The 72089-nt window shown below is 41.9% G+C and overlaps 2 protein-coding genes across 4 annotated transcripts; both read left to right on the top strand.

Moving 5' to 3' along the window:
* Positions 1-11270: 11270 nt before the first annotated feature.
* On the top strand, positions 11271-18823 carry arf3a (ADP-ribosylation factor 3a). Of its 2 annotated transcripts, XM_060936991.1 has the most exons (4): positions 11271-11433; positions 11558-11668; positions 13070-13194; positions 18662-18823. In XM_060936991.1, exons 1-4 carry the CDS (start codon positions 11286-11288, stop codon positions 18821-18823), a joined length of 546 nt encoding a protein of 181 aa, XP_060792974.1. In that variant the 5' UTR covers positions 11271-11285. The 2 variants fall into 2 exon arrangements, with proteins under 2 accessions (XP_060792974.1, XP_060792975.1); XM_060936992.1 differs by lacking the exon at positions 11558-11668.
* Positions 18824-33227: 14404 nt separating this feature from the next.
* On the top strand, positions 33228-66972 carry phf8 (PHD finger protein 8). 2 transcript variants are annotated; one of them, XM_060938452.1, is made up of 22 exons: positions 33228-33514; positions 34509-34833; positions 35222-35307; positions 35455-35578; positions 52982-53142; positions 53240-53381; positions 54921-55107; positions 55234-55396; positions 55636-55723; positions 55844-55950; positions 56173-56264; positions 59066-59155; positions 59271-59579; positions 59698-59789; positions 59890-60065; positions 60202-60287; positions 60387-60505; positions 61208-61542; positions 62347-62442; positions 62562-62671; positions 62755-63130; positions 63956-66972. In XM_060938452.1, the coding sequence occupies exons 2-22, from the start codon at positions 34736-34738 to the stop codon at positions 64042-64044; spliced, it is 3126 nt and encodes a 1041-aa protein (XP_060794435.1). In that variant the 5' UTR covers positions 33228-33514; positions 34509-34735; the 3' UTR covers positions 64045-66972. The 2 variants fall into 2 exon arrangements, with proteins under 2 accessions (XP_060794435.1, XP_060794436.1); XM_060938453.1 differs by having other exon boundaries at positions 33231-33295.
* Positions 66973-72089: the final 5117 nt, after the last annotated feature.

Below are 72089 nucleotides of genomic sequence, written 5' to 3'. Positions count from 1 at the left end.
AGGTTTAAAAAAAAAATTACCCCTTTTTCTGAGGCTATAATGCAGAGGTCAGATTCTGCTCTTATTTTCTTTTTATCCACATGCATTATAATTTAAAGATCCCCCCCCCCCCCCCGTTCATGTAAACATCCAACATATTTTCCATTCTAGCTAGCCTATCTAGTTACTGACTATCCTGTTAGACGAAAATTTAAAGTAAAACCACAGCAATTCTGTTTTGTCAGCGTATAATTCAATGCAAGCGAATGGACTTTAGTTTAAAGAAATAGCCTCAGAGCTCAGGCTCATCATGGTGACACTCTTATGAGTCATATGAGGCTCACATTTTGGGTCATTTCTTACTGTAAAGATTAAGACAGCGAGTAATAATGTTACACTAAATCATTCCAGATGAGCTCTCTGCTCTTTTCTTGCTCTTCTGTTGCTATGGTAATCAGTAATGCTGCCCAAAAGGACTGAGACTTGCTTTGATTTGTGGCCTTACTTTATTGTTTTAGCATATTTACCCAGCCATATACTATCATTAGATATATGTGCAATCCTTTTGTCTCGTCATGTTGTACTTGCGACGCTTTTGTCGAAACGTTATCATGAAGGGTTGCTTTTTTTTTTAAAGAAAAAGTACGGAAGCATATTTCCAATTCCAGTCTTTATACACATAAACATCCTTTACACCAGGTTTCTGGTTTCCACAGTACTTTTGGTTGCATTAGATCAGTTGTACATGGTAAAATAAAGTGTGCCATCCTAGGTTTTTTTCTCCTGTAGCAGGTTGTTAATGGCAGCAAGTGGGGTCATCTCTGTCCTGCTTGCATTCATGGCGAACTTTGCCATTCAAGTTCTCTAACTACAAACCAGGCTGTAGAGCCGGCATCAGGAAAATTGATGCCCAGTGCACCATGTTATAAAATGTGGTCATCCCAGTTCAAGAAATAATAGGTCCAACAAATAGAACTTTCTCTACGTTCTTTATTCTGTCTTGTCGTTTTTGTGTGAAGTGTCGTTAAATGATTTAACAAACAATTTCTTTTGGTTTTGAGTTTGGAATTCCTGCATAATGAGAAACAACCGTCAGTTCAAAATATCAGGCCTGTTGAGCAGTTTGCATAGTTTCATGGTTTGCTCATTTTCAATATCCATGTGGGGGAAAATATTTTGCCTGGAGCTTCATGGTGTGAAGATCCACAGCAGTGCAAGATAATGGGCAGTTAAAGTAATGAGCTAGTTCACGGACATTTTGTGAGTTCCAATCCTGGGACTGACATATTGTCAGCAAAAATGTCCTCTGTCTCACACATGGAAGAAATTGCACAGCAGCGTTTTTAAAATATATATTTTAGCCCTCCAAGGTGCAGTCTTGTAATTGTACAATTAAGACAAAAATTCAGCTTGTCATGTTGCTGAGCAACCACAAAACAAGAAGTCGTCTGTCCCAGGGCTCAAAATTAACTTTTTTTCTTTGTGTCCCCCAGTGGTCCCGAATTCTGTGTTGTATTGTCCCGAATGGAAGCAATAGTGTCCCCATTTTTTTCCTCTCTGAAATAACCAGTGGTTAATATTATCATATGAAGTTACTATTATATTTGTAACTATGCGATTTTGAACCCTTTATATCATTTTTACAATAAGTCACAAAACACAAGTGACACATGACCAATACATCATCTACTTCAAAATTACAGTTATTGCATTTTCAGTTTATTAAACTTTGGCGATCTCACTGTATGAATAGATACCCGTTTATTTAAAAGGGGCCAACTAGCTCATTCAGAAAATGTTTCAACTCACTACATCTGCAGTACACTTTAGCTGAAAATAAGACCCCTTTTATGTTCATTTCATCTACTTATACCTTGAATATCTGTTGGCATATATAAGGCCAACTTAGCATTTTCACCATTACCGTTATCCATTTTTATGTAATATATCTGTTGCCCCATTCAGAGATGTTTTGAAAGCCATCAGCCATACCGTCAATGGATGAAATGCACACCCATGTTGCAAGCAGTACAATAGAAGGTTTGACCCAAAAAACGAAATATTTTAATCCAGTCTACAGTGTAAAATAAAGGAAAAACGCCATCCAATCATATCGAGGTACCACCTCAAAATGATTGGATACTGACACGTCAATCAGACTGAAGCCCGCGACTAGCCCGGCCCTTCTGTGTGTGGGTGTGTGAGAGAGCGAGCAGAGTGTCACACAGAGCGCAGGATTCTCTCAGTGCGCTCCCTCCAAACAACGGGGATTTACACGAAAACGGTGTTAGGACTAGGACTGTTTTGGCCTCTAGAGGCCGCTGTTATTTCCTTTTCATGTCGTGTTTATTTTGGCCTCTAGAGGCCGCCACTGTTCCTGTGTTTTGTGTTTGTGTTAATTGCCTAATTATCTTCACCTGTGTCCTTAATTAGTTTGTCTATTTATACCCCTGAGTTCAGTCCTCTTGTCACGGAGTCTTTGTGCTGTTATGTTTATCTCCAGTTTCCTTTGTACTGTGTTTTTTGATCTTCTTAGCTTTTGAATTTTTGCACTTTGCTTTTCTTTTGGATTATACTCTTTGTTTTTTTTTTGTCTTTTGTTTTGCCCTGTATATAGTGTATATAGTTTAAATAAACCTTTTGATTCTTTTTCTACTTCCGCCTCACGCCTCTGCATTTGAGTCATCCCCCTGGTGGCCTAGTGGGGGTTTGCTGGATTATCACACCAACGAACCAGGTTCGAATCCCAGCAAAACCCTAACAGAAAGACTCCGTCATGACCGACTCAGCAGAGGCTGCTTCAACTGTCTACCCGGCCAACCTTCAGGGAATTATGGCAGCTTTGACACGCTTCGGAGCGACCATGGACGCTCATGGACGTACGCTCACCAGCCAACGTGAGGCCCTCGCTCGCCACGAGGAACTGCTTCAGCAAATTGGGAAAACCCTGGCACAGCTGACATCTCTGCCTGCATCTCCTGCTCCTGATCCTGCTCCTGATCCAGCTCCCACTCCTGCTCCAGTGCCTCCTGCAATGCTGCCTTCTTCACCTCGCGAACCCAGCCTTCCTGCACCACAGAGGTATGACGGCAAGCACAGTGAGTGCCGAGAGTTCCTTACCCAGTGTCAACTCACCTTTGAGCTTCAGCCTACCACCTACACTACGGATCGCCGCAAGATTGCCTTTGTGATCACCTTATTAGCTGGTAAGGCGCGAGCCTGGGCTACTGCTATCTGGCAAAGACAGGGACCTGAGTGCTTTGATTTCCAGCTGTTTTCTGAAGAGATGCTTCGGGTCTTCGATCAGGCAGACATCAGTACCGACGCAGCCCGAAAGCTCGTGTCCATCTGGCAAGGAGGAAGCGTCGCAGATTACGCCATCTCGTTCCGAACACTCGCAGCAGTAAGTGGATGGAACGAGACTGCCCTGGTGTCAGCCTTCCACCATGGTCTGTCTGACCCCATCAAGGACGGTCTGGCCTCTATTGGATGCCCAAGTGACCTCGAAACCCTCATCTCACATGCTATTCGTCTGGACAACAGGATGAGAGAACGCCACCAAGCCTTGAGCCCCCCCAGCCTCCCTACCTCTACCTGGAGACCGTCTACCTCCTTCAGTGACTGTCCAGAACCCATGCAAGTGGGTCGTACTCGCCTCTCCGCATCTGAGAGGGAGCGCAGAAGGAGGGACAAGTGCTGCATCTACTGTGGCAAGCCTGGTCACTTCCGAGCATCATGTCCTGAACTCTTGGGAAAAGGACCGCCCCGTCCAGCCGAGGGAGGGTTGTGACGGGGCCTACCCTCTCTCCCGGACTCCCTGGCCAAGGAATCTACATCCCGGTCTCCATCTCCTGGGGTGAGTCTGTCCACTCTTGTCAAGCTTTGATAGACTCAGGGGCGGCTGGGAACTTTATGGATATTCACTTCGCCCAAAGCATCAATATACCTACTGCACCTCTTGAAGTCCCTCTGTCTGTGTCTGCCCTCGATGGCCAAGCGTTAGGTGATGGAAGAGTCACTCAAGTTACTTCTCCAGTCTTCCTCCAGTCTCAAGGTCACAAGGAAGAAATATCCCTGCACCTGATTCCTTCACCTGAGTTCCCAGTTATTCTAGGCCTTCCTTGGCTTACTCGCCACAACCCTCGCATAGACTGGGTAACAAGCCAGGTTATGGAATGGGGCCCTGCATGCCATGCCTCTTGTCTGCTCTCTAGCTCTCCTGTGTCTCCTGCCGAGCCCCCTGATCTCACCGAGTTATCTCAAGTTCCCACAGAGTACTGGGATCTCAAGGAGGTATTCAGCAAGAGCAGGGCCGCCGTTCTTCCTCCGCACCGGGCCTACGACTGTGCCATCGACTTGCTCCCTGGGACTACCCCTCCTCGTGGCAGACTGTTTTCACTCTCTCAGCCAGAACGCAAGGCCATGGAGGAATACCTCAAAGATGCCCTGGTCTCTGGGTTCATTCGACCCTCCACCTCACCTGCTGGTGCCGGCTTCTTCTTTGTCGGCAAGAAGGATGGGGGGCTCCGACCATGTATTGATTACAGGGGCCTGAATAAGATCACTGTGCGCAACCGATATCCCCTTCCGCTGATGTCCACAGCTTTCGACGTGCTCCAAGGCGCCACCGTCTTCACCAAGTTGGACCTACGGAACGCATACCACCTCATCCGTATCCGACAGGGAGACGAGTGGAAGACTGCCTTTAACACCCCGTCTGGGCACTACGAATACCAGGTGATGCCCTTCGGACTCACCAACGCACCAGCTGTTTTTCAGGCCCTAATCAACGACGTCTTAAGGGACATGATTAACCTATACGTTTTTGTCTACCTCGACGACATCCTTATCTTTTCCAAGACCGTGCAGGAGCACCGCCACCATGTCCGCCAGGTTCTCCAGAGGCTGCTACAGAACAATCTGTTCGCCAAGGCCCAGAAATGCGAATTTCATGTTCCCGAGGTCTCCTTTCTGGGATTTATTGTACGGACAGGCCAACTCCAAATGGACCCTGCCAAGACCCTGGCCGTCCGGGACTGGCCTACTCCCAAGTCCGTTAAGGAGGTTCAGCGGTTCTTAGGATTCGCTAACTTCTACCGCAAGTTCATCAGGAACTTCAGTTCTGTGGCAGCACCCATGTCAGACCTCACCAAAGGGACAGGTGGATCTTATGGCTGGTCTCCTCAGGCAGAAAAGGCGTTCAAAGACCTCAAGGACCGCTTCTGCACGGCACCCATTCTGGTTCTCCCGGACACCTCCCAACCATTCATCGTGGAGGTGGACGCCTCGGACAGTGGTGTCGGCGCGGTGCTCTCTCAACGTTCGGAAGGAAAGCTGCACCCCTGCGCTTACTTCTCCCACCGCCTGAGTCCTGCTGAGTCCCGGTACGATGTGGGGGATCGAGAACTGCTAGCGGTCAAACTGGCCCTTGAGGAGTGGAGGCACTGGCTGGAGGGAGCACAACATCCATTCCTGGTTTGGACTGACCACAAGAACCTGGAGTACCTCCAGCAAGCCAAGAGACTGAACCCTCGACAGGCTAGGTGGGCCCTGTTTTTCAGTCGGTTTGACTTCACCCTCTCATACCGCCCCGGCTCCAAGAACACCAAACCTGACGCACTGTCCAGACTGTTCTCTGCCACTAACAGGGAGAATGAAGTCGGGCCTATTATCCCTGTGTCCCGGATTGTGGCCCCTGTCCGCTGGGGTATTGAGGAGGCTGTCCGACGAGCCCAACGCCAGGACCCCGGTCCTGGGACGGGGCCACCAGGCCTCTTGTACGTCCCACATCAAGCCCGGGCCAAGGTTCTCCAGTGGGGTCACTCTTCCCCTCTCACCGCCCACCCGGGAGCTCGGAGGACCCTGGACTTCCTGAAAAGACGCTTCTGGTGGCCTAACATGGAGAAGGAAGTAAGGTCATTTGTCCTGTCCTGTGAGGTTTGCACCAGAACCAAGAACCCACGACAGCGTCCCCAGGGTCTCCTGCATCCTCTGACCATTCCCCGGCGTCCCTGGTCCCACGTGGCAGTCGACTTTATCACGGGTCTCCCTGAGTCACAAGGTAACACGGTCATTTTGGTCTTAGTTGACAGATTCTCCAAGGCCTGCCGCTTCATACCACTGTGCAAACTCCCCTCTGCTCTTGAAACTGCTAAACTTTTGTTTAATCATGTCTTCCGAGTCTTTGGTCTTCCACAGGACATCGTCTCAGACCGAGGGCCCCAGTTCTCCTCCCGAGTGTGGCACGGGTTCTGCAAGGTCATCGGAGCCACTGCCAGCCTCTCCTCTGGGTTTCACCCACAGTCCAATGGTCAGACGGAGAGGCTCAACCAGGACCTGGAAACCACCCTGCGAGGCCTGGCTATGGATAACCCGACATCGTGGAGCACCTGGCTGCCATGGGCGGAGTACGCCCACAACACCCTGCAGTCATCGGCCACCAAGCTGTCGCCATTCCAGTGCCAATTCGGGTTCCAGCCACCTCTGTTCCCGGACCAGGAGGAGGACGCGGGGGTGCCCTCGGTCAACCAATATGTGAGACGGTGTCGCAAGACCTGGAGCAAGGTCAGGAAGACCCTCATACAGACCTCCAGAACCAACCAGACTCAGGCCAACCGCCATAGAAGACCTGCACACGCTTTCCGCCCTGGGCAGCGTGTTTGGCTGTCCACTAAGGACCTTCCACTGCGGGTGGAGAACCGCAAGCTTGCTCCTCGCTACATTGGCCCCTTCAAGGTGGTGCGCAGGGTGAACCCTGTCTCCTACCGGCTCCAGTTGCCCCGGACTCTGAGGATCAACCCCACTTTCCATGTTTCCCTGTTACGGCCCGTACTGACATCTACGTATGCCCCTGCCCCTAGGAACCCCCCACCCCCTCGCATCTTCCAGGGGCAGACTGTGTTCACTGTGAATCGCCTGCTTGACTCCCGCCGGGTCCGCGGCGGGTTGCAATATCTGGTGGACTGGGAGGGCTATGGTCCTGAGGAGCGCTGCTGGGTTCCTGCTCGGGATGTCCTTGATAAAGAACTATGTCGGGACTTCCATTCGGCCCATCCGGATCGCCCTGGGAACGTCAGGAGACGCTCCTAGAGGAGGGGGTCCTGTTAGGACTAGGACTGTTTTGGCCTCTAGAGGCCGCTGTTATTTCCTTTTCATGTCGTGTTTATTTTGGCCTCTAGAGGCCGCCACTGTTCCTGTGTTTTGTGTTTGTGTTAATTGCCTAATTATCTTCACCTGTGTCCTTAATTAGTTTGTCTATTTATACCCCTGAGTTCAGTCCTCTTGTCACGGAGTCTTTGTGCTGTTATGTTTATCTCCAGTTTCCTTTGTACTGTGTTTTTTGATCTTCTTAGCTTTTGAATTTTTGCACTTTGCTTTTCTTTTGGATTATACTCTTTGTTTTTTTTTTGTCTTTTGTTTTGCCCTGTATATAGTGTATATAGTTTAAATAAACCTTTTGATTCTTTTTCTACTTCCGCCTCACGCCTCTGCATTTGAGTCATCCCCCTGGTGGCCTAGTGGGGGTTTGCTGGATTATCACACCAACGAACCAGGTTCGAATCCCAGCAAAACCCTAACAAACGGAAGGAGATATTCACAAAATTCTTTCACAGTGAGCGCCACAAGGCTCTCCTGAACACACGGATGTAATTTTTTTTTTGTCTGTAGTGTAAAAAATGAGGTCACTAGAGCGAGTTAAAAACGAGTGACTTTTCTGCCACGTTTATAATGGGAGTCTATGGGGCTGCGCGGCTGTGCTCTCGTTACTTTCAGGCTTCTCATTCAAAAACAGTAAATCCTATCGCTCAGGTAGACACATTGTGTGAATCAGGACAAGTGTGGCTACTACTTTTGAGAAAATTATGTGTGTGGAGTGAAAATTGGGGCTGAAAACACAGTTTAAATGAGAAAGTTTGAGCTATTTTTCCAAGCTCTCTACACTCTAACTTAACGAGCTCCACTGGTGTGTAACGCAATAGACACCCATTATAAAGCCGGAATTTCTCAGGCTTTATAAGGGGGAGGAGGGGTGGAGACGCGGGGGTGGGAGTGTTTCTTTTCAAAATATGGCTTGCGGGAACCGTTATTCCAAAATCTTGTACTGCACCTTTAATGTAGAACTTTTTTTCTAGATCTGTTTTTTTCCATTGTCCCAGGATTGTCCCAGATATGATAATTTTGTGTCCCGATGACATTTTTTATGGTCCCCGGGACATCGGGACACCGTTAGTTTCGAGCGCTGGTCTGTCCTGAAGATCTCCTTGTGTCTGAAAATTTTAAGTTACAGCTTCGCTTGACTGTTACAAAGTGCGGACACTGGAGAGCCCTTCCACAAATCCCAAACAAACATCTCCTCACAGAAAACTTCACATATCAACAATTACACATGCTGTTTAAATCAGTTCTTGTGGAGCATCTGGCATAAGGTTCCTGCACTCTCAGAAAATAAAGTACCTTCAGGGGGACAATGGCTTGTCATGGGGGCAGTTCCCTCTAAGGTACATATTTGTACCCTTTAGATACTGCTTGGAGGGGCGGCATGGTGGTGTAGTGGTTAGCACTGTCACCTCACAGTGAGAAGGTCCTGGGTTCGAGCCCTTTCTGCGTGGAGTTTGCATGTTCTCCCGTGTCTGTGTGGGTTTCCTCCGGGTGCTCTGGTTTCCTCCACAGTCCAAAGACATGCAGGTTAGGCTAATTGGTGGCTCTAAATTGACCATAGGTGTGAATGGTTGTTTGTCTCTGTATTTTAGCCCTGCAATGACTTGGCGATTTGTCCAGGGTGTACCCTGCCTCTTGCCCATAGTCAGCTGGGATAGGCTCCAGCTTGCCTGCGACCCTGCACAGGATAAGCGGCTAATGGATGGATGGATGGATATACTGCTTGGGAACATACAGTGGGGCAAAAAAGTATTTAGTCAGTCACCAATTGTGCAAGTTCTCCCACTTAAAAAGATGAGAGAGGCCTGTAATTTTCATCATAGGTATACCTCAACTATGAGAGACAAAATGAAGAAAAAAAAATCCAGAAAATCACATTGTCTGATTTTTAAAGAATTTATTTGCAAATTATGGTGGAAAATAAGTATTTGGTCAATAACAAAAGTTCATCTCAGTACTTTGTTATATACCCTTTGTTGGCAATGACAGAGGTCAAACGTTTTCTGTAAGTCTTCACAAGGTTTTCACACACTGTTGCTGGTATTTTGGCCCATTCCTCCATGCAGATCTCCTCTAGAGCAGTGATGTTTTGGGGCTGTCGCTGGGCAACACGGACTTTCAACTCCCTCCAAAGATTTTCTATGGGGTTGAGATCTGGAGACTGGCTAGGCCACTCCAGGACCTTGAAATGCTTCTTACGAAGCCACTCCTTCGTTGCCCGGGCGGTGTGTTTGGGATCATTGTCAAGCTGAAAGACCCAGCCACGTTTCATCTTCAATGCCCTTGCTGATGGAAGGAGGTTTTCACTCAAAATCTCACGATACATGGCCCCATTCATTCTTTCCTTTACACGGATCAGTCGTCCTGGTCCCTTTGCAGAAAAACAGCCCCAAAGCATGATGTTTCCACCCCCATGCTTCACAGTAGGTATGGTGTTCTTTGGATGCAGCTCAGCATTCTTTCTCCTCCAAACACGACAAGTTGAGTTTTTACCAAAAAGTTCTATTTTGGTTTCATCTGACCGTATGACATTCTCCTAATCCTCTTCTGGATCATCCAAATGCTCTCTAGCAAACTTCAGACGGGCCTGGACATGTACTGGCTTAAGCAGGGGGACACGTCTGGCACTGCAGGATTTGAGTCCCCGGCGGCATAGTGTGTTACTGATGGTAGCCTTTGTTAATTTGGTCCCAGCTCTCTGCAGGTCATTCACTAGGTCCCCCCGTGTGGTTCTGGGATTTTTGCTCACCATTCTTGTGATCATTTTGACCTCACGGGGTGAGATCTTGCGTGGAGCCCCAGATCGAGGGAGATTATCAGTGGTCTTGTATGTCTTCCATTTTCTAATAATTGCTCTCACAGTTGATTTCTTCACACCAAGCTACTTACCTATTGCAGATTCAGTCTTCCCAGCCTGGTGCAGGTCTACAATTTTGTTTCTGGTGTCCTTTGACAGCTCTTTGGTCTTGGCCATAGTGGAGTTTGGAGTGTGACTGTTTGAGGTTGTGGACAGGTGTCTTTTATACTGATAACGAGTTCAAACAGGTGCCTTTAATGCAGGTAATGAGTGGAGGACAGAGGAGCCTCTGAAAGAAGAAGTTACAGGTCTGTGAGAGCCAGAAATCTTGCTTGTTTGTAGGTGACCAAATACTTATTTTACCGAGGAATTTACCAATTAATTCATTAAAAATCCTACAATGTGATTTCCTGGATTCTTTCCCCCCATTCTGTCTCTCATAGTTGCAGTGTACCTATGATGAAAATTACAGGCCTCTCTCGTCTTTTTAAGTGGGAGAACTTGCACAATTGGTGGCTGACTAAATACTTTTTTGCCCCACTGTATATGTACCTTTTTGGCCATAAAAAAGGAGGACCTTGAGGTCCAATAATGAGCCCTAGGGGGTACATTAGTGTAGATTGTACCTGGGGGGGCAGACATGGACTCCTACTGTACCCCTATTTCTGACAGTGTGTCTAAGTCATTATGACAGAAATGATAACGAATTATAAATATCACATTAACAGCAGCTCTGACAGTAGTTTTAGAAAATGAACACCATTTGATCAATCGCATTCAAGTACTCTTCACTGCTGTGGATATATGAATAAATATTTGTAAACTTAACAACTTTTGTATTTTAGTCATGCTAATGAAATGCATTTATATCATTACGTTAATGGCATTTAGCAGACGCTCTTATCCAGAGCGATGTACAACATACCCAGAGAAGCCTGGGGAGCAGTTGGGGGTTAGGTGCCTTGCTCAAGGGCACTTCAGCCATTCTTGCTGCTCTAGGGAATCAAACCAGCAACCTTTTGATCCCAAAGCTGCTGCTCGTACCATTAAGCCATGGCTTCTCCCATTATATCAATAAGACCGGTTCTCTAGAAATGTTGAAATACAGTCCATTTTATTATATATTTTTTAATTAAAAAAGCTTTCATGTATCTGAAAGCAGTTCTTTCCAAAGTAAGGACTACATGGTAGGTCTCTCTGTAATAAGGACAGTATTTGACATCTTATTTTAGCAGGACTGTGGCTTTACAAATGAATATTTGACATAAGCTCATGATTGCTATTTAGTAACTCATCTGATATCTTTTTTCTTTTTCTTTTTCTTTTTTTAAGGAAAGGCTAGCCAGCTACCATGGGGAACATTTTTGGCAACCTTCTAAAGAGTCTTATAGGGAAAAAAGAGATGCGGATTTTGATGGTCGGCCTGGATGCAGCTGGGAAAACCACAATCCTGTACAAACTGAAGCTTGGAGAGATAGTCACAACGATTCCCACCATCGGTACATTCACTTCTCAGACAACATAATGATGACCAGTATTAGTTACATATATCTGATCTTTCAGGAATGAGATTTTGTTTTTTTAAAACCTGGTTGTCAGAGATCCTGTTTGACTTTTGTTCAGGGTTTAATGTGGAGACCGTGGAGTACAAGAACATCAGTTTCACAGTGTGGGATGTCGGTGGTCAGGACAAAATCAGGCCTTTGTGGCGACACTACTTTCAGAACACACAGGGTGAGTTCATTATCCCTGAACACCTCACATCATCTCTACACTCACTGTCCGCTTTAATAGGAACCTGTTCTTGATTCTAAGATTCCTGTTCTTGGCTGGCAGGAGTGGAACCCAATGTGGTCTTCTGCTGTTGCATGCTGAGATGCTTTTCCGCTCACCACGGTTGTAAAGAGTGATTGTATGAGTTACTATCGCCTTCCTGTCATCTCGAACCAATCTGGCCATTTTCCTCTGACCTCTCTTATCAACAAGGCATTTGTTTCTACCCACAGAACTGTCGCTCACTCATTCGATGTTTTATTTGTTTTTCGCACCATTCTGTGTATGACTGTTGTGTGTGAAAACCCCAGGAGATCAGCAGGTTCCGAAATACTCAAACCAGTCCATCTAGCTCATGCCACAGTGAAAGAAAGTTACACTTTGAGATAACAATTTTTCCCATTCTGATGTTTGAACATCGTGAACACTAACTGAAGCTGTTGATTTGTATCTGCATGATTATATACATCGTGCTGCTGTCAAGAGATTGGCTGATTAGATAACTGCATAAAACAGCAGATGGATGGGTGTACCTAATACTGATGAGTGTACATCGGATATAGTTCCAAGAATTCATCTCATCATCTCTAGCTGCTTTATCCTGTTCTACAGAGTCGCAGGCAAGCTGGAGCCTATCCCAGCTGACTACGGGCGAAAGGCGGGGTACACCCTGGACAAGTTGCCAGGTCATCACAGGGCTGACACATAGACACAGACAACCATTCACACTCACAGTCACACCTACGGTCAATTTAGAGTCACATGTCTTTGGACTGTGGGGGAAACCGGAGCACCCAGAGGAAACCCACGCGGAGAACATGCAAACTCTGCACAGAAAGGCCCTCGCTAGCCACGGGGCTCGAACCCGGACCTTCTTGCTGTGAGGCGACAGCACTAACCACTACACCACTGTGCCGCCCTGTCCCAAGAATTATTACTAATAATAATTTAGGTCTTCTTCCCTCCAATCTACACTGCTTCCCAATCATATTATATAACCACTACTTGTGTGTAATAGAGCAACAGTGTGCTTCATATTTAATTTTAATACACATATGACCGACGTAATGGCCACGTGCATAATAATACTAATTGAGCATGGAAGATGGACATTTGAAGTTGCGCTATGTTTAATTACAGTGCATCTGAAAATGTAAAACAGTGACACAGGGAACCAACAGTATCGTATTACACTGGTATTATTATTATTATCCATGTTCGTGTAATGTATCATTACTGTACAAACACTTTGCATCTACAGGGTAATTCTAAATAATTATTTTAAATAACATTGACAGCGTATAGAAATGTAGTGTTTAACGTCATGGCATTTTGACAGTTTGTCTCTGTGTATTTCATCAGGCCTGATATTCGTGGTGGACAGTAATGACCGAGAGAGGGTGAACGAGGCCAGAGAAGAGCTGATGAGGATGCTAGCTGAAGATGAACTGAGAGATGCAGTGCTGCTGGTGTTTGCCAACAAGCAGGCAAGAGACTTTTTCTCCTCACCTGGAGATTGTGTGGGCACTGTTGGCAATGTTCAAATACCAGAAAAGGGTTTTTTTTAGGGCTGCTGAAGTTTCCCTAGACTATATTTTTTATGCCCCGCTGGCCAAAAGGCCCGAAGGGGGATTATGTCGTGGTGATTTCCATCCGTCCGTCTGTCCATCCCTCCCTCCGGGGAAGGGTGCTCACCTTCTAAAATCAACTCCTCTCACAGTTTTTGGAGGAATTTCATGAAACTTGGCAGGATTCTTTCTTATATGTCAGTAATATGCAGACTGTAATTTCGTTAAACTGGGTCACATTTTACCAGAGTTACAGCCCTTGATTAACAAAATTATACTTTGAAAATTTCATGAAGGTGTGCTTGCCTTCTGACATCAACTCCTCTCAATTTTTTGAAAAATTTCTCAAAGCTTGGCAAAAAGCCTTGTTATATGACGGTAATACGCATATTGCGATTTAATTTCGTTTGTGAAAATTTTCCCAGAGTTTTGACCCTTGATTAAATAACTTGTACTCTGACAATTTCATGAGGGTGTACGTTCTTCTGAAATCAACTCCTCTTGCAATTTGTGGAGGAATTTCACCAAACTTGGCAAAAAGATTTGCTATATGACAGTTATACACATATTGAAATTTCATTTAATTTGGGTAATTTTTACCAGAGTTATGCCCTTGATTATTAACAGACTTGTACTTTGGGCAATTTCATGAAGACGTGCTTGTTTTCTGAAATCAACTTACCTCACAATTTTTATTATCCCCCACTGGCTGAAAGGCCCGAAGAGGGATTATGTCGTGGTGATATCCATCTGTCCAGCTGTCCGTCCCTAGAAGGGTACTCACCTTCTGAAATCAACTCCTCTCACAATTTTTGGAGGAATTTCATGAAACTTGGCAGGATTCTTTGTTATATGTCGGTAATACACATATTGTAATTGCGTTAAATTGGGTCACATTTTACCAGAGTTACAGCCCTTGATTAACAAAATTATAATTTGACAATTTCATGAGAGTGTGTTTTCCTTTTGAAATAAACTCCTCTCACAATTTTTGGAGGAATTTCACCAAACTTGGCAAAAGGCTTTGTTATATGTCATTAGTACGCATATTGTTATTTTGTTCAATTCGGTCGCATTTGACCAGAGTTACGGCCCTTGATTAACAACCTTGTACTTTGACAATTTCATGAAGGTGTGCTCGCCTTGTGACATCAACTCCTCTCACAATTTTTGGAAAAATTTCTCAAAGCTTGGCAAAAGCCCTTGTTATATGACGGTAATACGCATATTGCGATTTAATTTCATTTGTGAAAATTTTACCAGAGTTTTGACCCTTGATTAAATAACTTGTACTTTGACAATTTCTTGAGGGTGTACGTTCTTCTGAAATCAACTCCTCTCACAATTTGTGGAGGAATTTCACCAAACTTGGCAAAAGGCTTTGTTATATGACAGTTATACACATATTGAAATTTCGTTTAATTTGGGTAATTTTTTACCAGAGTTATGCCTTTGATGATTAATAAACTTGTACTTTGGCAATTTCGTCAAGGTGTGCTTGCTTTCTGAAATCAACTTCCCTCGCAATTTTTATCCTATGCTGGCCGAAAGACCCGAATGAGGATTATATCGTGGCGATGTCCATCCGTCCATCCCAGGAAGGGTACTCACCTTCTGAAATCAACTCCTCTCACAATTTTTGGAGGAATTTCACCAAACTTGGCAAAAGGCTTTGTTATATGTCATTAGTATGCATATTGTTATTTTGTTCAATTCGGTCGCATTTGACCAGAGTTATGGCCCTTGATTAACAACCTTGTACTTTGACAATTTCATGAAGGTGTGCTCGCCTTGTGACATCAACTCCTCTCACAATTTTTGGAAAAATTTCTCAAAGCTTGGCAAAAGCCCTTGTTATAACTCCTTTCTGATATTGCTCCACTATTTGTCGGCACAGAATTACAGGGATCGGTGATCCTCTTCCCATCTTTACTTCTGAGAGCCGCTGCCACTCCAAGATGCTCTTTTTATACCCAGTCATGTTAATGACCTACTGCCAATTGACCTAATGAGTTGGAACTTGGTCCTCCAGCTGTTCCTTTTTTGTACCTTTAACTTTTCCAGCCTCTTATTGCCCCTGTCCCAACTTTTTTGAAATGTGTTGCTGTCATGAAATTTCAAATGAGCCAATATTTGGCATGAAATTTCAAAATGTCTCACTTTCGACATTTGATAAGTTGTCTATGTTCTATTGTGAATACAATATCAGTTTTTGAGATTTGTAAATGATTGCATTCCGTTTTTATTTACAATTTGTACTTTGTCCCAACTTTTTTGGAATTGGGGTTGTACGTGACATTGGGTAGCTTGCACATCTTGGAAGGCATCGTGAATGCTGAATGATATATACATGTTTCAGAGCAACATGCTGCCATCCAGACAAAATATTGTTCAGGGAAGGCCTTCCTTCTTTCAGCAAGACAATGCCAAACTGCTTTCTGCACATATTAAAACTGCATGGTTCTGTAGTAAAAGAGTCCGGGTGCTAAACTGGCCTGCCTGCAATCCAGACCTGCCTCCCATTTAAAACATTTGGCGCATTATGAAGCTCAAAATATGACAAAGGAGACCCGAACTGTTGAGCAACTGAAATTGTGTATCGTGCAAAAATGGGACAACATTTCTCTTTCAAAACTACAGCAATTGCTCTCCTCAGTTCCCAAACGTTTACAGAGTGTTGTTAAAAGTAGAGGTGATGCAACACAGTGGTAGACATGCCCCTGTCCCAAATTTTTTGAAACGTGTTGCTGACATCAAATTCAAAATGAGCACATATTTTTCAAAAAACAATAAAATTTCTCAGTTTCAACATGTGATCTGCTGTCTTTGTACTATTTTCAAAGAAATTTAGGGTTTCCATGATTTGCAAATTATCACATTTTTGTTTTTATTTACAGTTTACACAGTGTCCCAACTTTTTTGGAATTGGGGTTGTATTTTGGGAAATAGAAGCAACTGATTTTGCTGGAAAATGCTGTAGGCAGGAACAAACAAAAATATTAACTGCAAACAGGATTCTAAATCACTGCTCCTGTGAGGATGACCACTATGTACAGCTTTTGATCCATCCCGATGCAAAACTTGTGACTGAGGTTCTCATCAGGTCGCTCTTGTGCAGGATGGACAGTCCTCCATATGGGAAGTCTAAAGATGCAATTAGAAGACGGCTCTGGACACTTACAGTTTTGCTACACTGACATAGGACTAACTCTCATGGTTACCAGAGGACCAGCTCCCCACTGTAACCCTAGCTATGTAATAGACGAGAGGCCGAGGGCTACAGAAACGGAGATCGGCGCCGCCTAATGCGCCATATGGTGCGGGAAGGATGTTAGGCATAGGACTACAGTTGCCATGCGAACTTTCAGACTGCAGTTGTCATGAACAGTTTTGCACTCAAGTCTCCATCAATGGACAGTTGATAACTTCAACAAAATAGACTCCATGTTAAAACTATAATGAATTTCCTGGTTACACAATTGCACTTTTTGACCATATAGGACACAGTTATAGAAGCGAGTTATTTATTGTCATGTTGTCTGTTATCACCCAGATGAGGATGAATTCCCTTTGGAGTCTGGTTCTTCTCAAGGGTTCTTCCTCATGTTATCTCAGGGAGTTTTTCCTTCCCACCTTTGCCTCAGGCTTGCTCAATAGGGATAAATTTATTACTTTGTATGTTTAAAATCTTTATTTTTCTCTAAAGCTGCTTTGCGACAATGCCACTTGTTAAAAGCGCGATACAAATAAATTGACTAAATGAGATCGGGGTGGCACGGTGGTGTAGTGCTTAGCATTGTTGCCTCACAGCAAGAAGATTCCGGGTTTGAACCTCATAGCTGACGGGGGCCTTTCTGTGTGGAGTTTGCATGTTCTCCCTGTGTCTGCGTGGGTTTCCCCCACAGTCCAAAGACATGCAGTTAGGTTCACTGGCTACTCTAAATTGTCCTTGACCAAAAGCAGTGCAGCAGAGGAGTGGTTAGCCGGCTGTACTTACTTCGCCAAGAAACCCTAGGAAAGGAACCCAACCCAGAACACGCTGGACGGGTGAAGAAATGAGATCAGTATGAACTCACGCGATATAGATGAGGTTGAGGAACTGTCAGAGCCAGAATTCACACACCATGATGACAGTGCTGGCATTTGGACCTCTGGGATTTTTTTTCCATTGTGTTCCTGAGGGTATAGTGGTTGGGTTCAGATTTAATTAAAAAAAGAACCCACACACACTTTGTCCAGTTTGGGTTTAAATCCAGATGCAGATATTTGGAGCACAAGACAGATAAAGATATTGCGTTACACCTCTAGGGTATTAATTTTATCATTATCCATATTTCTTCATAAACTACCACTGATCAAAATTGTATGAAATGACATCAGTGGTTCTAAAGTGATATTCATATTAGCCATATAAGTCCATCCATCCATCCATCCATCCATCCATCCATCCATTATCTGTAGCCACTTATCCTGTTCTACAGGGTAGCCATATAAGTAATTATGTTATTACTCATCTGTTTTCAGTGTTACTGCGAGTTGTCTTAGTGGTTAGGGTGTCCACCTCTCGACCGAGAGATCGTGAGTTCTTCTTGCGGTCAGGTCATACCAAAGACCATCATAAAAATGGTACCTACAAGGCACGCCGCAGTACAGATGTGAGTAGGGAGAGAGTCAAACTCATGCAGTTACCAGAGGACCGGCCCCCCACTGTAATCCTAGCTGTGTAATAGGCAAGAGGCTGAGGGCGACTGAAATGGAGATCAGTGCCGCCCGATGTGCCTTATGTCATGGGAAGGAGGGCTTTGATCGATTTTTCAGTGTTTTTGATTTTCAGTTTATAGAAAATCCATCCATCCATTATCTGTAGCCGCTTATCCTGTTCTACAGGGTCGCAGGCAAGCTGGAGCCTATCCCAGCTGACTATGGGCGAGAGGCAGGGTACACGCTGGACAAGTCACCAGGTCATCACAGGGCTGACACATAGACACAGACAACCATTCACACTCACATTCACACCTACGGTCAATTTAGAGGTTGACTGTTAACCTGCATGTCTTTGGACTGTAGGGGAAACCGGAGCACCCGGAGGAAACCCACGCAGACACGGGGAGAACACGCAAACCCCACACAGAAAGGCCCTCGTCGGCCACTGGGCTCGAACCCAGGACCTTCTTGCCATGAGGTGACCGTGCTAATCACTACACCACCGTTTATAGAAAATATATTTGCGTAAAGAATTCTCCCATATTCGTCCATGTAAGTGCTGCTCATCCACTTTAATTCAGAAACTCTCTAATATCTTCTTTCTTTGACGTATCGACTACCTCATAACATCTGAGACATGTATTCTTGTTTCACCCACTTTTCTCTTCACTCTGGTATGTAGGATCTGCCGAACGCCATGAACGCAGCAGAGATCACTGACAAGCTGGGCCTTCACTCACTCCGTCACCGTAACTGGTACATCCAGGCCACTTGCGCCACTAGCGGTGATGGCCTTTACGAAGGCCTCGACTGGCTGGCCAACCAGCTCAAGAACAAGAAGTGAGGCGAATCTGTGGACAGCTGAGCTGCAGCTCATCAGGGAGTACCAGTGGGTTTCTTTTATTGTGTTTACAAGATGAGAGTGGCGAGAGCAGGCTGGCTCAGAGTTCAGCCTGTACTTTTCACACTTTGTAAAAATGTCACTTTCGACCCCCACTCCTTTTCTGAAGAATCTACTCTGATGTATAATGATAGAAAATAAGTAGCACGTCTCCATATCATGTTTTTTTTCTGTTTTGTTAGAGGCCAGAAAGGTGGTGGAAGGATTGAAGTGAATTCGGTAATCGGTAATAAGGAATGATAGTGATTTTTGTTATGACCATGGTCTAGAGTCTGTAGTGTTAAATGCAGGTCATTTAAACTATTTTGATGTGCTGTCCTAATGGCTCAGCAGTCTTAGGTATACGAAATGAATTGGAGCGAATATTTGTTTTTGGGCAGAACGATCCAAGAGTGCTAGACATGTTTCTGTTTTATATCTTTTTTGCGAGAGTAATATTATCGAGGTTTTACAGTAACACACTGTGTTTTATTAGCATTTAGTTCTGTGGTGAAACAGTATTGCATTTTGACTGCTTGCATATATTGCCCTGTTTTGAGCAGGCCTCTGCGAGCTTGTGCACAGACAGTTGACATGATCACTACTCGTGTTTTTTTTTTTTTTTTGTGTGGGGTTGCATTTAGAAATTGACTTGACAGAATGATACAGTGGCTGCACATTTCTTGGATCATCAGTTACATCTCCGTCAAAATGATTTACTGTTTATGCATGTTGCCCTCTCAGGCATGGTAATGTGTGTTCTGCCCTTTTTTTTTCTTTTCACTAAATCTGTTGCATGTATCTATTAGATGCTGTGCATGAGACAAGAGTAGCTCTCTTTAGCTCCATGAGTGGTCTAGCTGTTCTTTGAGTTCTTTCACCAGTTCGTCGCCACTGGATTCATATCACTCGTCATATATTGGTGAATGAGAACAATGCGTTGTAATATTTGAAAAGAAATTTGTATTAAGTCATGTGCTGCTGATCAAAGCATGGTTTTTTTTAAAGCATCATCCATCATTTCTGTAGCAAAGCTGAGATTTTAGTGGTTAAATCAAACAATTGACTCAACAATGCCGTGTCAGAACACAGCATCCGACGATACCTCGGCTCATCTCTCTGCTCAACTCTTTCCTTCCTCAATGAACTGCCTACAAAAATGTACGCTTCTTAACTTATTGTACTGCTGCTGCATCAGGAACAATCTTTATACAACACAGTTTAAACAAATGGTTTCCTCTGAATCATAATTATCAGCTATTCCACTCATGACACCACAAAAGTGTTTTATTTTGTCATTTGTTTATTTATTAGTGACCTTTATATTAATACAGCATTATACATAATAAGCAGCTGAACCACTATTTATTTGTACCAACGTCCAAATCAGGATAAAACCTCTTACTTGTTAACATGGTGATAGATGATTGACTGTCATTAATCCAATGTATCTACACGTGTGTGTGTGTGTGTGTGTGTGTGTGTGTGTACAATAATTTATTGAACAATACTGTCCAATAAACTCTCTGTGACAAAAAGGAGCACTTCACTTCTTCCACAGAAAAGATTTGTATGAAATACAGTCGAGATTACAATATTTAAAAAAAAAAAATTAATCAAATATTTTATGTTTTGCTGACAGAGCAGCAATCAAAAGTGTAAAGCTGTATTTAAAAAATCTACCTTTTAGAAACTGTGCTGTAAATTATCTTTTCATTTATTGTCCACAAAAACAAAATACCAGCTATATCGGAAATGTTTATTGATTTCATTTTATCGGTTTTATTCCATCATATTGCTCAGCCGGAGGTTTTAGTGTTGCCGTGTTTTATTTATCAGGTTATTTGTAGCATTCAGTTGGTGGGATGTGGAGCTGTGTTCCCACGTATTCCATCCTTCTCATGGTTTAGTATTTAATTATAAAATGTGCCTCTTCATCTTAATAACATTGTGTGACACCACAGAAAGCTATAAATCTTTTCTTAAAGTATGCTGCCATGGATACAGAAAGAGTAGCTATATACCTGCACTTCTCATCTCTTTTTAAATCTTTTTTTTTTAACTAGTCTCTCTGCCAACATTAATCACTAACTCGGAAAATTCTAGCAGTGGGAATTGTGAAAATCCTCTCACCAAGGTGCCCTGTGTCTCGCCTTCTCTGTTTTCCCCGGCTTATCCCACACACACACATAGACATACACATACACACCTCCCTGCTTGCCCTCACAGTGTGTCTCCAGGGGTGTGACAGCAGTATGTGGGTCAGGGCAGCTCTCTCCAGGCTGCCAGCCCCCGATGCCCCCTGCAGGTGGTGCACAATAGCGGCACCACGGCGGGTGCCATTGCTGGGATTCCCTTTCGTAACCGGGGCGTTTTCGCCCAGGGCACAGACACACTGGCAGCAGTGCAGCAATCAATTCATCAATGCATGATGGGAGCGCGGGGTGCTGAAGCTCAGCCAGCCCACCCCCATTGCCAGACCTTGGCCACCAGTGCTGAGCCTGCGATACAGACCTGGAGCGGTGTGTTAGTGCATGGAATGGCTGATCGTTTAGAGGGCAGGGAGGGTCAACATGGAGCTGATTGCTCTAATAGTACTGCAATATTCCACTTTAACAATCACTTGAGGGTGAAAGAAGCAGGTGGAATTACCAGACCTGGGAGTAAATGTGGTGGAAAGCACAAACTGTACTGATTGAACATATATAGTTTGTTGACAAGCTTAATTTAATGGTGATGTAGCACCATTAAGACCATTAAATGTCTACTGCCTGTCTTCCCACATTGATTTGAATAATCTGACCCTGTTACGAAGTTTGCCTTTTGTTATCAGCAACACCGGCAGATATAAAATAATTCCCTATCCTTCATTTGTACTTCAAAAAAATATAAGTTAATGTTGAATTCAGAGACAGATTTTAAACTTACTTTTTAAAATATTTAATTTAGATTTACTGTCACTAAGTTTATATCATGTACACAACGATAGATAGATAGATAGATAGATAGATAGATAGATAGATAGATAGATAGATAGATTGATTGATTGATTGATTGATTGATTGATTGATTGATTGATTGATTGATTGAGTTTATTAATCCCAAACTGGGAAATTATGTTACAGCAGCAAGTTATCAGACATGCGAAAAGAAAAAGACACACTTTTACAACATAAAATAGAATTTTTTTAAAAATCCCAAGAACAACCCAACTATACAATGCACAGATAAAAATGTAACGATAAAAAAATTTATATTTATGTATGTGCTTTGTACAGGTGAATGTGCATTAATAGTGCTAAAAACAAGAATTGTCACAAACGAAAATAAGAAAACTGTGCAAAAGTGGTAGTATTGAATGGAAGATAGATAGATAGATAGATAGATAGATAGATAGATAGATAGATAGATAGATAGATAGATAGATAGATAGATAGATAGATAGATAGATACTCTAAAGGTGCAAAGTGACTACACTGTAAAATATAATAAGTTGACTTTACTTAAAAAAAATATGCAAAGTCGTTGCCTCAAAAAAAGTCATTTATGTTGATTTAGATAAATTAGATTGGGTTAACTTATTTTTTGTGAGTTTGCAGTACTCAAATTAACTTAGATTAGTTTGATTATATTAACTTATTTATTTTGAGTTTGCAGTACTCACATAAACTTATATTAATTTGATTACATTAACTTATTTATTGTGAGTTTGCAGTACTCATCTTATATAATTTTGATTACATTAACTTATTTATTTTAAGTTTACAGTACAAGTTAATGTAATCAAAATTATATAAGATGAGTACTGCAAACTCACAATAAATAAGTTAATGTAATCAAATTAATATAAGTTTATGTGAGTACTGCAAACTCAAAATAAATAAGTTAATGTAATCAAACTAATCTAAGTTAATTTGAGTACTGCAAACTCACAAAAAATAAGTTAACCCAATCTAATTTATCTAAATTAACATAAATGACTTTTTTTGAGGCGACTTTGCATATTTTTTTTAAGTAAAGTCAACTTATTATATTTTACAGTGTAATGGCAGGAAACAAATAAGCTCTGGTGGTGCAAAGTTACAGAGAAAGTTAATAGAAAGTATAAAAGATGAGTGAATTTCTAAAGTGGCATAGATAACAATTAAATAAGAATAAGAGATAATGATGTCAGGGAGAAATAAAATACATTGGTAAAATACAAACATCAAAGAAAATAAGGAGTTACAGTGTATGCTGTGCGCATAATACAAAATGCATAATAATAGAACTGTATATTGAACTGTACAATATGGTATAAGAATTCTGGTATTAGCCTTCAGATGATATTTGATGTGTGGAAATGGAAAAGTGGATTTAAGTGTGCATTTGGTAAAGCTACGGGTAGTGAACGTCATCAGTGATATAAAATACTACACAATAGTTGAACCACAATTAATTGCACTTAAAGACTTTGCATTTCATGTGTATTCTATATAATATAATATAATATAATATAATATAATATAATATAATATAATATAATATAATATAATATAATATAGGGCGGCACGGTGGTGTAGTGGTTAGCGCTGTCGCCTCACAGCAAGAAGGTCCTGGATTCGAGCCTCGGGGCCAGCGAGGGCCTTTCTGTGCGGAGTTTGCATGTTCTCCCCGTGTCCACGTGGGTTTCCTCCGGGTGCTCCGGTTTCCCCCACAGTCCAAAGACATGCAGGTTAGGTTAACTGGTGACTCTAAATTGACCGTAGGTGTGAATGCGAGTGTGAATGGTTGTCTGTGTCTATGTGTCAGCCCTATGATGACCTGGCGACTTGTCCAGGGTGTACCCCGCCTTTCGCCCGTAGTCAGCTGGGATAGGCTCCAGCTTGCCTGCAACCCTGTAGAAGGATAAAGCGGCTAGAGATAATGAGATGAGATAATATAGGGGCGGCACGGTGGTGTAGTGGTTAGCGCTGTCGCCTCACAGCAAGAAGGTCCAGGTTCGGGCCCCGTGGCTGGCGAGGGCCTTTCTGTGCGGAGTTTGCATGTTCTCCCCGTGTCCGCGTGGGTTTCCTCCGGGTGCTCCGGTTTCCCCCACAGTCCAAAGACATGCAGGTTAGGTTAACTGGTGACTCTAAATTGACCGTAGGTGTGAATGTGAGTGTGAATGGTTGTCTGTGTCCTGTGATGACCTGGCGACTTGTCCAGGGTGTACCCCGCCTTTCGCCCATAGTCAGCTGGGATAGGCTCCAGCTTGCCTGCGACCCTGTAGAACAGAATAAAGCGGCTAGAGATAATGAGATGAGATAATATAATATAATATAATATAATGGATGGTGTACAGCCGTGTTAACATGACATTATAGATAGTTCTTTACCTTCAGGTCATTTGTTCTCAGTGGGCTGCTTCATCTGACTTCACTTCATCTCCTAGTGATGGGAGTACAGTGCTAATACCTCCCCCTAGTGGACAGATTGGGATATGACATCTCTCAAATACATTTTAGGGAAATTCTTTTCCATCCTGTTGGAAGAGGACACATTATGATCAACAAGTGTTTGGCTGTTCTTGGTAGAAAAGCACTTTTTAGGAAAATTAACCAAAAAAGAATCCTGAGGTATGGAAGGCCGTTTCAGCCACCATAATAATGAGAAGGTTTCTCATAATTATGACTTAATATCTCATAATAATGAGATACTTTTCTCATAATTATGACTTTCTCTCATTATGACAAGATCTTATGTTGTAATTCTGATTTTATAATCTCATAATAATTACATAGTATCTCATTTATGACTTATCATAACAATGAAATATGAGATTTTTCTCATAATTATGCCCTTCTATCTCATTATTACGAGATCTTATCTCATAATTCTGATTTTCAATCTCAAAATAGTGAGACCCTATCTCATAATTAGGACTTATAACGAAATATGAGAAATTTTCTCATAATTATGACTTAATTTCATAATAATGAGATATTTTTCTCATAATTATGACTTTCTCTCATTATTATGAGATCTTATCTTCTAATTATGATTATCAATCTCAAAATAATGAGATCATCTCTCATAATAATCACTGAGTATCTCATATTCATGACTTCTCATAATAATTATATAAGATTTCTCACAATTATGACTTTCTATCTCATTATTATGAGATCTTATCTCATAATTCTGATTTTCAATCTCAAAATAATGAAACCCTATCTCATAATAAATCACTTAGTATCTCATATTTATGACTTCTCATAATCACGAAATATGTTATTTTTCTCATAATTATGACTTTCTATCTCATTATTATGGGATCTTATCTCATAATTCTGATTTTCAATCTCAAAATAATGAGAGACTATGTCATAATAATCACTTAGTATCTCATAATTATGACTTCTCATAATAATTAAATATGAGAAAGTTTCTCATAATTATGACTTAATATCTATAATAATGAGATACTTTTCTCATAATTATGACTTTCTCTCATTATTATGAGATCTTATCTTCTAATTATGATTTTCAATCTCAAAATAATGAGATCCTCTCTCATAATAATCACTGAGTATCTCATATTTATGACTCTTCATAATAATTACATGAGATTTCTCATAATTATGACTTTCTATCTCATTACGAGATCTTATCTCGTAATTCTGATTTTCAATCTCAAAATAATGAAACCTTATCTAATAATAATCACTTAGTATCTCATATTTGACTTCTTATAATAATGAAAAATGAGCAAGTTGCTTATAATTATGACTTTTCATAACTGACTTTCTATCTCCTAATAATCATTCAGTATCTCATATTTATGACTTCTCGCATAATAATGAAATATGAGAAAGTTTCTCATAATTGACTTACTATGTCATAATTATAACTTAGTTATGACTTAAGTATAACATAACGATGACTTAAGTTCTCATAGTAATAACAGACATTACATCATAATTTTTGACAAAGTGTTCTCATAATGAAATAAGTCATAAAACATGAACGAGTATCGGAGCAAAATGACAAGTCATATTTACTATATTCATGATATGATATATGATCTCATCTCATTATCTCTATCTGCTTTATCCTGTTCTACAGGGTCGCAGGCAACCTGGAGCCTATCCCAGCTGACTACGGGCGAAAGGCGGGGTACACCCTGGACAAGTCGCCAGGTCATCACAGGGCTGACACATAGACACAGACAACCATTCACACTCACATTCACACCTACGCTCAATTTAGAGTCACCAGTTAACCTAACCTGCATGTCTTTGGACTGTGGGGGAAAACGGAGCACCCGGAGGAAACCCACGCGGACACGGGGAGAATATGCAAACTCCGCACAGAAAGGCCCTCGCCGGCCACGGGGCTCGAACCCGGACCTTCTTGCTGTGAGGCGACAGCGCTAACCACTACACCACCGTGCCGCCCATGATATATGATAATACACCATTTTTAAAAAATTAACAATGACTGAAAACATATCTGTTTAGTCAAGCCTTTTGTTAATGGTGTTTATGAGGTAAAGGAGGAGATCTGGAGGATCCTCAGACAGAGTGTTTTGGTAAACTGGGATGTATGGATGCTGTCAGTCCCCCACTCGCTTGCTCACTCGAGTTTGTTGACGGTGTAGTGGCAGCTGCTTTATGTCCCGGGGCTCCCTCATGCCTGTGTTACCTTTAAAAAAAAAAAAACTTTAAACTTAAAAACACTGTAAAAATTATAAAAACAGTCAAACACAGACACAACTACATTCAACTGGAAACATTGCACAAATCCCTGATTGCACAGTATATACTCTCCCCTTTTAGCTATGCTGTCATAGTTAGCTTTGCCGGAGTCCCTGCTTGTACTCAGCGCAAAATGTATACTGTACCTACTTAGTCAGGTGACATTGGGCATACCTAACAACCTGTGTTTTCTCTCTCTTCCCTCCCCAATCTGTCCCTCTGAGTTAACATGTCAATCCTGGGATCGAGGTGCTGACCTCTTCTGCTCCTCAGATCTGCCTGATCCATCCTGATGCCCTATGACGTGCCCTATGACCTGAATAGATGGTCACGTGTTAAGATATCACGTGATTTTGTATATATATATATATATATATATATATATATATATATATATATATATATATACACACACACACACATACACACACACAGAGATACATAGAGAAGTATTACATTTTGAATATTAGAATCAAAAAGGGATAATAATCCCAACTAGACAAATCAATAAGAAGAATTGATTTTAATTTGTTCAGTCGTTCTTAAAATTCAACTTGTTCCGGGATTCCAGACAAGCTATTTCTGTACCACTGACAAAGCTAAAATACTTTATCAGGCATTTTCAAAGCTGACACGATTACAGTCGTAGCCTCGTTCCTCTTTTCCCGCTTGCTGTAATCAGGTGAACTAATGTCATAAAGACAGGTGGACGCTTCCCAAAGTGACACAAGTTGTGTTTCCCGGTCTGCAGTCCACGTGTGATCAATCCTGGCACTCCAATTGGCTGTTTAAAATTATCGTAACCGATGAGATCATAGTAACAACGCACACACTACCGATTGTGTTGCGTACGAGGAGATCGCATTCGAAAACATCAAGACCAGTTTGATCTGAACCGAGCAACTGAGAACCGATGAAATCGGCTACAAGGTGCCCCCGCACACATTTACGATTCGCAAGCGATTTAAACGGCCCGATAAAATCGTAAGCGAATCGGGAAGGTGTGCGGTGGGCTTTATGGCTGAGGACTACAGTTGACTTGCTAACTTTAGGACTGCAGTTGTCATGAACAGTTTTGCGCTCAAGTTTCCATTAATGAAGAGTTTATAACATCAACGAAACTAACTTCATGTTAAAACTGTTAATGTTATAGTCATGTTGTCTGTTGTTGCCCAGGTGAGGATGGGTTCCCTTTTGAGTCTGGTTCCTCTCGAGGTTTCTTCCTCATGTCGTCTGAGGGAGTTTTTCCTTGCCACCGTCGCCATGGGCTTGCTCATTGGGGATAGATTAGGGATAAAATTAGCTCATGTCTTGGGTCATTCAGATTCTGTGAAGCTGCTTTGGGACCATGTCTATTGTTAAAAGCGCTATACAAATAAACTTGACTTGAGAAAAGTATTTACACTGTATAAATTGCTCTTATTTAAATTTAAAGACAGGATTATTTTCAGAAGTAGGCCTGGAAATTTTTACAAGTGAAGGAAAAATGTGTGATATTAAACATAGATAAAAGAGATTTAGTTTTACTGTAAGTAACAATTTGTACATAAAAATAGATAATACGTGTAGTTTGGTTAGAGAAAATGTAATCACACATATACACAGTGGCATGCAAAAGTTTGGGCACCCTTGCTGAAAATGTCTGTTACTGTGAATAGTTAAGTGAGCAGAAGATGAACTGATCACCAAAAGGCATAAAGGTAAAGATGACACATTTCTTTAATATTTTCCGCAATATTACATTTTTATTTCCATCATTTACAGGCGCAAAATACCAAAAAATGAAAAGGACCTGAAGCAAAAGTTTGGGCACCTGACATGGTCAGTACTTACAGTGGCGCTTGAAAGTTTGTGAACCCTTTAGAATTTTCTACATTTCTGCAGAAATATGACCTAAAACATCATCAGATTTTCACACAAGTCCTAAAAGTAGATAAAGAGAACCCAGTTAAACAAATGAGGCAAAAATATTATACTTGGTTATTTATTTCTTGAGGAAAATGATCCAATATTACATATCTGTGAGTGGCAAAAGTATGTGAACGTTTGCTTTCAGTATCTGGTGTGACCCCCTTGTGCAGCAGTAACTGCAACTAAACGTTTGCGGTAACTGTTGATCAGTCCTGCACACCGACTTGGAGGAATTTTTGCCCGTTCCTCTGTACAGAACAGCTTCAACTCTGGGATGTTGGTGGGTTTCCTCACATGAACTGCTCGCTTCAGGTCCTTCCGCAACATTTCGATTGGATTAAGGTCAGGACTTTGACTTGGCCATTCCAAAACATTAACTTTATTCTTCTTTAACCATTCTTTGGTAGAATGACTTGTGTGCTTAGGGTCGTTGTCTTGCTGCATGACCCACCTTCTCTTGAGATTCAGTTCATGGACAGATGTCCTGACATTTTCCTTTAGAATTCGCTGGTACGACCCCAATTCCAAAAAAGTTGGGACAAAGTACAAATTGTAAATAAAAACGGAATGCAATGATGTGGAAGTTTCAAAATTCCATATTTTATTCAGAATAGAACATAGATGACATATCAAATGTTTAAACTGAGAAAATGGTGTCATTTAAAGAGAAAAATTAGGTGATTTTAAATTTCATGACAACAACACATCTCAACAAAGTTGGGACAAGGCCATGTTTCCCACTGTGAGACATCCCCTTTTCTCTTTACAACAGTCCGTAAATGTCTGGGGACTGAGGAAACAAGTTGCTCAAGTTTAGGGATAGGAATGTTAACCCATTCTTGTCTAATGTAGGATTCTAGTTGCCCAACTGTCTTAAGTCTTTTTTTGTCATATCTTCCGTTTTATGATGCGCCAAATGTTTTCTATGGGTGAAAGATCTGGACTGCAGGCTGGCCAGTTCAGTACCCGGACCCTTCTTCTACGCAGCCATGATGCTGTAATTGATGCAGTATGTGGTTTGGCATTGTCATGTTGGAAAATGCAAGGTCTTCCCTGAAAGAGACGTCGTCTGGATGGGAGCATATGTTGCTCTAGAACCTGGATATACCTTTCAACATTGATGGTGTCTTTCCAGATGTGTAAGCTGCCCATGCCACACGCACTAATACCCCATACCATCAGAGATGCAGGCTTCTGAACTGAGCGCCGATAACAACTCGGGTCGTCCTTCTCCTCTTTAGTCCGAATGACACGGCGTCCCTGATTTCCATAAAGAAATTCAAATTTTGATTCGTCTGACCACAGAACAGTTTTCCACTTTGCCACAGTCCATTTTAAATGAGCCTTGGCCCAGAGAAGACGTCTGCGCTTCTGGATCATGTTTAGATATGGCTTCTTCTTTGAACTATAGAGTTTTAGCTGGCAACAGCGGATGGCACGGTGAATTGTGTTCACAGATAATGTTCTCTGGAAATATTCCTGAGCCCATTTTGTGATTTCCAATACAGAAGCATGCCTGTATGTGATGCAGTGCCATCTAAGGGTGGACTCATGAACATTAACATTAGCCAATGTGAGAGAGGCCTTCAGTTGCTTAGAAGTTACCCTGGGGTCCTTTGTGACCCCGCTGACTATTATGTGCCTTGCTCTTGGAGTGATCTTTGTTGGTTGACCACTCCTGGGGAGGGTAACAATGGTCTTGAATTTCCTCCATTTGTACACAATCTGTCTGACTGTGGCTTGGTGGAGTCCAAACTCTTTAGAGATGGTTTTGTAACCTTTTGCAGCCTGATGAGCATCAACAACGCTTTTTCTGAGGTCCTCAGAAATCTCCTTTGTTTGTGCCATGATACACTTCCACAAACATGTGTTGTGAAGATCAGACTTTGATAGATCCCTGTTCTTTAAATAAAACAGAGTGCCCACTCGCACCTGATTGTCATCCCATTGATTGAAAACACCTGACTCTAATTTCACCTTCAAATTAACTCCTAATCCTAGAGGTTCACATACTTTTGCCACTCACAGATATGTAATATTGGATCATTTTCCTCAGTAAATAAATGACCGAGTATAATATTTTTGTCTCATTTGTTTAACTGGGTTCTGTTTATCTACTTTTAGGACTTGTGTGAAAATCTGATGATGTTTTAGGTCATGTTTATGCAGAAATATAGAAAATTCTAAAGGGTTCACAAACTTTCAAGCACCACTGTAGTAACACCCCCTTTGGCAAGTATCACAGCTTGTAAACACTTTTTGTAGCCAGCTAATAATCTTTCAGTTCTTACCTGAGGGATTTTTACGCATTCGTCCTTGCAAAAGGCTTCCAGCTTCTTGGGCTGTCTTGCATGCACTGTTTTTTTTTTTATCTATCCACAGATTTTCAATGACGTTTAGGTCAGGGGACTGTGAGGGCCAGGGCAAAACCTTCAGCTTGTGCCTCTTGAGGTATTCCATTGTAGATTCTGAGGTGTGTTTTGGATCACCGTCTTATTGTAGGACCCGTCCTCTTTTTAACTTCAACTTTTTTATAGATGGTGTGATGTTTGCTTCCAGAGTTTGCTGGTATTTATTTGAATCCATGCTTCCCTCGACCAATGAAATGTGCCCTGTGCCACTGGCTGCAACACAACCCCAAAGCATGATCGATCCACACCCATGCTTCAGAGTTGGAGAGGTGTTCTTTTCCTAGAATTTGGCACCCTTTTCTCTCCAAACATACCTTTGCACATTGTGGCCAAAAATTTCTATTCTGATTTCATCAGTCCACAGGACTTGTTTCCAAAATGCATCAGGCTTGCTTAGATGTTCATTTGCAAACTTCAGACGCTGAATTTTGTGGCTAGGACGCAGGAACTGTTTTCTTCTGACGACTCTCTCATGAAGGTCATATTTGTTCAGGTGTCGCTACATAGTAGAACAGTGCACCACCACTCCAGGGTCTGCTAAATCTTTCTCAAGGTCTTTTGCAGTCAAACAGGGGTTTTTTATTTGCCTTTCTAGCAATCCAACGAACAGTTCTTTCAGAAAGTTTTCTTCATCTTCCAGACCTCACCTTGATCTCCACTGTTTCTGTTAACTGCCATTTCTTAATAACATTATGATCTGAGGAAACAGCTACCTGAAAACACTTTGCTACGTTCTTGTAGCCTTCTCCTGCTTTGTGAGCATCAATTATTTACGCGAAAGAGTTGCTGAGCCCATGGCTGTTGATTTTAGGGACAAGTTTGAGGAGTCAGAGAATTTATACAGCTTTGAAATAGAAGAAACCTTTATTCGTCACATGCACACTTCAAGCACAGTGAAATTCATCCTCTGCATTTAACCCATCTGAAGCAGTGAACACACGCACACACTCAGAGCAGTGGGCAGCCACACCAGAGCGCCCGGGGAGCATTCAGGGGTCAGGTACCTCGCTCAAGGGCACCTCAGCCCAAGGCCGCCTCACATCAACCTAACTGCATGTCTTTGGACTGTGGAGGAAACCCACGCAGACACGGGGAGAACATGCAAACTCCACACAGAAAGGCCCTCGCTGGCCGCTGGGTTCGAACCGGGAACCTTCTTGCTGTGAGGCGACCGTGCTAACCACTACACCACCGTGCCGCCCAAATCTACATCATCTGACCTTTCCTAACGAAGAATTTGAACAAGCGACAGCTCAATAAGCTAATTAAGGTCTGGAACCTTGGTAAAAGTCAAATGTATTAGGGCGCTCAAAGTTTCGCATGGCGTTCCATTTCTTTTTTCACTCTCTAATTGTACAAAACTAAAATAATACACAAATCTTGCATAAAATGCTGAAAAGAAATGTCTGATCTTTACCTTTATGCCTTTTGGTGATCAGTTCATCTTCTGCTCACTTAACTATTCACAGTAACAGACATTTTCAGCAAGGGTGCACAAACTTTGGCATGCCACTCTCTCTCTCTCTCTATATATATATATATATAGAGAGAGAGAGGGAGGGGGCGGCACGGTGGTGTAGTGGTTAGCGCTGTCGCCTCACAGCAAGAAGGTCCTGGGTTCGAGCCCCGTGGCCGGCGAGGGCCTTTCTGTGCGGAGTTTGCATGTTCTCCCCGTGTCCGCGTGGGTTTCCTCCGGGTGCTCCGGTTTCCCCCACAGTCCAAAGACATGCAGGTTAGGTTAACTGGTGACTCTAAATTGACCGTAGGTGTGAATGTGAGTGTGAGTGGTTGTCTGTGTCTATGTGTCAGCCCTGTGATGACCTGGCGACTTGTCCAGGGTGTACCCCGCCCTTCGCCCGTAGTCAGCTGGGATAGGCTCCAGCTTGCCTGCGACCCTGTAGAACAGGATAAAGTGGCTAGAGATAATGAGATGAGATGAGATATATATATATAGAGAGAGAGAGAGAGAGAGAGGGGCATGCAAAAGTTTGTGCACCCTTCCTGAAAATGTCTGTTACTGTGAATATATAAAACAAGACTTTATAAATAAATCCTCACTGAAGCTTAATAAATGTTATAGCGTTTATAAATATTTATAAATAAATAAATAAATACAAAACAAGACTTTATAAATAAATCCTCACTGAAGCTTAATAAATGTTATAGCGTGGCGTGGAACTTCTGACTGACTTAAATGTAAAATGTTCTGTGAAAGATGGTCCAAAAGAACGCTGGTGTTATTAAAGCCGTGCAGTCAGAGATGGAGACCAAACCGGGCCCGTTAATCCGAAATGAAGCTAAACCCAGATTGTTCCTTCTACTACAGACAGCGGTCGCTGCTCGGACACTGTTGACATGGATGACTCTCTACCGCTAATGTTTATGTAACAAACAGGGTATAATTGTTGTTTCTACACTTCGTGTATTACATTTTGCTGCAGTTTTGCTTTAATTATTAACAATACTCCATTTCTAACGAACCAAAAATGTAAATATTACAAATGGAAAGCATTGTAATATTTGTAAACTAGGCCTTGCGGCGCCTCGCTTTTTCCTACGGACTCGAACCGGCATGACGCTCTCAGGCCTCGGCCACCAGCGATACTCCACACTCGGTAAGACGCGACACTGAATGCGCCTTCTACGTACGCGCTTTGTCTTTTGCAAAACCCTGCCGCTCTGCTCCACGACACGTTTTCTTGCTTATCTTATTTTGAACCGAAATATATCAGTCACACAAAGTGTGCTATTTTATTAGTTTTAGTTCAAAAGTTACACAGCTAACTTTAATATGAACCATAAAGTTAGCCAGCGCGGCTAATTAACAGCTTACGGTACATCAGTGCGTGATATTAGCCCGCTATGCTACGCTATGTCATGTCATTAGCCATGTCAGTTCTTTCGCAGTAAGTAGTTAGCTAACCAGAAAAGTGTTTTAAGTATTAAACTGCACATTTAAACCTGATTTAGATGTACCATTGAAATTCATGTGAATATATAGACCGTATAGTTAGTATATTATTACTAGCGAGCGGCTAAAATGTTTGCTAGCTGGGTTCCCTGTATTTATTGTTTACAGTTTAAGGTTCCAGCTAGCGTAAGCTGGTTAGCTACTTTGGTCTATTTGTAGGTAAACACCTGTTTCTAATATAAATGCCTATCGACTTGGTGCACTCCTGTTTTGTTTGTTAATTATTTGTTCTTGCAGATTTTAATTGTTCTATTGATAGTTACCATCACACGCGTGGTCCTGTTAAAATTCAGTTATCAATGAACAACACATAGCTGACTGCGACCTAGCAGCACATGGACAGGAGTCCATACAGTCCATTTGTACAACTTATTCGTTGAAATGAAATAGAAAAGCTGCAAAGCTTCCATCAAGCTTCAAACGCGCAAAACGACGTCTCTAATAAGTTTTTAACATTCCTGTTCTCATCAGATTCAGTGAGTCTTGAACTGAAGCAAACAGTTGATGAGCTCAGTGTTTAGGTTCCTGCTGCACACTGTGATTGTAGGTGTAGGATAAGTGGAAGTGATTGAATCATATGCAGTGCAACCTGTTAGTATAGCTATAATCTTAATATTGTTTCGTTTCTGTCTCTGCAGGTGCTAAATAGTGGCATGTACCGGGTGCTGAGTTTATCTAAAGTGGTGACGGAAGTCCAGCTTTGTGATCTGCCTTCATTTGCATCACACCTTGTCGTGTACAGGAATACAGACTGAGTGAGTGAGTGAGTGAGGTGGGATATTGAACAAGGTACGCTGAAGTGCCACTCCTGGAAACATCAAGTTTAAGGCCTCTGGTGCTGAAATAGTCTGTCCACATCTTCAGCATGGCCTCCGTTCCAGTGTATTGCTTGTGCCGACTTCCGTACGATGTCACACGTTTCATGATCGAGTGTGATGTTTGTCAGGACTGGTTTCATGGAAGGTTGGTGACATCTTCTGTTTAGTGCTTTAAACCTCATCAGATATTATACTTATTATACTGTACAGTCAGGGATTTGTGCAATGTTTCCGGTTGAATGTAGTTGTGTGTGTGTTTGACTGTTTGTTTTTATAATTTTTAGTGTTTTTAAGTTTTAGGTTTTTTTTTAAATATTAGTTTTAGTTTACTGTTGTTTCTGTGAGTTTGACTGTTTTTTATAATTTTTATATAGATTAAGTTTTAGCTTAATTTAAATCCTTTTATTAGTTTGTTTTACACTGATGAGGATTGCACTCCAGTTTCGTTGTACATGTTACAATGACAAAGATATTCTATTCTATATGTCCGTCTGGATTAAGAGCGTCTTACAGTAGTATTGTTTTGGTTAAAGCTGTGTCGGAGTGGAAGAAGATAAAGCAGCAGATATTGACCTGTATCATTGCCCTAACTGTCAAGTGACACATGGACCCTCTGTCAGTAAGTACTTCAATTCTCCTTCCCCATTTTCTTTGTGTAACTCATAATCTATTACCATCCATTTTCCTAATATTAGCATCAAATGAAGCCATTGGCTATAAGAAAAAAGCATTCCTTCTTCCTAATTCATTCCTGTTCTTCTTGGAGTGCGTAAGCGGCGTGGGGGTTCGAAGCAGACTGATGCTTCAGGAGGCAGGAGAGAGTCAGGGCGACCTGTGAAGACTGGGAGTGCTCAGTTTGTTCGTGAGTTACGCAGCCGTACTTTTCCCAGGTAATTTTTGTTTGATTGTGTCCTTATCATCAATCTTGAGAATGCAAATGTACCTATTTTCAAAATGGATGAATGTTTGTATAATTATGCTGGCTTACGGCTACCTGACTTTGGTCTAAGGTCGTATCTTTGGATGTGTGAACACCTCGGGGCATTGTGTGCAGATGGTGCCTGCCATTACCCTTGCACATAACATGAAGCTATTGATTAGTCAGCAGAAAATGGACAAACTAAAAATCTCACATTTCATCACAATGAGTGGAAGGAGTGAAGTGATCGCTTATTTCTGGGTTCTAAATTTAGAATTACAGATATTGTACTCTTAAAATATTAAAGTCGATCAGACTGGGGACAATTTAGATGATATGTGTGTAATATATATGTTGTGTGTGTGTAAAAAAAAAAAATATATATATATATATATATATATATATATTTTACACACGTGTGTGTGTGTGTGTGTGTGTGTGTGTGTGTTTTTATATATATAATATAAAACCCCAATTCCAAAAAAGTTGGGACAAAGTACAAATTGTAAATAAAAACGGAATGCAATAATTTACAAATCTCAAAAACTGATATTGTTTTCACAATAGAACATAGACAACATATCAAATGTTGAAAGTGAGACATTTTGAAATTTCATGCCAAAATTGGCTCATTTGAAATTTAATGACAGCAACACATCTCAAAGGCAAGTTTATTTATATAGCACATTTCATACACAGTGGTAGTTCAATGTGCTTTACAGAAGTAAAAGCAAAACAGTAAACAATAGAGAATAAAATTACATAAAATAAATGGGAAGAAATATAATAAGAATTAAACAATAGTAGAAATAAAATAATAAAATGAAGTAGAAGTTCAAATAGGGGGAGAGAAAAAAAAAAAGTTGGGACAGGGGCAATAAGGCTGGAAAAGTTAAAGGTACAAAAAAGGAACAGCTGGAGGCCCAAATTGCAACTCATTAGGTCAATTGGCAATAGGTCATTAACATGACTGGGTATAAAAAGAGCATCTTGGAGTGGCAGCGGCTGTCAGAAGTAAAGATGGGAAGAGGATCACCAATCCCCCTAATTCTGCGCCGACAAATAGTGGAGCAATATCAGAAAGGAGTTCGACAGTGTAAAATTGCAAAGAGTTTGAACATATCATCATCTACAGTGCATATCATCATCAAAAGATTCAGAGAATCTGGAAGAATCTCTGCGCGTAAGGGTCAACGCCGGAAAACCATACTGGGTGCCCGTGATCTTCGGGCCCTTAGACGGCACTGCATCACATACAGGCATGCTTCTGTATTGGAAATCACAAAATGGGCTCAGGAATATTTCCAGAGAACATTATCTGTGAACACAATTCACCGTGCCATCCGCCGTTGCCAGCTAAAACTCTCTACAGGGTTTCCACGGAGTCTTAAAAAGTCTAAAATTTGATAATCCTAATTTAAGGCCTTAAAAAGTCTAAAATACGAGCATATTTTGCATTGTAGGTCTTAAATGTAATTTTTTGAAGTCTCAAATCCTTACGTCCATTTACCCCATACGCTTTTTTTTTTTTTTTGTTAAATGCATTGGTGATATTCATAATTAGTCATATAGGCTAGGCCTATTTAGTGTCAGTAGGCTACGCTGCAAACTACAAATGAGACACAGTGGAATCTGGCGTCTAGCCCGGTTGGCATGGTGATGCACAGGGCATGGTACGCACCCATTTAGACAGTAGAGCCTAAAAGAAGCGAGGGAGACTGTTACAGTGTGTAGCAAAATGGGCAAATGCAAGTTTAACGACTGCTGGCTTGAACACAATGATTTCGTAGACTGGTTAAAACGTGTACCAAACAATCCGTTTGAGGCGTACTGCACGTTGTGCAAAAGAACACTCAAACTTGGCACCCTGGGTGTAAAGGCACTGGAATCGCACACGAAAGCGGAGAAGCAACAGGCTGCCCATAAAAGTCTGCAACAATCACATGCCATCACTCAATTTTGTTTACCGTTGTCAGGTCCAAGCACATCTCGAGACGGTGTATCAGCTAACTCTGTGCGAACTGTCACGTTACAAAACACAAACCGCACGGAACCGAATGCCTCATCCTCAAGTGATTTGCGGGATGTCTTTGACTCCACTACAACTTTAAAAGCCGAAGTGTTGTGGATTTTAAACACAGTGACAATGCATCACTCATATAAAAGCAATGACAAGATTGGGGAGCTTTTTCAGGCCATGTTTCCCGATTCGAACATTGCCCAAACGTTCCGCTGCGGCAATGTAGTTCTCTCTCTCTCGATTTAATCAGTTTGTTAATGATCTAGTGTAATGCAGTGGCTTTCAAACTTTTTCAAACCCTTTCCTAACATCCCTTTCTCCCTCTCTGACCCCCCACCCCACAACCCCATTTTAGTCGGTTTGTCAATGATCTAATGCCATAACGTTCCACTTCATGTTATGTTTCTGTTCCTCATTAATCCAAGAGCGCACCCTCAGGATGTAATGAGTTCATTGGTGATTGATAATAAATTTTGTTATTTTGAAAGTAATTCAGGCTCTCCCAATTTTTCTTTATTTTTTTGTGCGGCATAAGTCTTAAATTTAACCTGTTATGGTCTTAAAAAGGTCTTAAAAAGTCTTAAATTGAACTTGTTCAAGCCTGCAGAAACCCTGTCTATAGTTCAAAGAAGAAGCTGTATCGAAACATGATTCAGAAGCGCAGACGTCTTCTCTGGGCCAAGGCTCATTTAAAATGGACTGTGGCAAAGTGGAAAACTGTTCTGTGGTCAGACGAATCAAAATTTGAAGTTCTTTATGGAAATCAGGGACGCTGTGTCATTCGGACTAAAGAGGAGAAGGACGACCCAAGTTGTTATCGGCGCTCAGTTCAGAAGCCTGCATCTCTGATGGTATGGGGTTGCATTAGTGTGTGGGGCATGGGCAGCTTGCACATCTGGAAAGACACCATCAGTGCTGAAAGGTATATCCAGGTTCTAGAGTGACATATGCTCCCATCCAGACGACGTCTCTTTCAGGGAAGACTTTGCATTTTCCAACATGACAATGCCAAACCACATACTGCATCAATTACAGCATCATGGCTGCGTAGAAGAAGGGTCCGGGTACTGAACTGGCCAGCCTGCAGTCCAGATCTTTCACCCATAGAAAACATTTGGCGCATCATAAAACGGAAGATACGACAAAAAAGACCTAAGACAGTTGAGCAACTAGAATCCTACATTAGACAAGAATGGGTTAACGTTCCTATCCCTAAACTTGAGCAACTTGTCTCCTCAGTCCCCAGACGTTTACAGACTGTTGTGAAGAGAAAAGGGGATGTCTCACAGTGGGAAACATGGCCTTGTCCCAACTTTTTTGAGATGTGTTGTTGTCATGAAATTTAAAATCACCTAATTTTTCTCTTTAAATGATACATTTTCTCAGTTTAAACATTTGATATGTCATCTATGTTCTATTCTGAATAAAATGTGGAATTTTGAAACTCCCACATCATTGCATTCCATTTTTATTTACAATTTGTACTTTGTCCCAACTTTTTTGGAATCGTGTGTGTGTATCGCTTGTCTGGAATCCCGGAACAAGTTGAATTTTAAGAACGACTGAACAAATTAGAATCAATTCTTATTATTGATTTGTCTTGTTGGGATTATTATCCTTTTTTGATTCTAATATTCAAAATGTAATACTTCTCTATGTGTGTATGTATGTGTGTATATATATATATATATATATATATATATATATATATATATATATATATATATATATAAAATAAGTGCATCTCAAAAATTAAATATTGTGAAAAGTTCAATATTTTCCATCAGTTATTTAAGAAAATGAAAATGTTATATATTACAGACTCATTACACATAAACTAAAATGTTTCAAGCATTTTTCTATTTTAATTTTAATCAGTATGGCATACAGTACAAAAACATTAAAAAAAAACATCTCAAAATATTAGAATATTTCATTTCGAGTTTGAATAAAACAGTATGAACACAGTGTATCTCTCGGTCTAGTTCAGTACAAACAACCACAATCATGGGGAAGACTGCTGACTTGACTGTTGTCCAGAAGATGATCACTGATGCCCTCCACAAGGAGGGTAAGCCACAAAAGGTCATTGCTGAAAAGGGTGGCTGGAAAAGGTGCACAAGCAACAGGGATGGCCGCAGTCTTGAGAGGATTGTCAAGAAAAGTTGATTCAAGAACTTGGGAGAGCTTCACAAGGAGTGGACTGAGGCTGGTGTCAGTGTATCAAGACCCATCACGAACAGACATCTTCAAGAAAGGGGATACAACTTTCGCATTCCTAATATCAAGCCACTCCTGAGCCAGAGACAATGTCAGAAGTGTCTTATCTGGGCTAAGGAGAGAAAGAAATGGACTGTTGCTCAGTGGTCCAAAGTCCTCTTTTCAGATGAAAGTACATTTTGCATTTAATTTGGAAATCATGGTTCTAGAGTCTGGAGGAAGAGTGGAGAGGCACAGAATCCAAGGTGTTTGAAGCCCAGTGTGAAGTTTCCATAGTCTGTGATGATTTGGGGTGCCATGTCATCTACTGGTGTTGGTCTACTGTATTTTATCAAGTCCAAAGTCAACACAGCCATCTACCAGGAGATTTTAGAGCACTTCATGCTTCCACCTGCTGACGAGCTTTTTGGAGATGCTGATTTCCTTTTCCAGCAGGACTTAGCACCTACCCACAGTGCTAAAACTACTACCAAATGGTTTGCTGACCATGATATTACTGTGTGTGTTTGGCCAGCCAACTTGCCTGACCTGAACCCCATAGAGCAGGGGTGTCAAACCTGATCCATAAAGGGCCGTGTGGCTGCAGGTTTTCATTCCAGCCATGCAGCAGCACACCTGACTTGGCTCATTCAATCAACTGAACTGTCTTCACACAGTCAAATACTTGCAGCCACACCCACCCTTGATTAAAGGGTGGGTGTGTCAGTTGATTGAATAAGCCAAATCAGGGTGCTGCTGCATGGCTGGAATGAAAACCTGCAGCCACACGGCCCTTTATGGATCAGGTTTGACACCCCTGCCATAGAGAATCTATGGGGTATTGTCAAGAGGAAGATGAGAAACACCCGACCCAAAAATACAGCTACGCTGAAGGCCGCGATCAAAGCAGCCTGGGCTTCAATAACACCTCAGCAGTGCCACAGACTGATCATCTCCATGCCACACCGCATTGATACAGTAATTCATGGTAAAGGAGCCCCAACCAAGTATTGAGTGTATAAATGAATATACTTTTCAGAAGTTGGACATTTCTGTATTGTAAATCCTTTTTTTGATTGACCTTAGGGAATATTCTAATAATTTGAGATACTGGATTTCTGATTTTCATGAGCTATAAGCCATAATCATCAAAATTAAAACAAAAAAGGCTTTAAATATTTCACTTTACATGTAATGAATATAGAATATATGAAAGTTTACCTTTTTTGAATTAAATTATAGAAAAAAAGGAACTTTTTCGTGGTATTCTAATTTTTTGAGATGCACTAGTTGTGTGTGTGTGTGTGTGTGTGTGTGTGTGTGTGTGTACTGCCACAGGGCATGTGATGCGTCAGTGCAGTAGTGTTGGAGTAGAAATAGTGCCTGCGGTTAGTGCATGTTGCTTCTGCTTGCTGCTCTCTGCTTTCAGCTACCGCCGCCGGCTAGCCACCTCTTTCGGGGGGCGAAAAGAGGAGCCGAGTGCGTAAGTCTCCTCTGTCGGTACATAGCCTCTCCATTGCCAAGACTCGTACACGCCTCCTCGTGGCCACACACGGTAACTGGTTCCCTGCGGTTCCAGGCAAAGTTGTACGGGATCTCGGAGTAGCAGGGGGCCCCAGAGACGCGGCATGCAGGCCCACTACAGAGTGGACATGCCCTGCTGCCCGTCAACCCCTGTCCCAGCTATGGGTAAATAGCAAAGACCTCAACGGCGGACCAGGCGAAAGATGGCAACAGGGAGACATACCACAACGGCTGAGAAGGCGGATGAAGGCTGCAACAGAGGGTGACCTCCAGTTGTCTTGGACTCCATGCCACTGGATCCAGGCCTCTCTCTGCCAAGGACCGTGTGGTGGCTGCAGGCGCATCAGTCTCCCCACGTTAAAAGATGCCACGCACAGGCATCCTTCCAAAAGGAAACCCATTCCATTTCACATCCTGGATACAAAGCTCTGTGGCGATCGGGAAGTGGTGACGGGGCAGGATTGTGTAGTCTGGCAGCCCCTAGCCACAACCCGGCACACAGGCGGTGGGTGCAAGAAGATCGCTAAGCTCTTGGATAGGCAGAAAGAGCTTTTCGGTAGCTGCACCCATGACTGAGCAGCCCTTTTTAGGATCCGCTCTGCTCACCCCAAGAGGGGAGAGGGTTAGAAAAGGTACCCTAAACATAGCCTGCCTCTTATTACCCTGTCTGGACTACCGCATCCAGAGGGGTCACCACCATGCGGTCAGAAACACAAATTTCATTTTGGAACCTGGAATGTGCGAACCCTCACAGACAACCAAGCCAGTGATCGGCCTGAGAGACGAACAGCCATCATCTCCAGGGAACTAAAAAGATTCCGAATTGACATCGCAGCTCTCTCTGAAACCCACCTGGCTGATGAAGGGCAGCTGAAGGAGGAAAAAGGGGGCTATACTTTCTTCTGGAAAGGGAAGCCTGTTGATGAGCCGCAAATCCATGGTGTGGGTTTTGCCATTAAGAACAACCTCGTCAACCAGCTCCATGAACTTCCTGTAGGCATCAGCAAGCGCTTAATGACTTTACGCCTGATGCTTTCTAGCAGCCAGATGGCCACTGTTATTAGCGCTTACGCCCCAACACTCAATGCGCAGCAGGATGTAAAGGAGGCCTTCTATGCTGACCTGGACACGATTCTATCCAAAGTCCCCAAGGAAGACAAACTAATCCTTCTTGGAGACTTTAATGCCAGAGTTGGGCAAAACCATGAAATTATGGAGAGGCACTCTGGGGAGAGAAGGTGTTGGAAACACTAACTCCAATGGCTTAATGCTTTTAAACAAGTGCTCCGAATATGACCTGGTCATCACCAACACCCTTTTTCGTCAAAAGAACAAGTTCAAAACGTCTTGGATGCATCCCTGCTCAAAATGCTGGCATCTCATTGACTATGTCATTGTCCACTCCCAGAACCGTCGAGATGTACTCAGCACGAAAGCAATGACCAGTGCTGATGAATGCTGGCCTGATCACCACCTCATTCGCTCCACCATGTCTATCCGTCTGATGCGGAAAAGGAGGCACCAAAAAGGATAGCCTCGACGAAGGTTCAGCATCGAGCGACTGGGAGAAACAGCCTATCAACAACAGCTGCAGGCAGCCATGAGTGCAGACTTGCCAGATCAGTACCCCTTGGATATTGAAAAACATTGGGATACCCTCTCTTCCACCATCATGAACTCCTGCAAAACCATCCCTGGTCAGAAGACGTGGAAACATCAAGACTGGTATGATGAGAATGATACCGAAATCCAGCGGCTTATCAACATCAAGCAGAAAACTTTCATCACCTGGCAGAATGACATCAACTGCAATGTTAAAAGAGAAGCCCATGCTAAAGCAGCTGTGAAATCAGTGGTGAACACAAAGAATCGGTGGTGGACACAAAAAGCCCTGGAAATCCAACAGCTTGCTGACTCTGGAGACACCAGAGGCTTTTTCGAAGCCACAAGAGCCATATATGGACCTAGCCATCATTGCCTGACCCCCCCCCCTTCGCTCTAAGGATGGGCTCTCCCTGATGAAGGATAAAGAGGCTATAACACATAGGTGGAAGGAGCACTATGAAGAGCTTCTGAACAGGGACACTACCCCTGACTTTGAGGCCCTGGACCAACTGCCCATCATTGAAAGTATGGGAGAACTACCCAGTTTGGGAGAGGTACAGGACGCCATCAGGAAGATGAAAAACAACAAGGCTCCTGGGCCTGATGGTATCCCAGCTGAGGTTCTGAAAGAAGGCGGGCCTGTCCTTCTTGAACACATCCACACCCTGCTTGTCAAAATATGGGAAAAAGAGGAAATACCCGCACAGGTGAGGGATGCCATAGTCATCTCCCTCTTCAAGAAGGGTGACAAGACAGAATGTGGGAACTGTCGAGGCATTTCCCTCCTTTCCACCGTAGGGAAGGCATTAGCCAGGGTGTTGGCCAACAGACTCGACCCCCCTGTCAGAAAGCAGTCTTCCTGAGTCACAGAGCGGATTCCGTCCAAACAGAGGCACCATGGATATGATCTTTGTTGCTCGTCAGCTGCAAGAAAAGTGCTGAGAACAGAATCAACCTCTATACATGGCCTTCATGGACCTCACTAAAGCCTTTGATTCTGTTAAACGCCAAGCTCTATGGCTGGTCCTGGCAAAAATTGTCTGCCCTGATAAGTACATCCGAGTCTTGAGGCTGCTACATGACCTGTCTGCCACTGTATTGACTGGCTTTGGAGATGAAACCGAACCATTCTGGGTTGACACAGGAGTTAAACAGGGATGTGTTATTGCACCATCACTGTTCTCCATCTTCATTGCCAGCATCCTCCATCTTACAGGGAACCAGCTGCCACAGGGAGTCAAAATTATGTACAGGACTGAAGGACTTCTAAACATCAACAGATTCAGGGCCAAAGGTCAAACCACCACCGTATCCATCACAGAGCTGCAGTATGCAGATGATAATGCTATTGTAGCCCTCTCAGAAGAGGACCTACAGTGCACCTTGACTGCTTTTGCTAAAGCATACAAACAGCTTGGTCTGGCCATAAACATCAAAAAGACCTCAAATCCTCGACCAGCCACCACCTGACAGCATCACTCCCCCAAACATCTTTATTGAAAATACCAGGTTGGAAAATGTGGACCACTTCCCGTATCTTGGCAGCCTTCTGTCATCTAAAGCCACCATTGATGAAGAGATACACCACCGCCTTAGTTGCACCAGTGTGGCATACTCAAGACTAAAGGAAAGGGTGTTTGAAAACCGTGATCTCCAGTCAAAGACCAAAATCCTAGTCTACAAAGCGGTACTGCTCCCCACTCTCCTGTATGGGTCAGAAGCCTGGACCACATATAGTAGACACCTGAGAGCACTCAAAGCCTTCCATCAAAGATACCTCCGGAGAATCCTCAGGATAACCTGGGAGGATCGCCGAACAAATACCAGCATCCTAGAGGAGGCTGGCATCCTTACCATCACAGCCATCATTGCACAACACCAGCTCAGATGGACTGGCCATGTCATCCGAATGCAAGACTATCGGCTACCCAAACAAGTCCTGTACTCACAGCTTGTCCAAGGGAAACGTGCTCCAGGAGGCCAAAAGAAAAGGTACAAAGACAACATTAAAGACAACATCAAGAAGTGCCATATACCCCTTAACACCTGGGAGACGACAGTGAAGGACAGGCCTGCCTGGAGATGAGCGGTTCGAGAGGGGGCTGCATAATACAACAGTGATCTCCACAGTGCTGCAGAGCAGAAGCGCAAACGGAAGAAAGGGATCACCTCCACCAATAAGGTTCCACCAAAACCCATAACTACCCCTGCCCGCCCATGCCCACATTGCCCCAAAGTATGTGGATCCAGGATTGGCCTCTTTGCCCATCTGAAGACCCATAAGGACCATGAAGGAGGACAGACATACTTGACCACGAGTGTCCGCCGATGATTGATTGATTGATTGATTGATTGATTGATTGATTGATTGATATACACACACATGTTAGTGGTGGGCATAGATTAATTTTTTTAATCTAGATTAATCTCACTGAAATTTTGAAATTAATCTAGATTAAAATGGCTCATTCAGAATATGTGCGCTACCTAAGTAATGACTAAAAGTAAGTCCTTGAGAAGAGGTTTCTTAAGATAGGGGGCGCATTAAACCAGGGGCTCATCTCCTGTTTCCAAAATGCATCACTGACTGCTTGAGAAAGCTGTTATACTTTGATACTTGGTGATGAAAAAATCTTGTTCAATAAGATGTACTTGTGTTAACAAACTTTATTCAGTTCACATGAAAATTTCAACTGTAAGCCTTAGCCTACATACAGTAAGAGGGCGTGATGACCTGTTTATTCAGCTAAACATGAATTCTGAACCATAAGCCTACATACGGTAAGAGGGCTTGATGAACTGTTTACAGTCAGTAGCTTTGTGTCAATCAGTCCAAGCTCTACTTCTCCTCCTTCCACCAGTCACTCAGGCCGACCAGCTTGTTCACAGCTTGGGCAACACACAGGAAATGCTCGAATGGCAGTATCCTCCCTGCTGCCACCATATTAGGAGCGCTGTCTATTACAATAGTGCAGATTTTGTCAGCTATCCCCCACTGATTAGCGACGTCGAGAAACTGCCTAGCACACGCTTCTGCAAAGTGACGCTCCTCTGTTTTCATCACACCTAACAAAGTAGATCAGAATAAGTTCATTACTAGTAGTAAACAATTAGCAATCATCAAGAAGCAAACATAACGTGTTGGTAATTCGTGATGTCGTGGTAATTACATGCTAAGTAATTTTAAATTGTGTAATTTAAAATGACATAACGTAGCCTACCTAAAGCGAAGGAGTGAAATTCCCAGCTAGCATCGATGAGGTGCACAGTAACGCCGAGGTAGTTATCGTTGTTGACAGATGTCCAATGGTCCCCGGTCAGTGCTACACACCTCGCCTCTACCATCTTATCCTTTGCGGCTTTCTCTGCGGCGTACTGGTCGTGTATTCTCCTAATGATAGTTCGCCTCGCAGGTAGTTTGTAAGATGGGTCACCTGTGGCCACCTGGAGAACAAGCTCGAGCCCATCATCCTCAACCACGCTGATGGGCCGGCAGCTAGTGGCAATCCACTGAGCGAGAAGATTAGTTAGCTTGTCTGATAGAGCTGCGCTGACGGGCTTGCCTCGGTTGCACTCAAACAAAGTAGTTTGATGGCAACTCTTCCCCGGCGTTTCAGTGCTTGACCCGGCATCAGCAGCATTAGCTAAGGGATGCTTTGCGTTTAGGTGGTACTTGAGACTGGTAGAACTCCTACAGTAAACTAATTCCGCATTGCATAAGGTGCAAACAACCTTAGTCTTGTCGATGTCTCCATTGGGAAGCTTCTTAAAAATGAATTTTCCTTGAAGCAAACCCGGTGGCTTCGTAGCCGCATCCATGTTAGCACGTCACGTTCGTTGTGGTAGTTCGGGTAATTCACAGTAGCATACAGGTTCGAAAACTCGTTCTCGCCCCCTACAGTGCAATTCGGCTAGGTATACATCCGCGCTAAAATATCAAGCTGAAAGTCATCATAGTTTGCTTAGTATAGACCCAGCTCCCAGCCCAACTTTGAGAATAGATTAACAGCGATATTTTTTTATATCGCCCGATAAGAGTCTCGCATTATCGCAGCACGTTAACGCCGATAACGGCCCACCACACGTGTGTGTGTGTGTGTGTGTGTATATATATATTTTAGTGCTGTCAAGCGATTTAAAATATTTAATCGCGATTAATGTCGCGACTGTCATAGTTAACTCGCGATTAATCGCAATTTAATCGCACATTTTTGTCACATGAAAAACCATTGTAATTCTCTTATCAGCATAAAAAAGTGAATGGGCTTGCTCACCGTTCGAACTACGGGGGTACACGGGGGATCCGAGATCCCCTGAAACAGACATGAGATCCCTTGAAAACATGATTTGGGAAATGTTGGGGGGTCTCTAAAATATTGGCAAAATGATGTTTATTGACATAGCAATCGTGTGTAACGGGAAGCATTTGCATATCCGAAGCGAGCGCGTGATGGAGAGCCGCGCTCTGAGACAAGCACAAGCACCTCCCCAAGGGAATATAAGGGACCCCCCCCCGAAAATATCGGCATAGTTCGAACACTGGTTGTACCAATGCCTTTTTTTTTTTTTATTGCAGAGCATAAAACGTCTTGTCACAGCCACTGCAAAGTGGGGCTGGAGCCGCCGATGGGAAAACGAAACCTAAGCCGAGCACCGTGGCTCTTCGGGGGAGGGCAGAGGACTCTGGCTGTGCGGGGCGTGGCATCATGTCACAGAGCGTTAATCTCGTGATAAAAAAAATTATCGCCGTTAAAATTGAGTCAAGTTAACGCGTTAATAACGCGACATTTTTGACAGCACTAATATATGTGTGTGTGTGTTCAAGCCCCGTGGCCGGCGAGGGCCTTTCTGTGCGGAGTTTGCATGTTCTCCCCGTATCCGCGTGGGTTTCCTCCGGGTGCTCCGGTTTCCCCCACAGTCCAAAGACATGCAGGTTAGGTTAACTGGTGACTCTAAATTGACCGTAGGTGTGAATGTGAGTGTGAATGGTTGTCTGTGTCTATGTGTCAGCCCTGTGATGACCTGGCGACTTGTCCAGGGTGTACCCTGCCTTTCGCCCGTAGTCAGCTGGGATAGGCTCCAGCTTGCCTGCGACCCTGTAGAACAGGATAAAGCGGCTAGAGATAATGAGATGAGATATATATATATGTGTGTGTGTGTGTGTGTGTGTGTGTATATGCACACGTGTGTGTGTGTATATATATTTGGACACGAGTGTTTTACTGGGAAATACACCACTCACTTTTTGTTTGTCTATATATAATAAAAAGAGCTTCACACGTTGGCTTGAAGATATGAAGTTTCTTCTCGTGTTGAAAAGCTCGCATTTTTCGTACAAAACACATTGCAGATCTGAGTGACGTATCTAAATAATATTGGCTGGCGTTGAGTCGTATATCAGATGTATTCCATTCAGCTAGCATGATAATGAACAAGTCGAAGATGAATCTCACATTCAATGGAACAATTATAGCAGAGTTCCCACATCGGCCCGCGCGAGTGGAGCACCATACCTAAGAAAAAATGGTAAACCCATCGAGTTGATTTTTTTTTTTTTTTTGTGGTTTGTCCGTGTACCACCACTCATACACACCGCCTAGTGGCCAGTGTTAGTAATTACCAGTCATACCCACCGCCTAGTGGCCAGTGTTAGCCAGTAAAGAAATAAAACAAAAGAGACTGGCTATGATGTAAGAAAATTCTACAGCCCAGAAACAGATGGGAGCTCCACTTCTAGGCAGTGCCTAAATCTATATATTAGATTTTACAAGTTAATAACAGGGGGCCTACTTAGCAAAATCCAATGCTAATTCTGATCCAGTGTAATTCAAGTCTCCGTCACTTTTCCTCACCATCAAGTAGAACTTTGACAATATTTCAGCTATTGCTCTCTCTTACAGTTTTTCGATGTTTGTTGATATGCTTTTCTCTTGTAAATATGTGTGAAGAATATCTAATGAAGTTTTGGTCACCTTTCGGGTGTTCAGCATGTCTTTCTTTTTCCCGGCGAACAGAGAAATGGTTCTGTGCATGCACCGCAGAAAACTTTCTCATTGAATATTCGCATCAGTTCCGACGTGTGACATCGTGTTGTCTTGACAACCATGCAATATCATAAACCATATTCATTGCTCATTCTCTTTTGGGTAGAGTGACATAATACACGTAGGATAAGCAATATGTGAACTATATTGCGTGCTGTCAAACCAAATGAATGAAACCCGCTAGAAGGGAATAGAATACATGTTTTTATTCCATGGAAAAAGTGTCCTGTATGGATAATAATTCTTGATATTTTACTCTGATGACGTCACTCCCAGTGTTTTCCTGCTGACTAGATGCATGTTGTTAAAATGGCGAACTGGTTCAAAATTAAAATTCTTTAGATTAACTTGAGGTTTTTTTTGGGGGGGGGTGGATGTGTCGATATAATATAAAGAGCATTGCACGATGATGCGAAGATATGAAGTTTATCATCTTGTATTGAAAAATATTTTCACTTTTTCGCTTTGCTCACTCGTGAATATGTTCACCGCTCAAAAATAAACTTAATGTCTTCATGCAATGGTGTAATGCCGTATATATTAAACCCCACCCACCACATACCACCTGTGAAATTAAGTTTAGTTTTTACTAGCAAACGTTTATCAGATGTTCATATAGTTATATAATTCTAAATAAAGTAAAGCTATATTGAATATAGTGTGAGCATTGTGTTGGCAAATAGAGCTATAGCTCAGCGTTCCTCTCTCTTTTCTCGCTGCACAATAGCATCGTAACAATGCAAAACAATTTTCAATTCGCCAAATGGCTTTTGCACGTGGAAAGCTTAGTTACTGAAATGTGTTCTAAGAGCAGAAATGGATCACAGTACTTTTGTTTTGAGAGCACATTTTCATAAATACAATTTTGTATAGCGTATCAGGGAATAACAGTTATCAAAGAGTTGATTTGCATATGATGCGAAGAATCATATTTAATATCGTATTTACACTTTATTAGGTACACCCATCCACCTGCTGTTTTATGCAGTTACCTAATCAGCCGATCCCTTGACAGCAGCACAATGCATAAACTCATGCAGATATAAATCGAGCTTGGGTTAATATTCAGTTCAAACATCAGATTGGGGAAAATTTGTGATCTCTGTGACTTTCAGTGTGGCATGGGTGTTGGTTTGAGCCAGATGGACTGCTTTGAGTATTTCAGAAACTGCTGATCTACTGGGGTTTTCATATACAACAGTCTCTAGAGTGTACATGGACCGAATGGTGTGGAAAAACAAAACATTGAGTGAGTGACAGTTAGGGCTGTAACGATATGCGTATCGAAATCGAAATCGCGATACGCAGAGCCACGATCCGTATCGCGATACAAGAAGGCAGAATCGCGGTACACCCTTTCAAACTTCTCCTCAGCCCAAAAACAGAGGCGCTTCCAAACTTCAATTTATGAATACTTTACTTTTTATTTAAATTACATTTTAAACTTACTTAAATTAATTTTATCTTTTTATATCTATTAGTAAGTCGTTTTTTCGCCGACCTGCGACAATCTTCTGCGAGTCACGCAACGTCCACACTCGCCACTGGCAGAGCATTCATTTCTTTTAAGCGGTTGCCATTCTGGTTGCGACGCGGGGAGCGAATCTGTAAACAAGCAGCTCATTGGCTGGCTAGGTGTGCCACAAGCCAATCACTTGACCGGAAAGGCATGCAGTGTTGCCAGATTGGGCAGGTTTAGGTGCTTTTTGGCTGGTTTTGAACATATTTTGGGGTGGAAAACGTTAGCAATATCTGGCAACACTGAAGGCATGTCTGCTTGGGCGGAAGCCTTCTGCGGCAGTTACATTTTGACACGCGAGCAATGTTTCACCATAAAAATTCTGTAATTTCCATCTGTTTTCCGCGATCACAGAAAATCATTGGCCCTATGAGAGTGAGACAGTGAGAGAGCCACCCCCCAAAAAAAATCTTAACGGATTTACACGATTTGGAAAAATGACTTTTTCAGAACCAAAAAAAAAACAGAGCTTCCGGCTCAACAGTATTATTTTGAGAAATAAAACAATCTTTGGATATACATTTGTTCATTTTTGCATACATATTACTCATTCTCTGCAGTGGTCTGAATTATTTGTTATTAAATAGTTAATGTAAGTAAGTAAATGTTAATAAGTCAAATTTACTACTTTAAAAAAACATTTTTTAAAAAATCGTGGGCGTATCGAATCGTGGGTCAAAAATCGCGATACGAATCGAATCGTGAGTTGGGTGTATCGTTACAGCCCTAGTGACAGTTCTGTGGGTGGAAATGTCTTGTTGATAAGAGAAGTCAGAGGAGAATGGACAGATCGGTTTGAGCTGCCAGGAAGGATACTGTAACTCGTATAATCACTCTTTACAACTGTGGTGAGCAGAAAAGCATCTCAGCATACAACAGCAGAAGATCGCATTGAGTTCTACTCCTGCCAGCCAAAAACAGGAATCTTAGAATCAAGAACAGGTTTCTATTAACATTAGGGCTGGGTATCACCAGATACCTCACGATACGATACTATGGCGATATTTTGCCCACGATAGCGATAATATCACGGTACAGCGATTCTGCGATAATTGATATATTGCAAGAAATTTCAACCACATCACAATATCTGTCACTGAAGAAAATCAGAATTTATTGACCACTGTAAAATTACATTTCACATACATAACTACACACTCTTGCCAGACATATATTTGTCTCTATTCCACTGCTGGCAAAACCAAGAGTTGCTTCACTACAACATACAGAAAATTCCCCATTTCTGTGCTCGTATTCTCAACTTTTCTGTAAGCATGGACACATCAGTGCTGCTTAACAAGCAGAATCAAATTGTTTTATGAAAACTTAAAACTTGCACTGCAGACTGCACATACATTTCAGTGCTAACACTAATATCAATTTGTTCTTTGTAAACTTGAGAACATATACCGGAGAACATTTAACTTGTGCTTATTTTGCAGGAACAACACACTGTCTGAAACACATTGAAAAGTGCAGTGGGCATCTTAATTGGAGCATCTTAATTTAATTGGAGCGAAACAGGTTTTGCAAAGTGCCTTCTCTTTGTCTGGCTCACTGGTTTTTTTTTTTTTTTTTTCCTCCTTTCCTTTGGAATCCAAAGTGCCTCCAAACATCTGCCTTAAAGTTCGGCGGCGTCTCTAGGTTTATGTTAACAGCCATGCTTGCCTGTTTTTTTTTCCTCACTGCAACCGCCGGGGGAAAAAAGAGAAGACGAAGAGTGCCTTGCAGTGAGGTAGCGGCACAGCGACACCTCGCGGAGCGGAGGTGCGGAAGTCGTACTGGATTTACAACCCGTCTGAAACATCTCTCATCTCATCTCATTATCTCTAGCCGCTTTATCCTTCTACAGGGTCGCAGGCAAGCTGGAGCCTATCCCAGCTGACTACGGGCGAAAGGCGGGGTACACCCTGGACAAGTCGCCAGGTCATCACAGGGCTGACACATAGACACAGACAACCATTCACACTCACATTCACACCTACGCTCAATTTAGAGTCACCAGTTAACCTAACCTAACCTGCATGTCTTTGGACTGTGGGGGAAACCGGAGCACCCGGAGGAAACCCACGCGGACACGGGGAGAACATGCAAACTCCGCACAGAAAGGCCCTCGCCGGCCCCGGGGCTCGAACCCAGGACCTTCTTGCTGTGAGGTGATAGCGCTAACCACTACACCACCGTGCCGCCCCGTCTGAAACATGATTTTATTATTTGAAAAAATATCGATATTCAAATTGAGTATCGATATTGAATTGGAAGACAAAGTATTGCGATATATCGCCGTATCGATATTTTTGCACACCCCTAATTAACATGGCCAGTCGGTGTAAATGTGTTGCCTTCAAAGCAATGCATTTGATTGAAAGTGTAAATGTGGTTAAAATGATATCAGGAGGCTATCCAAACAAAAGTCGCATGAAATGAGCAGTGGTAAACATTTTCTTTTATTTTCTGTTTTAGCGCTGATGAGGTCCTGCTGAAGCCGACAGGAGCCCAGCTCACAGTGGACTTCCTGGAAGAGCGCTCCTTCAGTGTTCCCGTCCTGGTCTTGAGGAGGGATGGGTTGGGCATGAGCCTGCCTCCTGCATCTTTCTCTGTGTCCGATGTTGAGCACTGCATTGGTATTTTGCCTCATCCAGTCCAGTGTTATTCATTGATGTCAGACAAGCTATATGGACGTTTCATGAAATGTTGCTGGTGTGCTTTGTCTTGTTGAAGGAAGCGATAAAGAAATCGATGTGATTGATGTGATACGTCAGGCGGACCTGAAGATGAAACTTGGGGATTTTGTAGAGTACTATAATAGCCCCAACCGAGACCGAGTGCTCAATGTGATCAGCCTGGAGTTTTCAGACACCAGGTATGCAGATTCATATGCTACCTCGTGAAGTTTTTGGCGTATTGTATGATGATGATGATACATTTTTACCTCTCTACTGAGCAGTGTGAGTCCCCATGGCTTGGCAACAAATCCCAATCCAGAATGGTGTGTGCATGTGTCTGTTTGGGGCTTTCCCATCACATAAAGTTCTCTCACTGTCAGAAATAAGTCCATTTCTGTCCCCCAGGGTACAATCTGTACTAATGTACCCTCTAGGGTATTATTTATTGGACCTCAAGGTAGCTATGTACCTTTTGTAGGGTCAAAAAGGTTCATGTACGTTCCCAAGCAGTATTAAAGGGTACAAATAAGTATCGTAGAGGGTACTGCCCCAGTGACAAGCCATGGTACCTCTAAAGGGACAGTAATGTACTTTATTTTCTGAGAGTGCTATAGGTTCTTGTTTGGAGACTTGATGGGCACAGTTGGTGAAAATACTACATAAAATAAATGAAATGAATCCAGGGATTTCTCAGTTTATTTTTCCATGTTTGGTTTCTCTCTCAAGTGAAATCGTAAGCACAAGACACAATGAGTTTGTTTTAATGGAAGCGCACACCGAAAAACAAATGTGCCAACGCTTTAAACTTTCGTGAAAATGACATCGAGATGGAGACATTTGTAGGCGAACATGGTCAAAGGATGTGTAAGGCTGCTGGGCCATAGAAGGTTCACGCTGCATGCTGCACGCTACACGCGTGTAAAGAAAAGTGGACAAACGTAGCATGACTTGCTCTGGGCCATAGAACGGCGTTCACGTTGCACGCTGCACACTTCACGCGTGAAGCGTGAAATGAACATGCACACTTTTTTCTAGGCGTGAAGACGGAAATTCCAGTCAATGCATGCGGTCACCGCCGCGCCAGCCAATCAGAACGGGTCTAGGGAGATAACGCTATGCTTTCAGGGGAAAACTTCAGAAAAAATATAATTGAATGGTATAATTGAAAAATAGTTCTTCATCGGGATTGTCAAGCAGATTATAGAATGTTCGGTGAAATTCACCACGGGTTTCTCTCAGAAGGAAGTGTTCTTGGCTCCAAATTCTGTTCCTTTTTCTCTTCCTCTGTCTCAGTAAAAGCAGAATGAGGCAATCGTCGTCATCCGAAGAGTCCATATTGTTGGTTACTCGGTCAAAGTAGAACAGACGCAACACGTGAACATCCAAGCATGAAGTTTAATGGCCCAGGGTCCGGTTCTTCACGTGAACGTGTAGCGTGCAGCATGCAGCGTGCAGCGTGAACCTTCTATGGCCCAGCAGCCTAAGAAAGCACGTGTCTTTCTATATTATGTAGTGTGTTGAGCTACATTGGGTTGTATCCCGTGTAGCAAACAAAGTGAATAAGAATCCATTTGGGATCGAGGGATTTACCCAAGAAAATGTTGTTTTACTTGGATTACAGGGAGAAAATCTAAATAGTACTAAGAAACATGACTGTGAAATGAATCCACAGTAACATTAAGTTGCTGTTTAAAATAGCAGTGTTGCCAGGAACCTCCTATTTTTGTGTGTACTAGGTTGTCTAACCTCGTAGAGACCCCAAAGATTGTGCGGAAACTATCATGGGTGGAAAACCTGTGGCCAGAAGTATCTGTGTTTGAGAGGCCAAATGTGCAGAAGTACTGCCTGATGGGGGTGAAGGACAGCTACACTGATTTCCATATTGATTTTGGAGGAACCTCTGTATGGTACCACGTGCTACGGGTAAGGCACATTTTATTTAATTGTAGTAAAAGAGCTGGATTTTCAAACCTTAAACCATTTCATGTGTCTGTAAAAGTAGTTTCAAGCGTTTTAACGATTTAGAGAATTGGTGTGTTTTTGACTCAGGGTGAGAAGATTTTCTATCTGATCCGTCCAACTCCCGCTAACCTGGCACTGTTTGAACGCTGGAGCTCCTCCTCCAATCAGAATGAGCTCTTCTTTGGGGACCAAGTGGACATGTGCTACAAGTGCTCACTCAAGCAAGGAAACACTCTGTTTATTCCGACTGGTACAAAGCATTCGTTTTGTTGTATGATGATTAAATTAATCAAAAGTTATGGGACTTAAAGGAAAGTTCTGGAATCTTTTAAGCCTGGGACTTATTTGTCATGCCTCAGCTAAAATTCCAGTTTCTCCATCGTAAATGTCCGCTTGTACAGTAGAGCTGTGTTCACTGAGCTGTAGGAAAGACAGTTTTAATTTTTGAAGGTTTTATTTGATGTCTTGTGGTATTTTGTTTTCCATCAGGATGGATCCATGCAGTTCTTACGCCTGTTGACTGCCTGGCATTTGGTGGAAATTTTCTTCACAGCCTCAACATCGATATGCAGCTTCGGTAAAGAGTTAATCTACTCGTTTGTATATTTGCTTTGGATATATTACTGTTAATAACATGACTACCATTGATAAGTAAATCAATTTCTGGTGGGGTTTCTCCCCCCTATGTCTTTCTCAGAGCATATGAAATAGAGAAGAGACTCAAAACAGCAGACTTATTTAAGTTTCCTAACTTTGAGGCCATGTGCTGGTATGTTGGCAAGCACCTCCTTGACACTTTCAGAGGTAAGACGTTCCAGAAATTTGTTAAATATACGTTAAACGTATAGATCACAGCCTTTCCCTGATGGTTATGTTGCATCAAAAATAACTGAGCAGAATCAAGTTGAGTAAGATTATAAAATATAACTTAAAGGGTGATTTCTGGTATAGTTAAATCAGCAAGTAGGATCATGGAAGCCGATTCAGTTCCACTGAGTAGTTCTTATGTTGCTGTTTGTTATGTAGGTCTGAGGGAAAATCGACGGCATCCTGCATCTTATCTGGTCAATGGAGCCAAGGCTCTCAATAATGCCTTCCGAAGCTGGACTCGCAAAGAGGTGATCTGTCACAATCACATAGAACGGGAAGTTTCAGGTTTTTATTACTAGGCTTACATAGTGCAGAACTCTTACACACCATACACTACAGCTACACTAAATATTGGTATTTGTACGCTATGTAACCAGCATTGTGGCATGGTTCAGAGCCTAATCTAGGGCGCGTAATACGCGATAATGCGCGTTTTTTTTATCTGTCTGTCGCACATCCACTTTTTGGGCACGAGAGTGATATCGCGTATCTATTCATTTTGTCGCGCATTTATAAGTAGAGAGCGTGTAGTCGCGTTTTACTGAATCTTGTGCGTATCAATTTGTCAGCACCAGCTAGCAAGCACTGCGGTAAATATAGCGGTGTTTACACACCAATCGGAAAATATCGGAAAGGACCGAAGTATTCTGAATGGTTTATTTAGCGGGTAAAACGGTTTTGTGAACTATTATATCATTGGTCACTGAACCGGAAGACAGTGTATCTCAACCAATCGTGTGAAGTGTTTTAAAAATACCCAAAAGCACATGGCATATCGTTCTGTCTCATCCAAACATAACAATGTCAAAACGCGTGGTCACGTTGAAAGACCTTTGGACAAAAAAAGGAAACAAAACGAAGACACAGAAGTGACCGATACTAATCCAGCCGACATTACACAACCCGATACAAGTACTATTTGATATGCAATATTAACCTAGTCATATTTGAAATGCAACATTATACTACTGGTGGTCAAATTGGTAAAAATAGGCTAGTCACATGATTTATAGTAAAACAGTAACCTAGTCATATAACAGAAAACTAGTCATATTTGTAAGGTTTTGCAGTATATAATTCTTCATATAGTTTTTGATCTAAAATCTTTACACTTTAAGTTCAGATCTGATCATAATGTTTGTGCAATACTATAAACTGTGGATAAGTGTTTGCTGATATGGTTTTCATATCACTGCATTAAAGGATATGTATAGTGCCATAATTATATTATATAATTAACATCTGATATGAATGTTTGTTACATGTATTTAGTTTTATTAATAAAACTGTTCTGTTTATAGATGTACTCTTGAAAATATCTACCAATGTATTACTTATTTTTCTGTCCCCACTAACTGGAACAAATGAGGGATAGTTTTACCCATGTTAATATTTTCTGTCCCCTATTTTCAAATTCCTAGATTAGGCTCTGATGGTTTCCCAACCACAAATTGGCGCAGAGGCCCAAAACACAACACGGGTAAAGCTATGAACTTAAAGGGGAACTGAAGTCATTTCTAAACTTGCTTTATTTCTTCATTAACGTGTTATTCAATTACGTTTTCGGTTTTAGTAACCTTGTATCGTGACTCGTATTACCAACTAATTGCAATTAAATATTATACTTATCAGCCTGTTCGGTTTTTAGCCGTGCTGAATGTAGTTCGTTTGGTCCTCGGTAGGCGTCGCTTATCCGCGCGATCTTCACGAGACTTCGAAACGTGAAGTGTCAGCCATGCGTCAGTGCCGCCATTTTGAAAACTGTTTTCCAAACGAAACATTGCACAAAAATGAGTTTAAATGACGATTACTGCCTACTTTTTTCAAACTTTGCTATCAAAACAAACAAAATTTCCGGCTTGATTACGTCAGCATTCGAAAGAAGGCGCACGTGCCTTCTGACAACGTTGGCAGATGTTGCCCTGTGTCCGAAATCGCTCCCTACTTGTTATATAGGGCACTATATAGTGAGTTCGCCATTTTGTAGTGCTGTCCAAAATGACAGTGAGGATTATTTACACCCTATATAGTGCACTCAAAGTATCCCACAACGAATCATGAAAAGTAGTGTACAACGATGGTCACTAACCAAAGCAATATATCCCATCATCCATTGCGGTCGCGCTGAAAGAAATCAAATTAAAAGTCTCAAATTTGATTTAATAAAAGTCAGCGGCAAAGAAGAAAGTATTCAGCCTTGATTTATAAAGAACTGAAAGATGCAGGGACTTTGTACTGATTAATGTGGGAAATGCGCTCAGTATAATATGGATTTATCACAAATACATGCATAATAATAATGTTAAATTTATATAGTGCCTTTCAAAAAACCCAAGGATGCTTTACAATTATAAACAAAAGAAAAAAAAATAGATAAATAAAAAGTAAAAAGTCCACCAAGTAGGGGTCAGGATGTAATACATGTTTTTATTCTTTTGAAAACCCACCAGCCGACTGATCTGGCACGTTTTAATTGTGCGACAGTAATGGCGTAAATACCAGCGCAATGGGCTACTATCCAAAAGCGTTTTGTTTTGTTTTCTTCATTTTACCAATGAGCTCACTATACAGTCCTGTATATAGTAATTCCCTATATAGGGTGTAGGGAGTAGTGAACGAGTGAGCGATTTCGGACACAGGGTTGGTCACTTTGATTTCCGCTGTACGTTTTACTTCCGTCCTACGATGTCTCGCACAGGTCTCAACGAATCTCGTTTACGGCCATTGCTTTGACACATGGACTGATATATATTACGGAGCATATTTCAAACACTCATAACTTGCTATAGCAGTGACAAAATAGCGATCAAAAATGCATTCCGATGTTTAATAAAATGAGAAATAGAATTTTGATCATAAAAATTTGCCTTCAGTTCTCCTTTAACACTTTTTTTTTTTTTTTAAACTTATTTCACCTGAACAAAAAAATAATCCATCTTCAGCCTTTATGCTATGGCATTAGTGTTATTTTCAAACGGTCAGCAATTTTAGACACCTAGATTGACTTCACTAAAAAGCAACTTTTATTCGGTTGCTGTTTGCGCTTCAGTCCTTGGCCGATCATGAGGAGGAGATCCCAGAAACCATTAAGACCCAACAGCTGGTGAAGGACTTGGCTAAAGAGATACGACTTGTCGAGGTCAGAATCACTCTCTGTTCAGTAAACATGTGGGAATGCACTGAACTTTTTAGAGGTTTAAATGCCTGATGTTTTTTTTCCCCCCAGATTTAAGAATGTATTTATCTCTTGACAGGACATCTTCCAACAGAATATAAACAGAGGTGGGGCTCCCTTTGGTGGCTCACAGGCCCTTCCTTCTGCCCACCCCAAACCTCCATTAACCACTCCTCTTAACCCTGGCAGACCGCCGGGTAAAAAAAGAGGTCCTAAACCCAAGGAAGGGCCTGGTGGTGGGGGCGTAGGTCCTCCAGGGGTCAAGAAAAAAGGCCCGAAAGGGAAGGAGATGAAGATGGAGGCAGGAGAGCTGGATCTGCTTGAGATTCATACTAAACACACCCTGAAGAAATTTCAACCAGGAAATAAAGCCAAAAACAAGAGCAAGGTAGCATGCAAATCATGTGAAAACAGATTTAAAGAGACGAACAAACACTTTGGATTGGGCAAATCCTTCCATGTCCTGTAGGTTGTTCGTTTTTCATTGTGTGCTTTCTTTCCAAAAGATGGACCTGCCAGCTGCTTGTGTCGAAGACTTTGAAGGGAAAATAAATAAGAGCAAGCTTAAACTTGTTCTCACCAATGGCAAGATACAAGGGTATGACTGGGCCTTATCAACAACAGTATTGTATCCCTTTTGCACTGCTGTAGTGATGGAGTTTTCTGTTCTGTAACACTCTTATTCGCTGTCCTTTTAGGAAGAAGGGGGGCCGCTCTAGTAACACTAATGGAGCAGGACGCACTGCTCAGTTCCAGCCTCTTACAAGCAGCTCAGCTCTTTCATCAGACTTTGATTCTGAAGATGAGCTTCAGATAGATGAAAGTCCTCCTCCTCGTCGCAGGCCAGTTGTACCCAGCAAAAAGAAACTAGCTGGTAGGATCATGTGTTTTTTTTTGGCTTTTCTCTCTCTCTCTCTCTCTCTCTCTCTCTCTCTCTCTCTCTCTCTCTTTGTGGAAGTTATTTTTGTTCATCTAATATCAAGATATAAGTCAGTACCGCTCTGCAATAGGTCTTCCCAGGAAACTACCACGAGCAAAACCATGCTCAGACCCACACCGCATCAGAGAGCCTGGGGAGGTGGATTTTGACATTGAGGTAAACTTGAGCTGAGTTCATTTGCCTACGGTATAGAGTAACATGGTAGAGCTACAAGAATTTTATTACCTGAAGTAAATCTTTTTTTGTGCGTCTCAGGAGGATTACACCACAGATGAAGAGATGCTCACTGTGCAAGGATTAAAGGCAGGGGCAGGGGGAATCCTGGACTTGCTTAAGGCAAGCAAACAGGTAGCTGGCCTGGATCCTGCCCTCAGGTACATAACTAACTACCTTTTACCATTCCGTTTTGAGCTGCAGTGGTGAATTTCACACTAATACAGACAATTTGTAAAATGAGATCCATAAATGACTTACAGAATTGTCAGGAGTATTCTTTTGGCTTTAAATTTAAGTGAATGTTCCACAGTACAGGTACGGTATCTGTTATAAAATACATGATTCATTTTGTATGTAAATAACAATGGAATAAAATGACAAAAGAAAACTTTGCAGTTTACAATCGGTCTGGATAGTATTTAACAATCCTGAGACCCTTGTTTTGTTTCGTAAAATAACATTGGTGATAACGGATTACATCTCCCTGTCCCAGCAGGGTCGTGACGGTAACCTGTTTCTCGTTGATCATGCTGGTTTCCTTTTTTATTTTTTATTTTCCTCTCTGCTCCACTCACCTTCTCGTTCCTGAGACATCTCAGAAGCTGTGCCTGAATATTTCTACTCGTTGACAGATTTCTACCAGGGTCTTATTTTGACTGATACACCACCCACCACCAAGTTCTGCTTGGTGAATAAAAATACATTTCAGCACAGTTTAGTGTACCAGAAGCATTTGTTTTAAACATCCACTGAGGATAAAGTATATTTGAAAAAAAAAAATGGGAGCAAAAGGCAAACTGCTTAAACAATATTGTGTGAATTTTTTTTTTTTTTCCTTCCCCCCCGTGTGTGTTTTGTAGTGAGGAAGCGCCAGCCTCTCCCAGTACCCGTGATGCCATCCAGGGCATGCTGTCCATGGCCAATCCTCCTTCTTCTTCTTCCTCGTCTTCATCCTCTTCCTCTGCTTCCTCCTCTCCTTTGTCTATGTCTGGAAGAGGTGAGAGGTTGGGGACAATGAAAGACAAAGCCAGGAGGGCCATGTGGGTGGGTGGCGTAGAGAAGAAAAGTGTGAAGAAGGCCATCATCCAAAGACCAGGCAAGCGGCCTATCAAACGGCCTGCCAGGCACCTCAGTGACGACGACAGTCCTGATGAGCAGGAGACGCTGGGAACATGTTTCAAAGACTCTGATTATGGTGGGTGCAGACTACCACAAATATGGTAACCACACCAGTTTCGCAGAATGTTAGCCAAGTTTGCAATACATTCTCACTGTGCATGGTCAATATCTTGTTTTGTTTGGATTCTATCTGTTAGCTTCTAGCAATAAGCATTGCAAAAATGGGGCCACACGGTGGTGTAGCGGTTAGCACTGTCGCTTCACAGCAAGAAGGTTCTGGGTTTGCGGCCAGCTGGGGCCTTTTTGTGTGGAGTTTGCATGTTCTCCTCATGTCGGCGTGGGTTTCCCCCACAGTTCAAAGACATGCAGTTAGATTGACGTGGGGCGGCCTTGGGCTGAAGTGCCCTTGAGCAAGGTACCGAACCCCTGACTGCTCCCCAGGTGCTGTAGTGTGGCTACCCACTGCTCTGGGTGTGTGCGCGCGTGTGTTCACTGCTTCAGATGGGTTAAATGCAGAGGATGACTCTCACTATGCTTGAAGTGTGCATGTGACAAAGGTTTCTCTTTCTAAAAATACAATGCTCATACTTGCTGTGTTGTGCAGTCTTTTCACGTAATCGCTGTGAAAATTTGGTTTGACGAATTTAATACTCTGTGCTGCTCCTTCATTATGCTTCTGAGCTGTGCACCGTGTGAATTTAAGAGTATTGTGGTGTGGTCATAGCATTTTCCAGTGTTAAACGGGCTTTACAGCTTTGTCATGCATGTACACGTTCAATTTCGTACTCAATCACAACCACCATTTTGATTCCTGTTAGAATTGTTTGATTTAACATCGTCTATCTATAAACGCTTTTCGAATATTTTCCCCGTTCTTTAGTGTACCCTTCCTTAGAGTCAGATGAGGAAGAACACACACTGAAATCCAAAATGAAGAAAAAAAGAAACTGGGATGATACACCGTGGAGTCCTAAAGGTACAAGACGACAATAATGGCAATAATATTCTAGTCAATAATTTCATTATGGTTCTCTTATAGCCACACAAGCATATATGTAATTGACAGAGTTTTTGTTGCGGCTATTTCAATATCAGCTCGCGTGACTCCCACCCTGCCGAAGCAGGAGCGGCCAGTGAGGGAAGGTGCCCGAGTTGCATCTGTCGAGACTGGGCTTGCTGCTGCTGCTGCCAAACTGGCACAACAGGTAATCGCCAAGCAGGCACTGGATTTACAAATAAAGTGCTGTTTGCTGAACTTTCTTTCTTTCTTTCTTTCTTTCTTTTTTAGGAGCAGCAGAAGACTACGACAAAGAGAAAGTACACAAAAAAGAAGCTCCCTCAAGAGAAAGTGCATTCAGCAGCATCCCATCACCAGATACAGCCAGACTCCATGTCACCCCCACTGCCCCCTGAGCCTCTGGTGGACTGTATCGTAGAGGAGAGGAGAGTAGAGACATACTCGGCCAGCCTGCTGGACCATGAATACACAGCAGGCCCGGGCCCATTTGGCCCAGGTGGCCCCAGAGGGAGCGCTGCCATGGCTCCAGGCGTTTTCCTCACCTCCAGACGACCATCTCTGTCTCCGCAGAACAGCAGCAGTTACTCCCCCTCTGCACCCTCACCTGCTGGGATGGCGAGTCCTGGGGCTGCTGGGGTAGGACAAGGTAAATGCTCGAGGCTGTTAGCAGTGGGCTGTACAGCACTAAATTCATATCATTGCATGTTTGGGCTGGAGATTAGCATATTAATGGTCGTCACGGTGGTGTAGTGGTTCGTGCTATCGCCTCACAGCAAGAAGGTTCTGTATTCGAGCCCACTGGCTCTGTGCGGAGTTTGCATGTTCTCCCCGTGTCTGCGTGGGTTTCCTCCGGGTGCTCCGGTTTCCCCCACAGTCCAAAGACATGCGGTTAGGTTCACTGGCTACTCTAAATTGCTCATAGGCGTGAATATCTGCGCATCGAATACAAGCCACCCGCCGGGACTCCTTACTGTCATCACAGTGATCTGTCTGTAAACACTGTTTTTATGGGCCCAGTGACGTCACAGATCAGAGGGAGGCGCATTAACGAAAGATTCTGATTGGTTTATAGTTGCCCACAATCTCAAAATGGCTGCCTCCTCCTCCAGCTTCGGCTCCTCTGTGTCAATTCATGATTTCAAAGTTAAAAATATTTTTTCATGTTCGATATATAATGGAAATAATTAACGGAATTGATTACGTATATGTTTTTCTCCTATTACACACACTGTACAAAAGTTGCCTTATCCTTTAATTTCAATTCTCAAGTGTGCCTGTATATCTTGTGCCTCATTGACCAGCCTACCAGACTGGAATATTAAAATGATCCAAAAAGCACCAGCACATATGGTTTTTAATCAGCCATCATGTCCCATATCTACATGACTAGTCAGAGGTCATTTTGAGGCCCTTTTGGTTAAAATGTAAATTGCTGGAGAAAAATGCAAATAATAATTTTCCTTCCTTCCAGGGAAACGCCCAAAGAAAGGACTTGCCACAGCTAAACAGAGACTGGGAAAGATTTTGAAAATACACCGCAATGGCAAACTTCTTCTGTAAAGATCATTGGGAAAGGTGAGGTGTGGTGACGTGTGTCTCAGGAGAAGAAGCAGGAAAGTGAAGGGACAAACACTGAGGAAAAGGGGAAAGACAAAATGGCTGAAGGATATTGTTGTTGGAGAACAAAGGACAGACTGATTTTTATTATTATTATTATTATTATTATAATTGTGACCTGTTTCATGTAAAATATTCTTTTCATCATTTGTAAGCTCAATACCTCTTTTTAGCGTATATTTTTATTACCCTTTTATTTAACATGTATTAGCCTTTGTTTGTCTGTCTTCATTTAATTGAATTCTTTTGTACGTATGCATTCTGTAAGAAAAGTAGAAGCTCTTAAGCACGGGTCGTGTGGATACGGCTTCAGTCTTCGTTGCTGTAATATGACTTACATAATTGCTCTGCGTCTTGATTGAAATGGAACCTCTGCACTTGCAGTTAATTGTGCAGCGTCGTAAGATTCAGTTTTACAGGTGACCTATACAGCTACGAGTTGCAGTCCAGTGACATTTTGGGGAAGGGGGACTGTGTTTGTTTTAAAAAGAAGTACAGCATTTTCATATAATGAGTCCAGTAATTCAAGTGCTCTCATGAGGCAGGATTTGCTACCATTTTTGCATGGGACGCAACTAACCGTTACAAATTTCTCAATTCAATCACTTGGTACCAGAGCGAAACTCAAGTGTAGTTGGGTTTATTCTATAGTAGTAACGAATCCTAAAGTTGCATCAGGGCCGTTGTGTGATTATGATCTAACTTTTTATCTGCAAAAGCCAGTGAGACTGCAGGTTTTAAATTCCAGACAAATACGTGACACATTAATAGTCATTTAAAGTTAAAGCAAACAAAACGGATTCTCTCTTTCAATGCCCTTTAGTTCTATCCATGAAGGGTAAATAAAATTTTAAAAAAAAAGGGGGGGATTTGTTGTGTAGAAAAGACCATTATCAGTAAAAAAAAACGTTAAATAACTCCGATATGGCTCTCCTTTTGCCATGAGCAAAGGTATTTGGGTTGGGTTTTTTGTTTTCTCCCCCCATCTTGTTAATATGGTGTGGCAGCCTGTGAGATACGGTTGTTCTTGGATAGCTTTAAAACCACAATCTGATTTAGTTATCACTTTAGAGAAGGCTTAGCACTGGTTTTCTGCTTTTACCGTTTGTCATCCTTTTTTTTTTTTTTCTCTCTGGACCTCATTAATGAATGTGTTCTGATTTCGACATCTTGGTGGTCTTAAACCTCTAAATCCTTCGTTGTGGCTTGTAGGCATTAGCATTCTTTTTGTTATCGGTGTTGACTTTTACACAACGATTTGTAAAAGTGTACCCGACATCATCATCATCATCATCCCAGAGTACCAAGTGTTTTTAGCTTTTCGTTTACAGTTCTGGTTCAAAATTTCTTTTGCTCGTGTCGACAGGATGATAACTGAAGGATAAGTGATTTGTCATCATGATTATCCAAACAAAACATTTCATTGTGAATGAATGTTTGTTTTCCTCCAGGACGAGAATCCTTCGCAGAGTTGTCAGTGATCATAACCTGTATAGATAAGGTGATAGGAAGTATTAAATAGTGTCACTCGGTTAGCAACTGATTTACCGTGATCTTCTAAGGAACAGGAAGTCATTCTACCCTCAGCATCTTGTATGCTTTAGTTTGAATGCTCGTTTCTCACTGCTTGTTTTTAACATCGTCGTGTAATGCATTTCTACTGATTAATGTATGTCAGCTTTGTAAATATATAATATATATATAAATATATTTTTAGTCACCCTAGCACAGACAGTAGGATGTCTTGATGTCTTGTTCTTGGTTTCACCTGTTTGCATTCATGTATTTAAGTGTAGCGTCTACTGGCTGATTTCAGCAGGAGTGGTGTGGTACATTCTAGTAAAATGGTAATGCATCTAAAACTGAATTAGGCTAGTGTGATGAAGGTTTAAGGCTTAGTGTACATAATCGATGTAATTTTGTTATAGTTGCAATGAAAGGTTTGTTGCATTTTTAAATCTTTCCGAACATATCTTGTACAAAGATATCTAAATGTCTTGGGGGGGAATGTGAGATAGTTTAACCGCAAGCTCTTTAGTCATTTTTATCTGTATAGGGTAAATATGTTATTAGTTTTGATTTTGTTTTGACATTGGAAGGTGATAATGAAGTCAGTGTGTTCATAATTTTGCCAGTTTATTTTCATTTCCCGCTTTCTCTATTACAAATGTAAACTGTAAAGTCAGGATATCTTTTAATATCCATTCTTGATGGTTTAAGCAGTTAATGTTTCTTACCAAATCTGGATGAATTGAGGAATTCTAGCGAATTGGCGAGCGTGACCTATAAACATGAAAAATACATATAACAAAATAAGGACCTTGAAATAATTGCCCTCGACCATGTTCAAATTTAATCATTTAATGAATGTTTTCAACGTGATGGAAAGTTATCTCTAAAAGTAACTGGACTTAAAAAAAAAAAAAGGAATGAAAAGAAAATGCATGAGCAACCCAGTGAATCTGAGAAATAGTCTTTCTTGCATATTTTCTTTTTCTGTCTTTGAATGTCAAGGCAGATTTCTGTTGGATTTTTTTTTCTTTTTAATCTGTCTATCATCTTTCCCCAGTTTATTTTTTTTTTCTGTGTCTGTCTTGAGGAAAAAACAAAGTTTCTCTCAGGGTTCATTTTTCTATTTCTAGCATTACTTGGAATACATTTCTGAACTGTTGAAAAAATAATAATTCTGTCACATGTACGCAGTTACCACTTTAAAAGCAGATGCAAGTCGAATCCACTGCATATTATTGATAATTAGACACATTGACCTTGTCCTTGCCAGGTGTTGTATATTACGATCGGTTTTGTTTTTTTGGAAGGCTGAATTTTTCTTTCCAAATGAGCTCAATTAAAGAATATTTTTTAAAGTTGTATGATTTCACTTACCACTTATTTACTTTTGTACGTTATGTTGAGTATATGGGTCAGGATGGTGGGATGCAGGTTTGATCCTGAGCTCAGGTTACTGTCTGCAGGGAGTGTCACATGCTCTCCCTACGTGCGTTTTGTTTGTTTGGGTTGGTTGGTTGGTGGGGTGGGTTTGGTTGGGTTGGTTTCCTCCTACTTGCCCTACCAGTGTGTGAGTTTCTGTGCATGGTGCCCTGCCCTGGACTGGCGTCCCATTGGGATGTCTCTTCCTCACACCCAGTGTTCCCATGGATCCATCATGACCTGATCAGGATAAAGTGAAGATGAATGAATCAGTGTTCATTATATCAACATATAGCAAGTGTTGCCAGGCCAAACAAACCTCGCCTGGCAGCACATATTTGATACCTTTATGTTGATAATGGTAATATTTCTCAATCATCAGCTGTCAGGTGATAGTCCTATGAAAATCCATGACTTTGAGTTTGACATTTCAAAGTCATTCAAGGTCATGGTGCCAAATGAAAGCCCATATGGCACTTCCTGTAAGTTGATAATGGTAAATATCTGTCTACCGTCAACTGTTTTCAAATTACATCCTTCTGAAAATCCATGACCTTGAGTTTGACCTTCCAGGGTCACTCAAGGTCAAAGATTATGGTGCCAAATGAAAGGCCATATAGGAGTTCCTATATGCTCATAATAGTAAAGATTTGTCTATTGGAAACTGTTTGAGTTATAATGGAAAATGATATTTTTGACCGAAAGGTTGACCTTTCTGGTGAGCTTGACCTTCACCTTGACCCAGTTACCTCCAAAATGTAATCAGGTAATCTATGGACCATTGCACACCTACCCTGAAAATTTGAAGTCAATTGGTCCAACCGTCTAGACGCTCAATTGTTAACAGACACACAAACAAACAAACTGATGTCAATATCTCACCCTGCTTACGCCGTTGCGGGCGAGGTAAAGATTCACTGAAGGGCAAAACTGAATAATAATTAGTAGGAGGAGAATCATTACTGGCAGAAGGTTTAGTAAATTATGTTTTGCTGCATGTGGACACAAAAAAATATAAATCTAGAGTAAAACACGATAAGGAATTGTACAGAACTGAATAGAATGTCTTTGGATGCTGGAACATTACAATTTGCCTTTACTTGAACTTGTCACCCCCCGAACCCGATCCAGGCTTCGCAACTGGCGAAAGTCAAAGTTGACAACGTGTCTAATGGAAATGTCATAGTAAGTCCAACACCTGTTGCAAAGAACTTCGGAACATGGTTTGATACAAACATGAGTCTTACTACCCATATCTCAGACGTGTACTGCATTAAATTATTTGCATAATTTAAGGCGTATTAGAAAATGTCTCGCCAAAGATTCAGCAGAAATCTGAGTTCATGCATTGACTATGGGCAGAATAGATGATTGTAATAAGCGTCTTTATGGGCTGCCTGATGTTCATTTTAAAAAAGCTTCAATGAGTTCAGAATGCAGCAGCCAGACTAATTTGTATTCTTCTGAGATTTTCTCACCAAGTTTACGTTCCTTGCACTGGCTGCCAGTTAGATTTAAGGATTAATTTTAACATTTTTAGCTATTAAGGGCTGTGTCCCAATTATATACAGTTAGGGCCATATACATTTGGACACTGACATAAATTTTGTTTTTTTACCTGTTTACTGAAACATATTCAAGTTATAGTTATATAATGGACAGGGACATAAAGTCCAGACTTTCAGCTTTCATTTGAGGGTATCCACATTAAAATTGGATGAAGGGTTTAGGAGTTTCAGCTCCTTAACATGTGCCACCCTCTTTTTAAAGGGACCAAAAGTAATTGGACAATTGACTCAAAGGCTATTTCATGGGCAAGTGTGGGAAATTCCTTCATTATGTCATTCTCAATTAAGCAGATAAAAGGCCTGGTGTTGATTTGAGGTGTGGTGCTTGCATTTGGAAGATTTTGCTGTGAAGAAAACGTGGTCAAAGGAGCTCTCCATGCAGGTGAAACAAGCTATCCTTAAGCTGCGAAAACAGAAAAAAACCCATCCGAGAAATTGCTACAATATTAGGAGTGGCAAAATCTACAGTTTGGTACATCCTGAGAAAGAAAGAAAGAAAGCACTGGTGAACTCATCAATGCAAAAAGACCTGGACACTCACAGAAGAGAACAGTAGTGGATGATCGCAGAATAATTTCCATGGTGAAGAGAAACCCCTTCACAACAGCCAACCAAGTGAACAACACTCTCCAGGAGGTAGGCGTATCAATATCCAAATCTACCATAAAGAGAAGACTGCATGAAAGTAAATACAGAGGGTTCACTGCACGGTGCAAGCCACTCATAAGCCTCAAGAATAAAAAGGCTAGATTGGACTTTGCTAAAAAAAAAAAATCTAAAAAAGCCAGCACAGTTCTGGAAGAACATTCTTTGGACAGATGAAACCAAGATCAACCTCTACCAGAATGATGGAAAGAAAAAAGTATGGCGAAGGCGTGGTACAGCTCATGATCCAAAGCATACCACATCATCTGTAAAACATGGTGGAGGCAGTGTGATGGCTTGGGCATGCATGGCTGCCAGTGGCACTGGGTCACTAGTGTTTATTGATGATGTGACACAGGACAGAAGCAGCCGGATGAATTCTGAGGTATTCAGAGACATATTGTGTGCTCAAATCCGGCCAAACTGATTGGTCGGCGTTTCATAATACAGATGGACAATGACCCAAAACATAAAGCCAAAGCAACCCAGGAGTTTATTAAAGCAAAGAAGTGGAATATTCTTGAATGGCCAAGTCAGTCACCTGATCTCAACCCAATCGAGCATGCATTTCACTTGTTAAAGACTAAACTTCAGACAGAAAGGCCCACAAACAAACCGCAACTGAAAACCGCTGCAGTAAAGGCCTGGCAGAGCATTAAAAAGGAGGGGAAACAGCGTCTGGTGATGTCCATGAGTTCAAGACTTCAGGCAGTCATTGCCAACAAAGGGTTTTCAACCAAGTATTAGAAATGAACATTTTATTTACAATTATTTAATTTGTCCAATTACTTTTGAGCCCCTGAAATGAAGGGATTGTGTTTAAAAAATGCTTTAGTTCCTCACATTTTCATGCAATCATTTTGTTCAACCCACTGAATTAAAGCTGAAAGTATGAACTTCAACTGCATCTGAATTGTTTTGTTCACAATTCATTGTGGTAATGTACAGAACCAAAATTAGAAAAATGTTGCCTCTGTCCAAGTATTTATGGACCTAAATGTATCTAGTTTAATTGAGATCAAAGAGATGTCCAAGTATAGTTTAAGATCGAATAATGAGCTTTTACTGAAACCGTTCCCATTCATAACTAAAAAGATCTTTGGTGATGGAGCATTTGCATCGGCAGCTCCAAAGCTTTGGAATATGCTGCCAAAGTTAATTAGAGATGCTAATCATTTATCTAGTTTTAAATCTTTACTTAAAACGCATTAATTTAGCTCTTAATTTATATTTTTCAGAATTTTATATGTATGATATATTTTACAGCTCAACAATATTTTATGGTTTTTGTATTATCTTTAGGATATCATTTCATTTATATTTGTATTCTTTTATGTATGATATTTTAAGCGCGTTTGATCATATGTGCATGCAAAATGCACTATAGAAGTAATCATCATTATTATTGAGGCAAACCATGTTTGGTTGACTTGGCCAGAATTGCGGCAGTAAGGTGACCAGTTCCTTTCTGTGCACTCACACACACACACCTATATGCAATTTAGAGTAGCCAGTGAACCTAACTGCATGTCTTTGGACTGTAGGGGAAACCCACACGGACACGGGGAGAACATGCAAACTCTACACAGAAAGGCCCCCATCGACAACTGGTCTCAAACCCAGAACCTTCTTGCTGTGAGGCAACAGTGCTAATCACTGCACCACAACGCCGCCCCCTCAGTTGAACTAAGAGGCCTTAAAAGCGAGACGGCCTTTCAATTTCATAAAATCGGTGAAATTTAGTTCCCTCTGAAATTTGGTCATTGTGTTACATGTTGATTTCTGTGATATCTCACAAAATATCAGGCCATTCTGTGGCTGGGAAGTTATTTAATTTGAAAGGATTACCTAGTCAAGCAGACAGAGGAAGTCCGTGTGTGTGTGCACGCATGCTCAGGTTTCCCTTTGAGCGTGCACGGACCGTTCCATCATTCTGTCGCTAAACGAACAGCTGATCACACCGAGGTGCTTGCTGAGCGCCGATATTTATTAGTTTGGTCCTGTGTTTCCTTTCCTTTGTATATAACATAACGTCTTTTCTTCTCGCTTTCTTTCCATTACTGTAGTCGGTCTTTCACATTTCATTCGCACACAAACATCTTCCATTTTTCTCTCCTGTTTCAAATTTGTATCCCACAATGCCTTGTGCGAACGGGGAAAGCCCACCATGTGATGCATGACGTAGTATCTTGAATTGGGTCATGGTGAAGCAGGAAAAAATAGTGGAGAATTTAGGGCTACGTGGCCTTAAATTCATTAATTGTTCTGTTTAAAAAAAAAAAACAAATAAAATTGGAGGTCTGTGATTCGAATTCTGCAACTTTGGTCCACGAAACAAAAATAATTGGGTGTCGGGGAAAATTCTTTTTATGACCGACGCTTTGAAAATCTGAAAGGCAGTCTAGCTTTAACATATTCCACCATCACAATGCCCCTGTGCCCAAAGCCAGCTCCATGAAGTCATGATTTGCCAAGGTTGAAGTGGAAGAACTCGAGTGTTCTGCACCCATACCTCCTTTCCTGACCTCAGTGCCTGATCTCACGAAATGCTCTTGTAGCTGAATGAACACAAATCCACACAGCTGCGAATAGGGTCCTTCAACAAGTACATGAGAGTGTGATGGGGCGTGTCCACAAAACTTTGGCCAAATAGTGTATTTTTTTTATATTGGAAATATATAATATTATCAAATATATTTTATACCACAGGGTTCAAAAACCCTATAAGGCCAGTTACAAATAAATGTAGAATGAATTAACCCTTCAGAACCCTGAACAAATCTCAGTTCAAATTTCTAGTTTAAAATTTTTTATCTGAAAGTCTTAACAGACAAGAATCCAGTC

Source organism: Neoarius graeffei, chromosome 13 (assembly GCF_027579695.1).
Source record: "Neoarius graeffei isolate fNeoGra1 chromosome 13, fNeoGra1.pri, whole genome shotgun sequence".
Lineage (NCBI taxonomy): Eukaryota > Metazoa > Chordata > Actinopteri > Siluriformes > Ariidae > Neoarius > Neoarius graeffei.
The sequence above is the reverse complement of the archived record's forward strand: the minus strand, read 5'-3'. Positions and strand labels throughout refer to the sequence as shown.

Excerpts from the sequence above, each read along its gene's own strand:
- arf3a (XM_060936991.1), top strand. The coding sequence starts at position 11,286 with ATGGGGAACATTTTTGGCAACCTTCTAAAGAGTCTTATAGGGAAAAAA. Across the intron at positions 11,669-13,069 it reads CTACTTTCAGAACACACAGG|GCCTGATATTCGTGGTGGAC; the intron begins GTGAGTTCATTA and ends GTATTTCATCAG. Across the intron at positions 13,195-18,661 it reads TGGTGTTTGCCAACAAGCAG|GATCTGCCGAACGCCATGAA; the intron begins GCAAGAGACTTT and ends TCTGGTATGTAG.
- phf8 (XM_060938452.1), top strand. The coding sequence starts at position 34,736 with ATGGCCTCCGTTCCAGTGTATTGCTTGTGCCGACTTCCGTACGATGTC. Across the intron at positions 35,579-52,981 it reads CGCAGCCGTACTTTTCCCAG|CGCTGATGAGGTCCTGCTGA; the intron begins GTAATTTTTGTT and ends TTTCTGTTTTAG. Across the intron at positions 60,506-61,207 it reads GGCCTGGATCCTGCCCTCAG|TGAGGAAGCGCCAGCCTCTC; the intron begins GTACATAACTAA and ends TGTGTTTTGTAG.